This window comes from Crassostrea angulata, chromosome 3 (assembly GCF_025612915.1).
Source record: "Crassostrea angulata isolate pt1a10 chromosome 3, ASM2561291v2, whole genome shotgun sequence".
Lineage (NCBI taxonomy): Eukaryota > Metazoa > Mollusca > Bivalvia > Ostreida > Ostreidae > Magallana > Magallana angulata.
In genome coordinates, this window is record NC_069113.1 from 25,707,128 (window position 1) to 25,762,311 (window position 55,184).

The window sequence follows — 55,184 nt, forward strand, 5'->3', positions numbered from 1 at the left end:
AAAAATGCCACCTTGGCACTGGCATAATTATCCGGCACAGTGTTATGTGTAAATTTATATGATTTAATGGAACAAGACACTTATAGGTCAAATAGACCGGCTGAAGTTTAGTTTATTGTTTTGTTTAATATAAGTTACAATGTTTATAATGCACAGTGTCACTATAATAGACGATTACTTACTAAATTACGAATCAAAAAGGCAATTATTAAGAATTGAACGAAGGCGAACCGACTCTGGGCGAATGGACTCAATGGGAACAGGTGGATAGAATGAACCTGATACAAATGAAACGAAAGAAAGTTTACAGTTTACGTGGAGATATGTCTAGATATATACCTGATATACCCTTTACTGGCTTTGAGGATGATAGCAAGTTAATTGTCCCCCGAGACAGCAACTATTTCCCGAGGTACCTACTGTGTGGATGTACCAGCAGATGTGAATAGTAGTATTCCATCTAAATCTACATAATATGCAAATATGCCGTAGCCAATGAATAATTTTGTGTATGTGGTTTTTTTTTCATCTTCTTCAGAAAGTTACTTATTACTTATACTTCAATTTAATTCAAACGCATTTTCAAAGTATTGAATATAATTTCCAAGTATTTTTTTTATATTCCGGTCCGGTTTGAAATATTCATTATCACTGATGTAATAAGCTTGTTCAGTTTAACTGTAAACAAAAGTCGACGTAAAACGGCATGATACTGAGCTATCGCATTGGGGACCTGATGACCAACATGCATATTTTTATGATAATGTTTAAATTATTCTTTCGTAAGGACAGTTATGAAGGAATAAATTATATTTTGCCAACGTCTTAAAAGAATTAATTTTATAAACTTTGTGTTATGGCTCTTCGCCCATGCTGTGTCTCTCGATTACTTTTCCCACGCACATGCGCAAATTTACACAAAACTTGAATTGTTTATAAATATAAAGAATAGAAAGAAAACATCCATTTCTCCTTACATTAAATAACCTTAGAACCAAATTCTCCCTATATTAAATAAATCTTACTACATGTACTCAAAAAATACCAATTGTCGCATTTGTGCATGTTTTCGATTTACGCAGCTCATCATACTGAGGACGTGTGGATATACTAGTATATATTTACATTTTCAACTGTCTTTGTCTGTGATAACATTACGAATCAATATTTAAACCTAAAACCCATAACTTCATAAAACATGAGGGACACAAAATGGGCGTGTCTTATAGCCTAACCGAAAAACGGTACTGGCCGGCCGCGTAGTGATAGACAGCATGTGCTACATAAAAAATAGTAGTTTTAATATAATGTTGTTTTAAAGTGTACAAATTGGAAATAATATAAATATAGGTAATGAGGAATCATTGTTTGAAATTATGAGGTGATAATTTCAGTCGGAGTGTGGTCAAATCTATCATAAAGCACCTCAGGCTTTATTGGATTTGAACACGCCCGACCGAAATTATCACCTCATAATACTCAAAGAATGATTCCTTATTCCTTAAATAAGGTACCTGATCTTACTGAAAAATATTTTGTCGTGTTTTTAACAAAGTAAAAATAGCGTTAAACCGGTATATACAACTCCCAGGAAGCATGTCACAGAAATAATGGGCATACTGTATCTATCAATAACTTGCGTTATTTTTAATAACAATTTCATGCAGATTATCCTCTTCCGTGGAGTGCTCAGGAAAATGTAACATAATGTTCCCATTTCCACTTTTCTGTTTCCTTGATGGAATCATTGACAAACAAAATTTTATTTCATATTTTGAATTAAAAAAAAATTCAGTATCTTTTTCACAAATTATAATCAATAAACAATAATTCATCATTGCATAAAATCATGTAAAATTGATTGATTGCAGGAGACAAAACAATAAAATATTATGTATGATATATTAATCAAAATTCACAAAAACTTCATTGATGAGTAAATAATTAATATAACAGGACCAAAATTACATTTTTGCCTGTTTCATGTCCTTCGGATTTGGGTCACAGGGTTCTGCATGTCTCAGTGCCCTCCTTGTCACAATAGAATTTTCATTCTTACTTTCTGTTTCCACAACAGACTCTTCCACATTTGATTTTTCTTCTGTTTTTGGCACAATGCCAGATTTTCCTTTTCCTGTTGTCTGCTTTTCTGTTTTGGAAGAACTTTTGTCCCCATTTGAATCTCTATTTTTAGAATGACAGTCTTCACTTTTGACACTATTTACCGGTACATTTTTGTCTGCTTCCTTATTAGCTTTATCCTTATTGCCTTGGACTGGACCATCAGATGTGTCCATTTTTTCCTCTTTGGTGATTGCTGCCTTTTCTTTGGATTCCTTTCCTATCTCTCCATCTACATCCACTTTAACATCTTGTTTCACTTCCCTGTCTTCAGTTTCCATATTTTCCTCTTTGTTTTCTGCCTTCATCTTTCCTTCCCCACCCAATTTGGGCTCTTCCTTTCCCTCTGTATCCATTTTCTCTTCTTTTTTAGTCTTTGTATCATTTGCTGATATTTTCTTTGGATCAACTTTTTCTTCGCTGTTTTTCATCTCGACATCACCTTTGTCGTCTATCATCATAAATAAACATTGCGTTAAACAAAATGCCTGATCATATGCGAGTCAAATGACAATCAACAAGAACTTTTAAAAATTAAAAAAACCTCAACAGATTCATATCAAACTTTTCTTTTATATATTTCTTTAACAAATAAATATTGAATTACATTAATTATAAATGCAGGCAGTGTTTATGGAGTAAGTATAGTTCATATAAATAATATTTATATTGTATGCCCTTTCTTTTATATTGGAATCATAATAACCTGTAAGAGCAGCATCTTCTATTGGAAAATAAACCTGCATCTGCTCTTCATAGATAGAAACGTCCTTTGGCATGAAGAGACAAAATATCACTCTGTCCATCTAAAAATATTGCAGAATTATACTTTGAGAGAGAGAGAGAGAGTGAGAGGGATAGAGATGACCATCTATAAATTGGTTATACATGTATATTTTCTGGACAGGTTATTCATTATGAAATCTTTACTGTCCTATTTCTTGCATGTTTGGAAGAGAGAAGATTGTGATTACAGGGATATGAACTTTGTTGGTCACGTGATCCAATCCTGTGGAGCCCATACCGACCAAGTTCATATCAAGGTGAACTCTTTAACATTGCTATTAATAACTTATATTTACATTTGAAAACGGCATGTTGTTCAGAATTGCTCAAATTATCGAGATTTTATGTTTAAAATGATCCAAGCGACAAGCGATTAGGGCGTGCTATGATCATTGTGACGTCAAGAAAAAGTTCATACAGATTGAACGTTTTCACTATTCTATAGGTTCATATAAGGAAACATATTTGCAAACTGAATATAAAATAATGATAAGGGTGTCATAGCTGAGAGATGACTTCATGATGATCATCTAATTTAAATTTACAAAATTGATATCTTAGCAAAACTTTAAGCACATGCTTAAAACTGTGGTGAATTAAATAATATAAAAAATAATGACATGTGGATCTGGTATTTGAAAATCCTTGCATTCTTTACTTTCAAAGTCCAAAAGTGAAGAGCTCAAAACCTACTGTTTGAGGAATAGCTGGAATTGACTTCTTTTCATGACATGGACAAGTATTGAGCAATGACTTAAAACACTGTAAACCAACTTTCATTTGATGACTTCACTTCGCGATTTACAAGAAATAAACTTATTTTGCAACTATGCTTTATCCACACTAAATTTTGATGGCAAAGCCTGGAAACATTCCCAACAAAGAGGCTCTTGCTATTTCTGTGAATAATAATTGCATGCAAATAAAAATTGGTTTAAAGTATAGGTTGTTGTAATAGCCACTATCAGTATTTCGTATGTGTATCAGATATGATATTTAAATTTATTATACTTTCATGTTAAATACTGAAATCTGATTGGTTTAGACGCATTTGATAATCCGTTCTATTACCCTCAGCGTTAGCAACACACTTAGCAATGGGTAATACAACAAATTGTTACATGTGTGTAAATTATGCGCGTACGGTTCGCCGTAGAATTCATGTCATTTCTATATAAAAGCAATATAAAAATTCTCTAAAATTAAGACATTCAGTATAATAAAATAAAAAGTGCCTGTTTAGGAGGATAACAGTTGAAATTGACACCCCTCGAAAACCATTGTCAACCTCCGCTTCGCGTCGGTTGACAATGGTTTCCTCGGGTGTCAATTTCAACTGTTACCCTCCCAAACAGGTACCATTTATATAATGGTCCTTCGGATACATATACATGTACTTACAGCTCAAAAGGAAACCCATGGTCTGTTGTGGATAGAGAAAGTAAAAGGCATTTAGTGCTGAAAGTCATAGCCTTAACTTAAACACTTAATTATGCATTAATAATATATCGCAGACTTACTTTTTTGTAGGTGTCATCTTTTTCAAGAAAGTCTCGAACAGTTTTAAGGGCAACAAGGGCAGCCTTTTCACTTGGGTACCCTACAATGATCAAAGATGAATAAGAAATGTTAGTAAATTGACATATTTCATCATATCCAGGACCATGAAAAAAAGACAGAGGCATAAACCATTATACATGTTTAGGAATTAGAATTAAATGTACACTGTACATTGCTTGATAGCTGATTTGATGCATAGTTTATTACATTTGAACAAGTATTATAGTGAAACACGCATATAACGAAGTGCCAGGGACGGGTGATTTGACTTTGTTATAAGCATAATTTGTTATATCTGTCAAGTTTACAACATTAAAGAAAGTCACAGGAAATAGAAATCACTTCGCTGTAAGTGTCAATTCATTATAAGCGTGTTCGCTACAACCATGTTTTACTGTATAACTGTAATTCCCAACAGGAGATGTGCATTACGAGATATGGTAGTGTAGTATATGTACATGAGTTTTTGCTGACAGCTTACCATAAATTCCTGTTGAAATACATGGAATGGCCTGTTAAGAGAACAAAAAACAGATAGTGAAATGTATAAATATAAATTCATAATAAATATACTGAAAATAAAATGTTACATGAAAGTGAATGTTATGTTGAAAAAAAAAAATGAAATATAGACCAAAGATCAGACACTCTAGAGTAATTTTGAGGTAATTAACTCCCATCTCTTGCTCATTATGGGACACAGTTGAATCCCTCCATTTACTCCATAGTAGACTGGTATATGGAGAGATCTTCACCCTTGGCTGGTGAAGATGTTGCAAACTGTGGTTTCATTAATATTCAAGGGTATCAATTTTCATGGATAAAGTGAAAATCACAGTTTCAAGGATTCATAAATTCGTGGCCAATGACCCTATCATAACAAAATGTTAATAGAAATTGCATTTCAATGAACACTTAATTTTGTGGATCAACTTAATAACGAAATCCATGAAAATTGGTATTCAACGAATATGGATGAAACCACAGTAAATGAAGAATTCAAATTAAATTTTCAAAAGCATATAAATGTAGTTGTCCGATTCCTTTAATAAGGATGTTAAAATTGTTTAAAGCAAAATGGGTGTTTAATCCCAAAGTTTATAAAAAGCATTTGTTTAGAAAAAAAAAACACTTCTTACAACAGAGGCTAAATTATTTTCCTTCAGCAGCCCCAAAACAGATGAATAAGCATTGGATAGCAAGTCCTCTTTTTCGCCAATTGGCCCTACAGTATGGATTACATCTGGAAAAAAAAGTAGACCAAGGTGAAAAAAAATACTTAATATAAAGAGCTCGAGAGGCAGGATATTGTGCCTTACAATATAACATATGACCACTTGTATTTTGTTTCAAACTTGAATTTTGTGAAATTATTTATACACATATACTAGTACATGAAGATGTTTCATGGCTCCAGCTCTTTTTGTGTGTTTATATTTTTTTAAATGGCATATTTAAACTTATGTAATATCAAACATTAACACATGTAAAAAGCGAGTAAGTTAAACCATTTTGCTTTTAATTAATACATGTGTAAGTCGTAAAAACTTACATTTTGCAGGTAACTTGTATCCTGAAACAGCAAAATCAAAGAAGTTAAGAATGAATTGTCTAGCCTTGTAGTAAAGAAATACCCAGGTAGTTGCAGATAATAGTAATAAATGTATGTTATAATCAAAATATTGCAGCATCCTACATGTAACATCTCTTGGTGGAATAATCTATTATCAAAGTACTGAGGTACTGACGGGAGTTGATTTATCGATTATCATTTATTCAAAATCAACGATATGTGACTTTGCATGGCAAGTAGTATCAGTAATCAAAATATTTCCGAGAAATTGTATGTATCCAGGCAAGATTGAACTCTTGTCTTGTTCAACCAAACGCCGGCTGTCTCCGTTGATCTCCGACAAGCAAGAGAGACTCTGTTTTGTCGGATATTAACGGAGACAGCCAAGCATCTGGTTGAACGAGACTACATTGACCTCTAGCGTAGGAATACATACGACTTTAAAAAATATCCAAACTTTTTGTACAATTTAAAACCTTACTATTTTCATGGTATTAATAAATAAGTTTTCTTGAAAAACAATGCTTCAGAATATATAGCATCGAATTTATCGATTATTTTCAAGAACTAAGTGTTGTCAGCGGTATTGATTTGTGCTAAGGTCCAAACACTGTTTCACTTTCGCTTTGCCCGAGTAAGTGCATAGGAGAGTTGATTAAAATCAACTCCCCCCCAAAAAATGTCCATAGCCGCTACACATCACACTTCATTTATCCTTACCAGCAGTAATTTTGGCTTCCCCTGTTTCACAACCAGTCAGTGTCAAACATTCTTGCACCAACTTTTTTCCTGCAGCAGAATGAATGGCTCCATCCACTGAAAGGATTGAAAGTCTAACAAATGATTCACCACAAAATGAATAATTCTCACACTTCTTTTAATATTACAATTTGTTATCCATATGTATTACGCTGAGCTAAAGTGTCTCTGGACTTTCCCAGAACTAAGTATTCCTTAATTTTATCAACAGAAATCAAAATAAATAGGACTTTTTATTGTTTTGTTTCTGGGATTTTTCTTTTTCCCTTCTATTTTATCTCTCTATTTACGATGGGAGGATGAGGTTACGAACATAAATTGATGAGAAATAATTTTGCAATGGACAAATATACCCAAAGCTTATAGTTTATTTAAACCACTTGCCTCCACCACCCCCTAGCAGTGTTTTGTTAGCAGCATTGGCTATGACATCAATTTCTAAGGTGGTAATGTCCCCTTTCCAAATGGACACCCTTTTGTTGATCTCCTCATTCACTGGGTACAGTTTGGGCAGCTTCTTTTTTGAAACTGTAACATACCTTAATTAATCAATAAACTGTAACATAATTAATCAATTTGAATGAAATGAAGTTATACTTTACAAGTACTAACTTGTATTAACTAACAATGAATGACCAAACAGTTCTTGCTATCAATCATACAGCTTATTAAAAAAGATTTCACAGTTACTTTAAGATATTAAAATTAAGATCAACTTTGAAACATGTACACTATACATTTAGCCTCATTTCATTAAAAAAGATTTTCATATCTTCCTTTCATTCCTATTATTCATGTAAATCAATTGATGATGTTATTAACTTTAAGATATTCCAGCCATGAAACAGATCATTAGGTAAGTTTAAGATGAACGTGAATTCTAGATCATTAAAAACAATTTAATGATCTATTATTATAAGCAATTTAATGCATGCTAAATATCTGATAGAGGCTTTCTTACCTGCTTTTTTCAATCTATTCTCATTCTGTTGGTAGAAGTCTGGCCAAGTTGGAACATCGTCTAGCAGTTTTAATTTCTTGCCACATTTGTATAATTTTCTTTTCTCTTCTAATGGCATACTCAAAAATCTCTCTGAAATTGGCATGATGCAATTATAGTTATACGTTCTATGTCATCCTTGCAAGCCTAATGTCTGATTTCTTATTCCCATCTTCTACAATTACGAATCAGCCACTAGCTAGGCTACAAAGATGGTTTTTATATGTACAATACAATATACATGCATGTACAATTTCATTCTTTTCATACTTGCAATGATTATCATTTATATGACAGACATCTCTGATAGTAGTACATGAATATATGTCAAGAAATGTTAACTTAAATAAAGAGGAATAAGAAAATAAAGTTATTAATTAATTTATTGCTTAACAATCTTTACATTTTCACGATTTTTCCATGTCAATGGTTAATTTCTGATCTGCTAACAAACACTTTATAAGAAAAATTAGTATGGTACAGATCAATCAAAGAATATTTGGCCAAAAAAAGAAAAGAATTTAAATGATAAACTTACAGAGACGTTATAATATGTCCCTGATATACTGTAACTTTACTTGGGGCGGAATACTAGTAAGCATGTTAAGTGATTGATGGACAGGTCTTCCATCTCATTTATTCAATTAAAATAATCTAAAATATATTTTTTTTGATAAGTCAACAAAACTATGCTTAGTGGAATCTTTGGGATAATGTTACATTACCTCTTTCAGACTGAATGTCAATGGATACTTTACTTCTAGTCACCCATGGTGGTGGAGAATCTTTGTTGGATGAAAGCGAGTCATTGGAAATGGTTTCTTCCTTCTTACTTTTGTTTTCTGACTTCGAGTTTTTGGACGACATACCGGGAAAACACCGAAACGTTGCTCTATTCGAGTACCCAGGACTGGCAATTTTAAATGTTTTCAATAAATTGCTTCCGTATATTGTTCTTGTCAGTGCAGGAATAAGCCGGACGTGCATCATACCATAATAATAGTTCTTGGAATCATCATCATGATTATGATTACAGAACAGAAAGTTGACATTGATGTAAGCTTTAAAACCAAGATTCCGTTATTTTGTTGAATAAAATATATAATTTTTAAGAAGAAAATGACTGCAAACATACACAGTTTTTACATCAATTTAAAAACAGTATATGATAGATACACATATTTTATTATAGGTATAAAATGTATGAATCTGTATTCCGTTTTCGACTAACGTTTTCGTTTTTCTATTTAATATTAACCCGGAAGTAAACAAAATATCGCGGGAAATTTTCGAGACATCCACAATGGGTGTTGTACAAGACGAAGAACTTCAAGAAGAGTTTGATGTTTTTGGTATCAATTTAAATGAGCAACTGATCGATAAATGTGAGTAATGTCTATAGCCTTATTGCAACTGTTCGCCGTTCCTGAAAATTAACGGATGGAAAAATGAAGTTTGAACATTTGAGCGCTAAATTAAACCAGAGACCTAAATTAAAGCAACAAATAACATGTTATTTATGTCTCTGATTAAATTGATAAAATTTTAATCGCGTTTTTCAGTTCTCTGATTAAATTGAACAAATTTTAATCGCGTTTTTAGTTTGTGGCGGAAGATTATTATACATATATAAATGATATAGTCAACTTTAATGATGCAATATGTTAAGGTACTAACTATAGTGTAGTGGTGTATTGTTTAACTATATATCTCTTCATAATGTTAAAATGATCAGAATACAAAAAAGATGCAACATAATCAATTCTGTACTCAAATAAGGCAAACAGACCTTGGGCGAACAGAATTAAGGTCAAACTGACCTATGGCGAATGAAAACCAGGGCGAACACTGTAATGGGTGAAGGCATTATCAGTCTGGGCGGACTCCGAAACGGAGTAAACGGAAGTTATTTCTCAAAAGTAAAAATACTCCGAAAAAGGAGTTCGGCGCATGCGCAGTTAATCAAAATATCACATTTTTACGTGAGAACAGGGCACTCAGGAAAATTGATCGTGCAAAGCGGATTATTCATATGCAGGTCTGAAAATACGTTTAAATGCTTTATAAGACATGTTTCAACAGAATGTATTTGGCAAAAATATACGTTCGTTGGGCAAATCAAATTTTATTTGCTGTCAAAGTTGGTCAATTCTGTTTCCGATGACGAAGTCAATAAAAGTGAATAAATTAATGTTTTTTCCCTGATTTCACTATTATTAAAGATTATTAATGTGATAGGGTGTGAAATAAACTATTACTGTGAGTTTTTTAACCCGTTTGTAGTCATTACACCGTTCTTTTGATCACGCGTTGACTCGCCCAGTCGGCACTTCTTAAAACCTTGTATACATCGTAATTAGTCGTATTTTTTAAAAATCACCACGCATATTAAATGCTTGAATACTTACATGAATGCAGCATTTAAATTTCAATTTCCATACTTCCAAGTTTTAATTTGAAGTCTGATTTTCTTATCTTAAAAGTCCTGGTCGACCACGTGTGAGTTTTAATATTTGTATGTATTTTTCCTGTTGTTTACCGAAACATTTCCACATTTCTTTTGAGGAATAATTTTAAAATTAACCATTTCAGAGTCGTTTCCATTTTTTTTCACGCTTCTGAAGAATTTTAATCCATTTTTCAATCGCGTTTTTACGGGAAAGGGAGGCAACTCTCCATTATTTACATTAGCTACAAAACGGAAGTTGAGGAAATCGCAATGCATGACGGTGCCAAATACTCCGTTTTCGGAGTTTACTCCTTTTTCGGAGTCCGCCCAGACTGATTATAGGGCGAACGAACATGATACATTTATTTTACCTTACCAAATAAGTCATATTGCATTTAATTCTTAAGAACGAGCGCAATGTAACTGGGATAAGTATTCCAACAGGCGTATTTCATCATTATTTTAGGATGTTAAAATGTGTTTATGACAACTAGATATTTTGCAATTTTTTTTCATAATATATTGATGTTTAGCATCCCTGTGTTGATTGGGTTACAAAATTAAATTTTCAGTGAAAGAGCTTTGCATTACTTATAACTTGGATGCAGATAGAGTTGCTGATGAATGGCTGGCCTTTTCCAAAGCTAGGAAAGATATTCCAATATCTCTGGAAAACTTGGATTTATTTGACCGAGAGGTGAAACAGGGTATTATTTGAACTCGGAATAATTATTTAACTCGGAATTCAATAAAATTCTGATTTTAGCTTTAGTTGCTATAGTTATACAATAGTTTTGCAATAATGATGATGCATGGTGTAGAAGAGAGCATATGAGGGTTACATTCATTGACACACCTTATATAGTATTTTTAAAATTATCATTTCTAATTTTAAAGTCTACATGTGTATACATATACAACTATAATCATTTCAATAAAGTGTGTATGTACGAGTCATGTACTTTTATATTTATTTTTTTAATTTATTTATTGGTTTTATTATTTATTTATTCATCATCTGTTGTGTTTTTCTTTATTTACAGATTGGGGGGGGGGGGGGGGGGGGGGGGTTAGTTATTTTTGTGCTCTAATGTTTGTTGAGACATGCGCAGAAGGGTTAGTCCATGCCTGGCATGGACTAACCCTTCTGCGCATGCCTCAAATTTGCTCTTCGATCTCTTTTCTACCTGAAGTCGTAAACAATTTACTTCAGGCCAATAAAATCCAATATTGTATCCGAAAACCGACGCAGAATTAAACATACGACTACAATAGGTACGGTGATAGACTTCCTTTAGCGTAATCTACAACATGTACACTGTAACACAGCAGACATAACGTTATGCACGAAATCACCTATTGATAAAATTCCATAATCTCCCGAGTACCGTCACCTGTACTTGCACCCGCGTTGTACAACAAACTATCTCCGGTGTCGATCGCGACCATTTTATCCACAGCAGAAAATAATCACGTTAAAATCTCTTCAACGCCATATACACACAGCCATTCTCCCCAACATGTAAGACGCAGACTACAGGAATGCTATCGTCACTTTTAACTGTCTGACGTCACGCTCACACATTTTCCCGAACTTTTTTTTCACCAGCGATTTTAGCCTATAACACAGTGCTGCTACATGCGGTGTCAACTATTGAATTTATATGCATTGTGCATTCAGTTTAGCGTTGTTGTCCCCCACCCACCCCCGGATTAGAATTTTTACTATTTGGGAATATTCCCTCTTCTTTTTATTGCATGAAAAGATATTTGGATGAGCACACCCCCCCCCCCCCCCCCCGCACACTTTCAAAAGCTATGGTACGTGCCTGCGTATGATAATGAAAAGAGTAATTATAGGCGCATATTCTTGATATATAGCCGATCTTCATTCATTGATGTATAATATTTACTATAGACATTTATATAAAAAAAAACCACCCGGCATATATAACGTTATAATATACTGCAGTAAAAATCAATATTCAACGTTACATTAATATTTTAACATTTGTATAAATGTTATCTATCTTATTTGTCAATACATGTCCATATTTTTTAAATTCAATTTCTATTTATTGCAGTAAAAACAATATTTTTCCTTGGTCATGTAATTTCAACCCCCTTTGGGTGTAGTAACCCGCATTTTCAGTCTGAAAATCCTTTACTATGGCTACTTCTCGAAAAATTTGTCCTCCTTTATTTATTCCTCTGCCAGTGTTAATGATGCATTCATGACTTTTCTTCAAATTACGAAAGACTATTGAAAGGAAACGACTAAAAGTTTTAAAATTTCAAGATCCGCCCATATAATTCCACTCCCTTTAAAGGCACCTATTTTCATGTGCAAGCATGACAAAATCACTCTCAAAATGACGTTACATTTACTATGACGTCATTCTAGAGTTGATCACTCTAGCTGAGAAGAATATTTTACAGGATATCCCCGAAGCAAAGTGAAAAGGGGGGGGGGGGTGGTTCTTAAAAAATGATGGTATAGGCCTACTTTAGTTATTTCCCGTTACTGGATCATGCGTGTTATACCAATTTCCATGCACGCCTTGTACATGTAGCATTGATGTATGCAATAATGTCTGCTTTCTGCTTGCACCTTGCACTTCGCTTTGTTTTTATAATTTTGCCTGTAAAGCCTGTCCTTGTTGTAGATTAAATATACTCTCCTTCAGCCTATAGAAATGCATGTTTAATCACGTTTGCTTCTGTAGTATATGCACCCTCTGATCCTTAAACACCCTCTGTAGTATGCTAGCTAGCTTTGTAACATAACTGCATGGTGTGCGCCTTTGTGCATATGCGTATGGGTCACTAACCAGCTAATCCAAGCACTATGGACACTGGGGGTTCTAGCTTGTGCTATTGAATCAAACCTCACCTGTATTTAACACCGAAATAGAGTTCCTTTCGTGTTTTGGTCTGTAATAAATTGCTTCGAATAAAGAAGAATTCAGATTTTATTTGTCTATTCCGGCTTTTAAAAAACCTCACAAGCTTTCTAAAAATGGCAATGATAGGTAAAACGATTACTATTTATACTAGAAACGGAAATGCAAACACATTTTTATTCAGTTATATTGTCTATCTTAATAAACTAGTTATATTGTATATGTTAATAAACTAGTAATAAAAACAGAAAATATTGTTCATACGGTAGAAATCAATAACGGCAAATTAAAATAAACCGGTATTCTATAAGTCAACATTTAAAAACAAAAAAGTCAACAACAACAAAATTATAGAAGGAGTCACCAGTAGGATTTCAACCCAAAACTAATTAGTGTTTTTCGAGGGGTGTCAATTTCAACAGTTACCCTTCCAAACAGGCACTATTTATTTTATTATACTGAATGTCTTAATTTAAAAGAAAATTTTACTGCTTTTTTATAGAAATGAAGTGAATTCTACGGTGAACCGTACGCACATAATTTACGCACAAGTAACAATTCGTTGTGTTACCCGTTGCCAAGTGTGTTGCTAGTGAGGGTAATAGAACGAACTATTAACTGCGTCTAAACCAAGCAGATTTCAGTATTAAACATGAAAATATAATAATAGAAAATTGTAATCATATTGTAATGATGTTATTGTTTAGAAAGATTCAGATTAGTTTATCTATCATTAACTAATTTTAATTTCTCTCTCAGCTATAGAACACTTCTTTGGACCCCTTTCTATCTCATAAGCATTAAAGACGGCGGTTGGAAGTATATATCTATATCTATACTACTATATTAAAATAATAGACTCGAATTTTTGGTCTTTAATACCCATAGTACTGTCTTTTGTTTTATATATTTTTAAAATCATTGGTACATGAAGATTACCAATTTGTTTTTATTTTTTCTCAATTAAGCTTCGCTAATTATTAATCAATGAAAATTCCTCAAGAAATCCCGGAAATCAACTGTATTTTTTGGATTTTATAATCTTGCGCGTGCGCAATTCATTCACGCTAACGGGATCTTTAGTTTTTGTTTCCACAATATCATATTTCCATGAATAAACTCAGAACAATACTACAAATACCTTTACATTTTCATTGGATCTGTACATATATTTGAGAGAAAAAATAAAATAACAATTATACATATCAACTTAGTACTTACTTAATTTTATCTTCGTGATGGCAAAAAAATATTTGATTCCATGCAAAAATTCACATCATATTTCTTAGGAGAGTGAAGATGGAATGTTTTATAGTTGAAATAACAAATGTCCTACAGACCCCTGTTGTTTTTAATAAGCTATTTAGTTATGTATCTCTTGAGCAGTTTTAAGCAAATAAATGCATTTCTGTTAAAGTTGGAGAAAATTAGTTACATAAAAATTGCGATGTCAAAGCTGCCACTATGAGATTGTAAGGTAAATAAACATGTACATGTATTACTCTTCTTAATTCTTCTCGTGAAATTTACTTCTGACTGTGATGTGATAGAATGTAAATTAATGTTTACCAAACGCCTTAACTGTAACAAAGAATAAGAACATCAAAGTAATCAATTGTAGCTTTAGGAAATAAAAAGGCTGGATTGACGAACAATGGTTTCATCTCCACATATAGAGTTAATGGCTATGCAATCACATAACAATATTAGCGGATTGATGCTGGTGAATAAATAGTAGTTAACCAAGGCAATGGTCAGCTTAGGGATAAAGAAATACTAGTATTCTCTGACTGAATGATTTATTCGTGTAAATTATTTAGGAGAGTCATGTTCGCAACATGTAAAATATACATTTTACATCAACATGTGAAATATACATTTTACATCAACATGTAAAATATGCATTTTACATGGTGATAATATCAGAAATTATCCAACCTTACCGCCTTTTAAAAGTTCACAATACATGTGTATACAAAGCAAATCTGATCGGATGATCGGGTGGAGTTACGTTATATTTTAGGAAAGATTAGCGAATTTGCCTATTATGATTATGCATGTATACGTTATTATAAAAGTAAATGATATTTGTAAACAGTAAACACTTATACAGTATATATCATATGTACGTACATATATATGTACATAGAATTGTTCTCTATTTATTTTATATTTTTATGTTCCAGTATACATTCCATTGTTTTTTTTCTGTCATAGCAACTTGCTAATAATGTCTGAAAAACTTTTAAAAATAAGTTTGACAATTAAAGTGAATAAAGGGCGCGAGTGGAAATATACATATCCTCTGATGATTACACCGCAGTGGCGTCGGAAGCAAATTGAAAGAAGGGGGGTGGTAGACTTATCAGATATCTTGACAAGCAAAAAAAAAGGTCTTTGGTAGGCTATGTATAAAATTTCAACAACAAAAAAACCCACCCCCAGCCCCTCACCCGGTTCCGACGACTATGCACCAATATGGATTGATTATAATTTCAAGTAAATTTTGAATAAATTAACTACATGATTATCTTTGAGATTTTTATGTTTTGACGTGAACATATTATAGATCTATACATGATCCTTTGATCTATCCTAGTGCATTTAGTGACATCAGTTCCCCTATCCCCGAGTAACCAAACTCCGTCACCATAAGCAGAAAACCTCCCGCTTTTCTCTGTAAATTATTTTTTGTGGTTTATGTTATTTGCAATCACTTAATATGACCTGAAACATTATTATTTATAAAATTATTTACAAAAATATTCTTATTACTTTTCAAATAAGCCCTCTGAGTACGACGTTTATCACACGTGCTATCATAACTTATGAACCTATCTCCGTCACCCACATGCTCTATGATATGCCAGGGAATAAAGACACATTAACAATTTAGTTTAAACTCAATTTGTATCTAGGCCAAGTTATAAAAAGTAAAGATAGTGCAGAAGATTTGAATGGTATTTAATTTCAAAATGAAATGATCGCCAGAATTAATAGAAAATGGGTCTTTGTAACAACAGCCATATTTACCTTTTCAGAATGTATGGATGCCGTTTGATTTCTGTCCTTACATATTTCAAATATTTCATATCTTTAATCAATATAATAATGATTATGTTATTTATTTATTACAATTTTTTTCATAAATGTAGCGTATTCAAAAAGCGGAAAATCGTTTATATCTTTACCCTGTGTACGGCATCAGCAATTTGACGTTACATGTATCAACACTTAATGTAGTGCACAAACGCTAATTGCGGACTGAAAAATTGTATAAATAACCTTAATCAAAAATGCATTTCATGTGAAATGTTTCATCTTGACCTATTTAAAAATAAATGACCAACATAAATGATCGAATGGGCCCGTATGTCAGAAATATCGATATTTATTGCACCCGTGAAAAAGTGTTAACTGATTTCACGAAATTAATGTTGCATAAAAGGAACAAGATGTAATTTTGTTATGTGGCGTCAAATTGCATAACATTTGTCTGCATATACCTTACACCTTTATGATAAATAAGACTTGAAAAAACATTATATTTTGTCAGAGGAAGGATTTCTCTTCTAAGGAATATACAGCAGATCATTTTGTAAAGGACGACGATAATTCAATTTTGCTCTAATTAAGGCTTCTCAACGGCTTTTCCCACAAAAATATGGAAAACAGAAATTAAAAAACCATGATATTTTTCGTCATTTTAGTAGAAAATAAGAAAGAAGCTTCTTAGCGCCCCCCCCCCCCCCCCCCACCTTTTCTGCAAAGTTGGACATATCTACATGTATCAGGCACATAGCACCAGGGAGCCCCCCCCCCCACTTTTTCTCGCAGCAAACATTAATTTTTAAATTTACATATAACAAATTAGAAGTATCACGAAGTTGCCCCCCCCCCCCCACCCCCACCCCCAACCACTGTTTTGGAAGTATATAAGAAAATTAAGAGTGATATTGAAGATTGAAGCTATAGATATACACCCCCACCCCCGATTTTGGCAAGATTTCGGATGTTCGGTCAACCCTTCCCCCCTCTATATATTTGAAATACATAATTTTTCGGGTGTTTCGTACTACCTTTGTTTAAAAACACACTATGAAATACAGTTATGAATTGGCATCTACGGGTGCATTGAAATGAGAAAAAAAAGTGCGCTGTCATGCGCGCTCGAACTGTACTCGGCCTCTCAGCTATGAATACACCTATCAAAATAGCATGTGATCTTCATTGAATTTTATGATTGGATAAAAAAAATATAGAGTACCGCCTCGGTTACGTCAGCAGCTTGATAAAAATGCAGTACCCAGACGATATGCCAGCATCAAAGGCTAGCCGCCGTCACAACACCCACGCAGAGAGAGAGAGAGAGAGAGAGAGAGAGAGAGAGAGAGAGAGAGAATAAATAATAATATGGATGAATTATTTACGTGCGCTTACTTGCTGTTCTTGGAGAAGGGGGGGGGGGGGGGGTGTTGCGAGGATCAATATAAATTTGCTTGCCGGGAGGGGAGTGTCCGAGACCTACATGTATTTTCAGTAGTAGTAGTTGCTGTTTATTGGCGTTACATTACATACATTGCCATAGCTGTGATTATTTCATACTGTACCACGCAGTTGTATTACAAGCTAGCTAGCACACAGCAGAAGGGGGGGGGGGGGGGGTGTTAAGCATATACATGTATACTACCAAAGCAAGAAAGGGTGCAAAATGTAAGGATGAGATGAGTGGCTACATTTATAAAGCACATTCAATACACTGTGACAAATACTTTAAAAGGCATTTAAAATTAAAACGAATAAGATACAGCTTCAAATTAAATTATGCACTTACACAGTTGGTTTATATATAATTAGTATTTATTTTTAAAAAATTAATTATTTGGAAAGTCATGTTTTAATCATAATGTTCTTTTATCCACATTAATTTATATCGACAGGTGTCACATATATATACAACCAAAAAGCACCAAAATTTACAGCTAAATGAGAAAAAGAACTGAACATAGTTACAATAATATATTGAAAAGGGGGGGGGGGGGGGGTATTTACCACTATGCATAGTAAATTTCAAACATTTAAAAGTATTTACTCAGTTCTTAGATTATTTTTTCCAGGATTAACAATAGGCTAACTCACTTGCCAAAAGAAGTTGGTGACTAACACCCCACCCCTTGGTACTTTGTCTTTGCCTTTGTCCCTTAATATAAAATACATAGGCGTATGTGCTTAGCACATTTAAAGTTCAAAGTTCATAAAGGGAGGAATAGAAATATGACGTCACAATATGAAGATTACATCATATACCAAACGATAGCTTATTCAGTCCTGATAAAAAAATGTCGTGGGGGCTGGATTTGAGAGATTCGGAGGTTTATGTACTTCTAAACGGAAGAAGGGCGAGAGATATCAACACTGGAGAGGAGTTTGGTGCCGTCGAATTCCTTGACCATGGGAGGACAGCAGATGAGCTCTGGGTGAGTAATCATAAAGACATCAATCTTATTTTAAAGTCAAATTTTCAGTTCCTTCCAAATATGGGAGAGGGGTACATGGGAGCCATAATTTATCATTATTATAAATGTCGGTTTTAGACAAATGTTTGCTGCGTGATCAAGTGGGAAGGGGAGGGGTTATCACCCCCCCCCCCCCTCCATTTTTATGTACGTGCCTTAAAACGTTATGAAAATATAAGAGCATTTTTGTAATATGCTTTATAGTATAAATAAAACATTAAATTTTTTAAAAAGAACTCATTGCATGAGGGAATATTAATGTTTTAATGTTTTCGGCAGATGTTGCAAGATATGATCTTTTATTTATATAATTTGACAGCTTCGGTTTCATGGAACCAAAACAGGCCGACGTCTGCTTAGAAGCAGGTTTCGGTCATGTTGCGAGGAGCTTCAGGAGCTGGACTCCGTTAGCAGCAATGCTGAATTTTTAAATGTGCTAAAAAACAGCACTGCAAACATTGGCCCTAAACGAAGCCCCGGGCCCACTGCCAAGAAAAGAAAATCACAACCCCAGCTACCAGTACCAAACAACGTCCCCTTGCCTTCAGAGACAACACTGTCGGCTGAGCAAGTTATTGTGGCAGATAAAAAAGTTGGTAAGTCATTTAATTAATCGGTAAATGTAAATCATCACAATGAATTCTGTAAATAATTTAGCAGAGGTAATGATCGCGCGTGAAGTTAATCTATATAGCTACATGTACCGGTATATATTTATCTTTATTTAGCTAAGTTTATGTTATATTACTTTAACAAATCTATATAATTTATAGCATGATCTCATCTCAAGTTTTTCAAATATAGATGTGATTATCAAAAAAAGCCAATTGAATTTAAGCTTCAGGCCTAAAAAAAATCGTTTGTGATACAAAATTTAAGAAAACATTCTTTTTGTAGGGGAATTCAACGTAAGCTTAGAAAGGTTAAGCATGGCTCCACAAGAATTCAGGTACATATCTCTCTCTCTCCCCCCCCCTCTCTCTCTCTCTCTCTCTCTCTCTCCATTTTAATGTTTATTTTCAATAGATGCAGAGATGTTGACACTAAATGGGCATCGGAGATCAAAAACAGTATTAGAAGTGCTCCCGGGTCCATTATCACGACGTTGCCAGCCTTGCTTGACCCCTCAGTGGTAAATATTTGTTTTATATGCATGAGTTTAACAATATTTTTAATAAGTTACAGCTCTAGTTTTTTTTTTTTTAATTTTTCCCCCTTTTTTTAATCATCTGTCATTTTTTTAGATTGCAGATCCTTCAGAATTTAAAGCAGAAACTGTTAAGGATGTCAACATAAAAATGTTTCTGTTAGGTGGTAACCATCTAACGTCAGCATGTAGGCAGCTTTTGCTTGAGGAGCCTGACAATGAAATTTTTTCATATTATCGGTAGGTAAAAAAAGAAACTGAAAAAAAAGAAATTAGTTATGTGCATACATACACAGAGTTTCAACAACAGAATTTTTTTTAAAGGCATGTCAACATTGAATTATACGTTGGTCTGACCCCCGAAGAAGCAAAGCTTGTGGGCAACGTACATAATAGGGCCACCTCTTCCAAAAGTATTCTTTTCCAGGTAAATATATTACTTGGTGCAATATTCACAAGTAATAAATAACACATATCTGGCATATATATACACAGAGACTTTTTTGCAGGATTTGGTGCGCCAGGCCCGTTCAATTTACATAAGAGATGAAACGGGGGATAAATGGAAAGACACAGCGACAGTTGTTCTTTCCCATATCCAGCAGAAGGTAATTGATAGGCAAAACAAGTTATTCGATAATAAGCAAATTGATTGGTATATTAAAGAGGTCATGAACATTATCATTTAACAACACCGACTAACAAATGAATATTAGCAAAGTCAGATGAATATAGACATATTGATGCACGTGTTTTCGTTTTGAAAAATATATTAAAGCACAATTAATTATGATTTATCTACATACTAGTATGTAATTAAGGAATGTTTTTATTTTTTGCCCAGATTATCCGATATAGCCTGGTTTGAGGCAGTGCACGCTTTATAATCCGCGAAGCGAAATATTCCTTGTACATGTAATTTGATAAAAGATTAAATTAATAATGTTAGAAATAATTATTTTTGCATAAGATTTGAATTTACATAAAAACTGTAACGCGCGCATGGATGTGGGGTTGCTACATAGCTAACCAGGTTATACAAAATAAATTAATTTTTTATCCGTGGGCTCAGCCAATCAAAATCTCCTTACGAATTAATTATTAATATTCAATTTTTTTTCTATTCTTGATGCATCGTTTCTACAGAAGTGTTCCAAAGACAGTCTTTGGGTGGTGTTTAGTGTGGCTGCCTATGGCACTGAGGCGTATACAGAGGCTGAGCGTATTTTCAACCTTTGGGAAAGCGTTGAAGTTCCCCAACATGTAAGTTAAAAATGGAAACAACAACAAAAGTTCAACTTTTTTATTCTTAAAATCATCGGATTACCATGTCTCATGTGTAAAGGCAAAAAGCAGAGTTTTGTGAGAAATTTCATGGTCAATGAATTTCATCTAATTTAAAAGTACCCGTGCTATGATTTTGCTGAAAGAATTACATTTTGACCTGATATCATACACAGCCTTTTTCTTAAAATATTCCTCAGTATTAGTTAATTTTATTATACATTTATGTTGGATACTGATATCTGATTGGTTAAGACGTAGTTAATAATCCGTTCTATTACCCTCAGGGTTTGCAACGCGCTTGGCAACGGGTAACACAACGAATTGTTAAATGCGCGTACGGTTCGCCTCGGAATTCAGGTCATTTCAATATAAAAGCTATTAAGTTTTCTTTGAAATTAAGACATTCAATATAATAAATTGAATAGTGCCTGTTTTGGAGGATAACAGTTGAAATTGACACCCCCCGAAAACCATTGTCAACCGATGCGAAGCGGAGGTTGACATTGAATGGTTTTCTCGGGGTGTCAGTTTGGCGTTGGTTGACAATGGTTTTCTCGGGGTGTCAATTTCAACTGTTATCCTCCAAAACAGACACTATTTATATAGTGGTAATAAAATTCATTAATCTTCCAATAATATTTCAGTTGTTTAAAGCTTTGATGGGGATGGAAGAAGAAGTTCGGTGCCAGTATCTTCGACGAGTTGAGGTACGGCCCGACTTGAAAAAAATTACGAACAATCTCAAAACGGAGAAAAAAAAGACTATTCTGAAACAAGTCTTCTTGGAAAAAACGCAATGTTCCACATGGGAAGAAGCGGAAGAGACCTACGAGCCATATGTTCACATGGTAGATGATTACCTGGGTAAGATTGTATGTATTATATGAGTATTACTTTAGTGTCATCATGCACATTTATTTTATCTGTGCTATTGATAATCAGACATATCAGTTACGGATTGTTGAAAATATCACATCATTTTATTTCGTAATTTCATTTTTATTCTATCTATTAGGGTGAACACTTAGAAGTTTTGTTGAGTGTATATATGTTTTCTATTTGTATATGTATTTTATCCGTATTTTTTTCAATGAGCGTTCAATCATAGTGTATAATGAATTTATATAATAATTGATATTTCCTTAATAGATTTTAACATCAATAGACGATGCGTTCCTACAGAGTTCGTAAAGTTTTGTGATGCCGCCAAAGAACATCGGGCCATGGAGTCTGTAGATATATCAGTTGACATCAACTTGACATCAAGGACTCACCAGGACTTGATAAACCACAACAGCATCAAGTCCCTTGTAACATCTACTAAAAGAAAACTGGAAGACAGAGTCCGGCAGATCTTGAAGAAAATTAAACCAGATGACTGATTTCTGTCCAATTTTTTGTGCTTTTTTGTATATTATTTTTTTTTTTATATGTTGGAGTGTTTTCTATCGGAGGCGGTAATTTGGCCGCTCTGTTTTTCCATCTTTCATTTAACTTTTGACATGTAATTAAATATCCCATGTGACTGACTTAAGAAGTTAAATGTGTTTTGTATTAATTGTTTTGAATAGTAATGGTTTCGTCATTAAACCTGTCATGTTGTATAAATTTTGAATTCACTTGGTGGCAGTAAATATGAAATTTATAACATGACAAACCTAATAATAAAACGTCGAAACCTGAGTGAAAGGTTCACAGATATAGAATAATTAAATAAAGTCAATGAGTCTGTGATGTTCAAGACATGAAAAATTGATAATTGCACAATATTGTTTTAAGAGATTAGCAGTTCTTGAGACATGACACTCTGTCTCTCTGAAATCACTCAGACTCCGAAAAGTGTCAATCACTAATTACATGTAAATAAGTAACTTTGTAAGAAATAAACTGAGAAAATATTACAAAACAGATGTTAAATTTTAAAAGTAAAGTCCAAAATAAAGTTACAATTGAACAGTGAGTTTTGCACGGTAATAGCGTCTTGGCAACTCTGCGTGGTGTTGTGAAGGCGGCCAGTCTTTGATGCTGGCAGATCGTCTAGCTATTGTATTTAGCAAGCTGCTGACGTAATCGAGGCGGTACTTTACATATTTTTGATCCAATCATAAAATACAGCGAATGTCACGTGCTTTTATTATTTTTTCACAGGCGTGTTCATTGGCGGCGAGAGATAAAAAAAAAAACCAGTCTGAGTGCATGCGCATAAATTTGCGCATCTTTTTTATTTCATGCAGCAGTAGTTGCGAAGTCATAACTTTTTAAAGCGTGTTTACTATTATACTGTACATGTAACTTTGATGAAACATGATTTGGTGACCTTTACTTTTCACTTCAATTCAATTAGAATTCCTTATTTTCAGTTTCATTTAGTGGCGTAGGAAGCAAGTTGGAAGTGGGTATTGGGGAGGGGGGGAGGGGGGGGGGGGGTAGACTTATCAGAAATCTTGACAAGCCAAAAAAGAGGGAATAGGTATGGTTATTTTAAAATTTGCGAACTAAACCGTTCAAACACACAGGTACGTGAAAATTCTTGCTCATTTGCTTATTTTAATTACATCCCATATAAAATTTTCATTAATTGTGAATGTAAATGTGAAAAATCTTCATAAGACCGCGAAACATTAACAGTTAACAAGATCGGAAATATTCAGCTTACGTCAGTTTCACCTGTTCCAGTCAAAGCATTTGAAATGGGCGGGGACAAAAAATTGATGCGGGAAAACATTGGATTGAAACTGTAATAAAGAACCGAAAATATGAAAGTATTGGTTATTCCGATATAAATTTTTATAACTTCAGATCGCTGTGCAATGTTGGTGAATTTTCTTTAAACTGCCGGTCGTCTAGCTAAAGATATCCAATCAATTATTATCAAAACGGATTTGGTGTGCTTTTTCCGATAGCGTCACGTTCAATTCTGTAAGCTATGTCATGCATAAACAATACTCGCTTCTTTATCACCTTACCGCTGATTAGCTGCTAGTGCAAACTAAATTATGCCCTGATAGAACAACTTATCAGAGAATGAAAAATTCACTGTGTTACTCGTGACTGTCGGAATTGGGGTATTTTTCGAAAGTGTATACTTGTGGCAAACATACATACAGTATACATAGCTCTACGAAGAAAAAATGGCTTAGACTATATATATACATGTAGCTACAGGGCATACGATACTTACGAAAAACTTGCAATTTACGGCACAAAAAAATACGCTAGTTTTGAACAAAGTAACATTATATATCATACCACAATCAGTGCATATAATCCATTTAGAACTTCCTTCTGCACCCCTGCGAATGTGTTCGGAATGTTTTCTTTATCGTTGCTAAGTATGTAATAAATCCAGAGGTGCTCGAATGAATGTTCACGAGACTTCACCGAGATTTGTTCAGTTCCTGTGCAATTTCGAGCGGAAGTATAAGTGTTCGGATAATATTCTCAAAATACGTAAGTACTGGTCGATTTTCATTTCATATTCTACTTTGATTTATGTTAAAACATCAACATCTTTTAAGATGTATGTCTTATTTCACCATCTAGCGGTTTTTTGAATTAAACGATGATATTAAGAACAGAGTTATCGTTCGTGTTCAACCAAGTGTAGAGTGGTTGATAATATAAACATTAGGTTGCTTAATAAAATCATAGCCATGGTTGATGCTTGTGGTGTGCAATACCAATTTTTAAGAAAATTAATGGGTGAATGTTTTGCATAAAAACTTAGTGTATCGAGCCATTTTCAAGGAAGATTCTGCATAAAATAGCACAGTCTGTTTCACTATTGATATTATTACTAGGTCAGGCGCGGATCGAAAATTAATTCTTACGCATGTTAATTGTCGCAACAGCAGAAAAAAACTATTTTTTGTATTGTCTTGTTTATTTCTAGAACACATTTTATCCACCAATTAATGAAGATAAAGTTTAAAATCAATAAACCTCTAGAATTTATATTTGACTACAAGTACCTAGATTCTCTAAAATAGACTACAAACACTAGTCACAATTTTTACTGCGAAACAGAAAGGGTCAAATAAAACCACTTGGTCTAAAATTTAAATGACAATAACATTCGCAAGGGTGTTCTGTTCATAGTTGTCGCTTTAGTTGCCCCAAACTTTCTCCTAATAAACAATCTTTGGCTTATCGAACCCGGAAAGCGGACCAAGAGTTGTCATTTTATATGTAAACAAACCACGCCACTGTATATGGGACTGATGATGGCGTTTAAAAGAATTTCAGCGACAAGTGAAGAAATGACATTTGCGGTAAAATGTATGAGGATATTTTAGTATTGATTATATACACAGAATGTGGTGGGGTAAAAGGAGAATAAACGAGTCTGACACTTGCCCAGCGAAGATGGCTCAGTTCTACGTACACATACATGTATGTACGTACCAGTATACCCCCTTTGCACTTTCCACTTCCGTATCAGCTTCTTTCATATCATCGTTTACTTCGTTTATTGACTGTTGATTGCCGATAGAAAGGTGTAGAAAAAGAAAAATTCATGTCTATTATTTCGATTGGTAAGTAAGTAGGTAATACATGTACATTATACATTTATTCAATGTACATGAAGTTAACACGGAGTACATACAAATTAATTTTTGTTTAACGCCATTGTCGCAAACCAGGGTCAACATGTACGTGAGTTTTGCATATAATTTAAATAAAAGGGGAAAGTCTATGTTGGAGAAAAAATGAACTGTTCTGTGAAATCCATAAGCTCTGGAATTGCGTAAGAGTGCATATATCTATAACTCCGGCTAAGAAAACGAGCTGACCAATCATAAAGTTTTAATACCGGCGGTGTGTATTGTTTATGCGTGACGTAACTGACAAAGTTGATCGTGACGCTATCGGTAAAAAAGCATACCAAAATCCGTTTTGATAATATCTTGTATAAGTTGTTCTTGAAGAAGAATTATACTTTACTCATAATTATACTAAAATACATTCATTATATTTAAATTTGAGTGAAGTTAACATTAAAAACTACATTGTATATTAATGTATAATGTTCTGCGGTTTCAATATCAGAAACGGGATTTTTATAAATATTTACTTACCTCAGAAATCTTTAAAAATGTCGATATGTGATTTTTTTCTGTAAGTGTATAGCTAGATCAACAATGAACGCGCATATCTATTCGTAGGAAAAAATATATGGTTATAAATTTGATTTATTAAATCGGAATTTGAATTATTTTACTTTGGGAATAAACCCCGTTTCAACAATGGCTCCACTTGATCTGTTGATTTCAGACTTGTGACGATTGATTCTCTGAAGTCATCGGACAATGTTTTGCCTTAATTGTATCAGTCTCTCCCGAAATGGGTATTTTAGAGCTAAAACTTGGTAGTAATTGATGTGTATGATCATGATGTGTAATATATTAATAAACACATACCAAAGGTTATTCCTTTATGTCTTTTGAATCCATGTATCAAACAAAATAATTAGCAAAAATCACATAAAGCACTTATCAAACATAAATATTTTACAAAAAAATTGAAAACAAAACGCAAAATTTAAGAAAAATTGCAATTTTAACACACTTGAACAAAGTAATGAAAACGAAAAACTGATCTCGATCATAATCGTTTTAAAATTGCTCTATAACAAATTTTTATCCTGTTTGCAGCCGTAATGATGTTTCCGGTTTTCATTAAAAAATACAACAATAAAATCAAATTAATTTATCATCCTCATTTTTTATAAAATAATTTTTCAAAATGTTTTGTGGTTGTTGTTTTTTGTTGTTTTGGTCGATCAAACAAATATGTACTGGTGTATCGATTAACCTAGCTTAAGAATGAATTTAATTTTGACCTACGATAAGCTAATACGATAAAACATAACTTATGACCGTATACGCTTTATATACCCTGACTTACACAATGTCATAGATCTTATCAAATAGAAATTGAAAGTTAAAATTATCTTTTTTTTCTACGAATTTTAGTACGGAATTAAAAACCGTAAAAGGAACTCTATTTCGGTGTTAAATACAGGTGAGGTTTGATTCAATAGCACAAGCTAGAACCCCCAGTGTCCATAGTGCTTGGATTAGCTGGTTAGTGACCCATACGCATATGCACAAAGGCGTACACCATGCAGTTATGTTACAAAGCTAGCTAGCATACTACAGAGGGTGTTTAAGGATCAGAGGGTGCATATACTACAGAAGCAAACGTGATTAAACATGCATTTCTATAGGCTGAAGGAGAGTATATTTAATCTACAACAAGGACAGGCTTTACAGGCAAAATTATAAAAACAAAGCGAAGTGCAAGGTGCAAGCAGAAAGCAGACATTATTGCATACATCAATGCTACATGAACAAGGCGTGCATGGAAATAGTGGTATAACACACATGATCCAGTAACGGGAAATAACTAAAGTAGGCCTATACCATCATTTTTTAAGAACCACCCCCCCCCCCCCTCCCCCTTTCAGTTTGCTTCGGGGATATCATGTAAAATATTCTTCTCAGCTAGAGTGATCAACTCTAGAATGACGTCATAGTAAATGTAACGTCATTTTGAGAGTGATTTTGTCATGCTTGCACATGAAAATAGGTGCCTTTAAAGGGAGTGGAATTATATGGGCGGATCTTGAAATTTTAAAACTTTTAGTCCTTTCCTTTCAATAGTCTTTCGTAATTTGAAGAAAAGTCATGACTGCATTATTAACACTGGTAGAGGAATAAAGAATGGATGACGAATTTTTCGAGAAGTAGCCATCCTAAAGGATTTTCAGACTGAAAATGCGGGTTACTACACCCAAAGGGGGTTGAAATTACATGACCAGGGAAAGATATTGATTGTACTGCAATAAATAGAAATTGAATTTAAAAAATATGGACATGTATTGACAAATAAGATAGATAAAATTTATACAAATGTTAAAATATTAATGTTACGTTGAATATTGATTTTCACTGCAGTATATTATAACGTTATATGGTTTTTTTTTTTTTGTTTTTTTTTTTTTATAGATGTCTATGGTAAATATTTTACATCAATGAATGAAGATCGGCTATAAATCAAGAATATGCGCCTATAATTACTCTTTTCATTATCATACGCAGGCACGTACCATAGCTTTTGAAAGTGTGCGGTTGGGGGGGGGGGGGGGGGGGTGTGCTCATCCAAATATCTTTTCATGCATTAAACAGAAGAGGGAGTATTCCCAAATAGGAAATTTTTTTTAAACCGGGGGGTGGGTGGGGGACAACAACGCTAAACTGAATGCACAATGCATATAAATTCAATAGTTGACACCGCATGTAGCAGCACTGTGTTATAGGCTAAAATCGCTGGTGAAAAAAAAGTTCGGGAAAATGTGTGAGCGTGACGTCAGACAGTTAAAAGTGACGATAGCATTCCTGTAGTCTGCGTCTTACATGTCGGGGAGAATGGATGTGTGTATATGGTGTTAAGAAGAGATTTTAACGTGATTATTTTCTGCTGTGGATAAAATGGTCGCGATCGACACCGGAGATAGTTTGTTGTACAACGCGGGTGCAAGTACAGGTGACGGTACTCGGGAGATTATGGAATTTTATCAATAGGTGATTTCGTGCATAACGTTATGTCTGCTGTGCAGTGTTACAGTGTACATGTTGTAGATTACGCTAAAGGAAGTCTATCACCGTACCTATTGTAGTCGTATGTTTAATTCTGCGTCGGTTTTCGGATACAATATTGGATTTTATTGGCCTGAAGTAAATTGTTTACGACATCAGGTAGAAAAGAGATCGAAGAGCAAATTTGAGGCATGCGCAGAAGGGTTAGTCCATGCCAGGCATGGACTAACCCTTCTGCGCATGTCTCAACAAACATTAGAGCACAAAAATAACTAACCCCCCCCCCCCCCCCCATCTGTAAATAAAGAAAAACACAACAGATGATGAATAAATAAATAATAAAACCAATAAATAAATTAAAAAAATAAATATAAAAGTACATGACTCGTACATACACACTTTATTGAAATGATTATAGTTGTATATGTATACACATGTAGACTTTAAAATTAGAAATGATAATTTTAAAAATACTATATAAGGTGTGTCAATGAATGTAACCCTCATATGCTCTCTTCTACACCATGCATCATCATTATTGCAAAACTATTGTATAACTATAGCAACTAAAGCTAAAATCAGAATTTTATTGAATTCCGAGTTAAATAATTATTCCGAGTTCAAATAATACCCTGTTGTGAGATGATTGAGTTAAAACCTAGATTATGTTTAGGTCGACTGACAACTTTATTGGCGCCAAGAGCTTTTACAACATCTCAAAAGAGCAAGCACACATACACATGAGTAATCATGTTTGTAATGTGCATTAAAAAATAAATTGGAGAGATGTTTAAGTCTGCTCTTATCAACCGCTTTTTTTTTTCTAATGCATAAAATTGGTGTTACTGGTTCTGCAATATATAACTTAGATGCTTCTGCTTTACATTTAGTACTATTGCACTTCTGTTGATGACTGTAAATGTAAATTGAAATTTGAAAATTTCTAAAACTTAATAGTGCAAATTGATATATTTAGAAACTTGCTAAGAAAACACAAAGAACGCCACAGACTCCATTGAACAAGAGGACCCAGCAGAAAGTTTATAACATCAATAATGTATCAGAAGGGTAAGGTTATTCCTAAAAAAAAAAAATCATTTGTCTTAGTCTACTGGTAGAAAAAAATTCAGAAGGATTTTGGCCAAAATGCAAGAATCGAGAAAAAAGCTAATGTGGATATTTTGAAAGTGAAATGATTGTAATAGAGTGCCTTCTACATTTAAATGAATACAATTAAAAGAAGATTGTACGAGGGAGAATAGGTGATATGGACACCTCTATATTCTGACATACGTACTTCCTATCGAAATAAACATTAAAACCAATATTAAATTTGTAAGTTTTTTCATTTACAAAATTGTTATCTATCAGCATAGCCTAGTGAGTTAAAGCAATAGCTACGAATCTATAAGTCATGAGTTTTAATCACACCTGAGCTTTTTACAATTTTTCCTTTCCAAAATATTTTAAAGCTTTTTTTGGTCAGATATGATATAAATCATTGAAAATTCTTAAATGGTGAAAGATTTTTAATTATGATGTTCTTTTATCCACATTAATATCAACAGGTATCCCATACCACCGTAATATCTATCAATACTTGCATAAAATTAAAAGAGAGCAAAAGCTTTTCATTTCTTGTTAAAAGGTATTGACTTGGATTTGCATGTCAACGTGGGCTTTGTTTTGATTCAGGGTGGACATCAGTGATGCAGAGAATTTATACAATACCTACGGAGGTACTCCTTCATCAAAGGTACGTGTATTACTCAAATTATTTTTTCACTTTTAAAGCTTAAATCTGAAAAGATTTAAGATTGACAGAACGAGGCAAATGGCTTCGGCAACAAGATCCACCCAGTGTGCTACACAGTCCAGGCACCAGAATTTTACACATATAGCCAAGTCTGGGCAGCAATATAAAAAAGCCCCAGTATCGCAGGGCAACATTAAACAGAAGATGCTGGAAATGGCGGAAAAAGAGCACAAATTAAAAATGGAAATACTTAGTATAAAGAAAGTGTGTGCTGTTATCAAAAAGAGAAAATTGGAAGGAAAATGCATTTGTAACACCAAATGAAAATCACACATGAACAGAAATTGCGAACTTTTTAATTATTGCATTCTTTTGATAAACAAAGTGTATGTTAAAATAACTATGATATAGAAATAAAATAGTTCTTGAAATAATTAAGTTTGAAATCATTTTGTTGATAGAATTTTCAGAAGAAAAAACCATGAACATTTATTTGGTCTGCTGTCTCAGATTTCTCTATGTTCAAGAAAACAATGCAGGACATATAAACTGCAAGTGATAATTTATATTAGCTGAGGCAATTGCCACCAGACAGAAGATCTTTGATCTTCATAAATTTTAAATCTTCTGATGTTTAGTGAACATCATATAGTGGATGAAAATGTTACCTTATCGGTAATACCTTGATTGGTGCTGTATATATAGTGTATATAAAATGTTTTTCCAATTAGTAGCAAAATGTTGAATTTTATTCATCTTGGAATTTTTATATACATGTAAATCTGTCTCAAAATATTCACTATCTTCGTATATTTACATCTACAAATTTGATTACGTGACCAAATACGTTTTGTATTTTTGACTTGAAAAGATCCATCCTGAATTAATTTTATTAAGCGTCTACATGTAAAACTGGCTTTGAAAAATGTAAATACAGGTACTGTTGCTAGTTCATACATGTATTATGTTTGGGGATTACTGTGGAGTGTGGAATCATCAGATTTCGTGGTGGCTCAATTTTCCTGGAATTCATGGGTTTCTCTCATCCAGGAATTAATAAATTGGAGTTATAAAGTCATATTTACTTTTGTAGGTTTAAGAGGATACACAAAATTACATCCCCACATACCGTTATTGTAAAATCTAAGCTATCCGCTAAAATTGGCCCTCACGAAATTTAATGATTCCACAGTAACTATACAATGATCAACATTTTAGTCGATTGATTATTTTTAAATAAAATCAGTTTCCTACAACGAATTTATTTGCAACTAAATATCAACCTGAATGTGGATATGTACAACTTGCTTTGTGAACAGGGAACAGCAGCACAGAAGAGGCAGCTTACTCCAGACAACCCAACTATCAAGCGGTTTCAGAACAGCACCAGAAGCCCCGCAGTGCCTTTCTCTCCTGCAAGTTTTTCTCCTGTGGGGTAAGACTTCTCTACATTCTGTAGTCAAAACTTGGCTTCAAGACCACTGTGTGAGAAAAAACTTCATGAAAAATACCGAAACATAGCACTATGAAAGGAAATAAATTTTATTGTCATTTAAGTCTATAAACATTCATTCCAATTTTCCTCATTGTTTTTACATTGATTTTATTCAGAAATATTCACAAAATCATTTTCTACTCTTTTAAAGGGCAACACCGTCCAAGAAGTACAACTCGAGGACAAACGCTGGTGATGTCATAGCCTCCATTGGGAATGTGGACAATGCCAAGTGGAGCGGCAGTGGAAACAAATGCACCATCAAACTTCATGATCCGATGGAAAACATGTCCCCAGAGGAGAAGGACAGCATGAAGGACCTCTGCCAGAACTTCAAGTACATGTTCCAGAAACTGACTGACAAAGCCGCAGGTACCATGATAATGGAAAAAAAACTGTAAACCAATTTAGTCAAGCTTTTTCAAAACTAATCTTAACAAGTTTATGCCAGTGATGAATAGAATGTAACAATACATGCATAATTAGTGAAATTTTTATTTTGAATCTGCCAAATATGTATTTTCAAGAAATTTTTAAATTTTAATATTGTTATTAAATTTGCTGCAATTTACATGTACCGTATTTTTCCGACGATTAGTCGGTATTTTTTTCCTCTGAAGCAGAGCACCCGACTTATCGTCTTGTTCGACTTGTCGTAGGCTCGTAGTCAGAAATTTTTTTAAAATAGCATTAAAAATCTTGGTTTTAATCATCTTGAGTTGGCTGTGTGATTGAAAATTACATTGTTGAATTCACTGTTCATCTTTAATAATTATTATTTTCACTCATCTGTCAACACTTAAATACATACATGTAATAATAACAACAGTTATTAAAAAATGTTATATTGTCTTTAATCAATTAAGTTCCGTTCCGTTTTTATAAACACATCGTCACATGGTTCTATGTATCACTAGTAGGAAGATAACATTGCGCAGTGAAATTGAAACCAAGTTTGAATGGAAGAAAATATTGCAGTAGGTCCGGGGGATGTTTTTTTAAATTTAATTATTTTATTTGTAAAGAGTTGTTAGTGGAAAGTATAAATCAGAAATATTTAATGGTCAAATTCAATCTTAAAATACGTAATCGGCAATTATCAATACTACTGTTTATACAATAGGCTGACACCGGTTGTGTTAATAATCTTGCCCTAAGGCTGAGATCTTTACGGCAATTTCACTCCCTGTGTATATAAAGAGTACCGTTATAAGAGTGATTATAGTTCATTGATTAATTATTGTCCAATTCTTTGATTATTGTTAGATAATTTTTTTAGGAAACGTATGTATGTCGTATATCGTCATTATCAAGTCGTACAAATGATCGATTTATTTCTAACAGTGTTTATGTAAAATAATAGCGTGTAACTGCATTACTGGATACAAAGTAAACAAGTTTCATCAAATCATAGTAATTGCTAAGCTTTCTGCACTTGAGATCCCCCTTTGAAGTCCGACACGAGACAGGTGCATGCCTATGACACCGGAAATTGTTAAACAAACGTTGACCACGCGCCGAGTCAACAGGTGGCTGGTTACGTAATGGCGAATACACTGGCGATAGTCAGAGTGGATACTTATTTTAATGCTTGGGAATAAAATATTTCTGACAAAGTAAGTTTAGTTTTGCATAACACGCGATATCGGGAATTGTTTAAAATGCAAGCGACTTTGTAGAAGTTGCCGGTATTTGAAAATTTGATGCATAAGTATAAAGCGTAATTGTTTAAATGTTATTCATTAATAATAATTGGTAGCAATATCGGTGACATCGTGGCATCATACACTGATAATGTTACTGCAGTTTTATAGGCCATTTTGAAGTGATAAGATCGACGTATGGTCTGAGATCGACGTATCGTAGGATTTTGTTAAAATTTTGGCTAAAAATGGGCAATTCGACGAGTCGTCGGGAAAATACGGTACATGCACTGGCATGCATTTCCTCGCTTAGGGTAATCATATATGTTATTGTGGTTATAGTATTGAATGAAATGATTGATGAAATGGCGACACAACTTCAGGAGAAACACAGCATTGAAGAGTTTTCTCATGTTGCTCTGCCAGTTCAGGTGAGGTCAAACCTAAGTGATAGAATGTTAGTACTCAAAGAAAATTTCATTGATTTTCTTAGATTCATTAAAGTCATACAAATACTTGCATGCATATAGAGAAACTTTACAACTGTATTTCTGTTTAGTGAAGAATTTATAAATACCAGATGGTAATGAGTTTAAACTATGGTAATCTTTTGCTAGATTTAGGTGAAATAAAATACAAATTATACAGTATACATGTATTGTATACATTCTTTATACTTCCTTTTGAAGTAGCAAAACTCAAGTTGTAATAAAAAAAAAATACAGTGACATGAAGCAAAAATTTCACTAAACATAAGAAACCCTTACGAGTATTGTACTGGATGTCCATATTTTCGCAGGAAGAAGTTACACTGGTGGGAAGGATTTGCTGTGACAGTCTGGGCAAGATGAACGCCAAGTCTGTGATCCTGGAGGGGTCACGGGACACCTCTGCCGGTCGCTCCGTCCCTCTGGACCTGAGTGATCTCAAGCAGTACTCTCTGTTCCCTGGGCAGGTTAGAATATATACAGTACATATCTACTGTAAGTGTGAAATGTTTGAAAGTTGTGGGGGGGGGGGGGGGTTATGTGTTTTTAATTCATGTTTTATTCAATTACTGTTAAATCAACTGTTTGTGTATCATTGATCTTTATATATGCTGTTGTGTATGAGGAAATATTTGAATGAAATTAAATATTTCAGTTTTTAGCTCACCTGAGCCAAAGGCTCAAGTGAGCTTTTCTGATCACAATTTGTCCGTTGTCTGTCGTTGTCGTTGTTGTCGTTGTCGTCGTTGTCGTTGTTAACTTTTCACATTTTCATCTTCTTCTCAAGAACCACTGGACAGATTTCAACCAAATTTGGCACAAAGCACTACTAGGTGAAGGGGATTCAAGTTTGTTCAAATGAAGTGCCACGCCCTTTTTAAAAGGGGAGATAATTGAGAATTATTAAAAATTTGTTGGTATTTTTCAAAAATCTTCTTCTCAAAAACTATTCAGCCGGAAAAGCTTAAACTTGTGTGGAGGCATCCTCAGGTAGTGTAGATTCACGTTTGTTCAAATCATGGTCCCCGGGTGTAGGGAGGGGCCACAAGAGGGGGATCAAGTTTTACATAGGAATATATAGAGAAAATCTTTAAAAATCTTCTTCTCAAAAACTATCAGGCCAGAAAAGCTCAAATTAAAATGGGAGCATCCTCAGGTAGTGTAGATTCAAGTTTGTTCAAATCATGGTCCCCGGGGGTAGGCTGGGGCCACAATTGGGGGTTCAAGTTTTACATAGGAATATATAGAGAAAATCTTTAAGAATCTTCTTCTCAAAAACTTTTAGGCCAGAAAAGCTCAAATTAAATTGGAAGCATGCTCAGGAAATGTAGATAATGTAGATTCAAGTTTTTTCAAATCATGGTCCCTGGGGGTAGGGCGGGGCCACAATGGGGGATACCTTTTTATATATAGAGAAAATCTTTAAAAGTCTTCTTCTCAAAAGTATTGGGCCAGGAAATTTGAGTGGAGGCATCCCTAGATCATATAGATTCAAGTTTGTTTAAATAATAGTCCAGGGGTAGGGTGAGGCCACAATGGGGGATAAAATTTTACTTAGTAATATATAGAGAAATTCTTTCAAAATCTTCTTTTTAAAGACTATTTGGCCAGAAAAGCTTAAACTTTAGTAGAGGCATCCTCGGGTAGTGTAAATTCAAGTTTGCAAAATCACTAGTGGTAGGGCGGGACCGTGATGGCGGTTTGAATTTTTACATAGGAATATATAGAGAAAATCTTTAAAAATATTCTGGGAAAGTTTTTGGTCCAAAACTCAATACTTAGTGTGAAAGCACAGGTTATGAGATTAAAGGTAGATTTAAGTTTGATGAAACCATGATTCCCTAGAGAATAGTGGGGCCACGAAGAGGGGGGGGGGGGGTATATAGGAATAGAAAAAAATATTAGAGGTACAACATCAAAAGGGGCTTGGTATTTACCAAAAAATAAGAGGTGGATAAAAATTGGCAGATTTTCAATTTTTTTTTTGCAAGATCTACTGTACTCAGTTGTCAAGATATTTTGATACTGTAATGCTAATTTGATCAGAATTATGGCAATTGTTGCTCAGGTGAGCGATGTGGCCCCTGGGCCTCTTGTTTCCCAAATCTACAGTCATGTATATGATATCACATGAAAGTATTCTTTTTAAAAAAGAAGAGAGACAACATACCATGAGTTGCACATTTTACATTAGGCAGATACTTTCATGTTTAGATGTTTCAAAGTTTAACCCCATGAACATAAATATCCCTGTATCAACATTTACAGGATTGATTTTAAAAACTGCTTTCTCGTATTCCCCTGTGTGTTAACTAATATAGCTCGTAATTTAAATATAGCACATAACTGAAATCTGCACAGGCTCTTTCAGTTGAAAATATTTATACTGCTTTATTTGTATAATTTTACAGATTGTGGCAATGGATGGAATAAATACCTCTGGACAGAAATTTGTTGTGAAAAAATTGTATGAGGTAAAATTTGTCTGTCACGTAAAGAAAATGTTAGATGTAAGAAAATATATAATTCCACCAGTGTAGGAAATTGATAAGTGTGCAACTTATTTCCTCCCACTCAACTAGTTTCATATTCAAACCTGTAGTCTGTTCAATGAAATACATGTAGTCAGAATTATAGATTCTGCCTTTCAAAACATTTATTAAAATCTTATTAACTTTTCAGGGTGTGGTGCAATCATTACCTTCTTGTTCCAATGATAAAGATCAAATAAGTGAGTTCTACTTATATACACATTGAATAAAAATCACTCTTTTTACTTTCTTATATATACACTGAATCAAGATCAGATAAGCGAGTTCTCTCTTATACATACATTTGCATTGAAAAAAAATTCTTTTTGTGCATTTGAAGGACAAGTTTTGCACTGAAAATTTATCACTGAATTTTGTTTTTCCCTCCTTGTAGGTTCCAATGATATGACTTTGTTAATTGCTGCTGGCCCGTTCTCAACATCAGACAACTTGTCATTTGAGCCACTGGCAGACCTAGTGAAGTACATCAGGAAAGACAAGCCAGACGTGGTCATATTGGTACTGTCTGTGTATGCTTGTAATAGTTCGATAATTTGTTAAGGCTCTGTTCGAAGACTGCACAGTACAAGGCATTTCTTAAGACTTCTCTTATCCTTACTGCTTGATCACTGAACAATTACTTAAATTTTCACATACAGTTAGATACATTTAATTGATGAAGTATGATTGCATCAGTATTTAACGTGTTATGTAAGCTGTGATTGGATTAATTAAAGGTCAATCTTGCACAATGCATCATTAACATTTAAATGAAATACGTACAAGACGGTGTCCTTATAATAAACCATTTTACCTTTAAAGGATTGAAGATATCGACCCAGGTGTGTGACAAGTGAAAATATTCTGTTATATTTTAGAGAAAGAGATTGGAGTAAATTACCGTATTTTTCGGGGCATACAATGTACGTCGATGTGGGGCATAGGCTGAATTGCTCATTTGTAGATAAAATTCAAGAAAAATCCTTGGACTGGCCGAATGGGGGGATAAGCCGATTTTCAATCGATGACTACTATAGTGAAAGTATGACCGCTGATTAAGGAAGTCATCGTATTAAGTATATACTTTCAGAATATCGATGTAGAAAGTCAAAAGAGTAATTAAAGTCATTAAATTTGCTTAACATATATATTTTAAGCAATTTTTAAAAATACATCTGTGTTTTGTGGCTGTTTGGTTTCTTCCGTATTCGTGGGTATATCGTTACGTATCGTGATACATAGAGTAAATTTAATTGCAACACCAACCTCAATGGTTCTGTCTGGTAGAACTAAGAATAATGTTTTACCAAACCTTTTATATTTTATTAATACCTTATCGCTAAATTTCATTTAATCAAGTTATACTTTGAAAGCTACTTGTAAATACGGGGTATGGCGTCCATTAGCTCAACACGTGGTTTCATATTCAAATAGAGTTATCCCCCGTAATCGCTATGAATGAGAACGAAATACCAAACATAAAATATTTAATTTGTGTTCTTTCCATTAATTAATTAAGAAGTGACCTGCCATTATGCAGAGAAGTTGTAATGTTAAAAACACAGTTAATGCAATGAAGTGTGACGGTATACACTACGTGCCCCAGGCTGTGTTTTAGTCACAGGTTTCACACCTTTGTATATACACACCAGAATACCGTTATTTCATCCAACAGAAAATTAATTGTAAAAACACAAAGCATTTGATTTATTCTACACCCAAGACCAGTGATTCCCACGAACGCAGATATGAAGAATTCACAAAAATTCTGTCATATTTCATTCTACCCGTTTTCGTTTTCTTTTTTACCACGCAGTAATAGTTTCCAGGGTTCATACACGAACGTGGGAAAAAAAATTCTTTTGATTGGGGTTGTAAAGAAATACCTCGTACACTACAGTACTGTACATTTTATTACTCACAATGTCATTACAAAAATTATCAACGGGACAACTATCGAACAATAGTTCAAACGGATGAAAAAAAATCCAACCCTCTTAATAAACTGCTACAACAGTACAATGGATAAAAACAGTGGATTTAATATTTTACTTTTAAGTTTTTTAAACTTTGAGTCTACGATTAGCCAATCCCGGGGGATAGGCCGGGGCTAGCTCATAGGAGAAAAAAAATACCGGCCTATGCCCCGAAAAATACGGTATGTACATGTAAGAACAATGAAAATGTTAAAGATGGAGGAATAACAGCATATAAGCCAAATACTGTATCTGATATACATGAAGGTTATTTGATTCAGGAATTTAAACTTGTATTGTAGATGGGGCCATTTGTGGATCTGAAAAATGATCTCATTGAGGTAAGACATTCAATTTAATTAAAATAAAAAAGATTTGTTAATCCGTTCCTCTACGGTAACGAAAAACAAGTCTAATTTAATTATCAGTAGATTGGTTAGACTTTACATGTGTATTTTTGTGTATTTTTTTGGTACAGATTATAATGTATATGTATTTGGAATATTAAGATCATACATGTAGCTGCATGCACAAAATTTGTGAAAATACCTTTCATATTGAGTAAACTGTATTATACATATATAATAATTTTGTTTCTACATACATGTATACAGTGACATTGACAATAATGCCATATAACATGGAATTTTTTAATTGTTAATCTGTATGTTTTAGAATGGCAAAGGTATTAGCCCACTTGATGACATCTTCAAAACCAAACTCAAGGAAATCAGCGATGTGGCTTCAAAGTACAGTTCAATTATTTTCTCTCAAAATCAGAAATGAAATGATATTTTAAATGTTATTAATTTTTATGAAATAACAAAATAATGTTTGCTTGATTTATCTACATGATCATTGAAAAAAATGTCTATGCAAGATGTCCATTTTACAGTGGAAAATTGTTTTTTTGAAAGGTTATTTTTGGTATACAATTATTTCAGTGACTGCCAGGTGATTGTGTTGCCCTCCTATCGGGACGTCCATCATGACTACGTGTATCCCCAGCCTCCATTCTTCCATCAATCCCAGAATTCTCGGATGAAAGCAAAAATGGATTATCCGGTAATTACACTTTTGAAGTTATCCCTCTTGTTTAATGGTAGTACTGATATTCATATTGATCTTTGAAATTTGATGAATTGATTTGCTTTCTTCATTACATGTATGTAATGATCCTTTTGTTTTTTACCACAGAATGTTCATTTCATGCCAGACCCATGTGTAGTAGACATCAACAATGTGATATTTGGACTTACTTCATCGGACGTCATGTTTCAACTGGGAGCAGAGGAAATTTCCTTGTATTAAAATTAACCATGTTCCATATAAAAGCGTAGACTTGAACTTTACCTATGTTTTCAGTGTTCAATTATTGTTATAGCTTCATTGGTCAATTTATTTGATGTCCAGGTTTTGGTTCATGTTAATTATGTTGGATACTGGTTGGTTCATTTTATTTCTAATGTGAACTGGAGTTATCTTTCTTAATAGTTGTATATGTTTTTGCAGTAACCCTCCTGGTGCCTCCGACAGAATGGCCAGACTTGCAGAACATTTGTTAACTCAGCAGAAGTAAGCTAAATATTTATTTTTGCTTATTTTTGTTGAGATTTAACAGAATTTGAAATAGGAAATTATATTTGATATGATGTTGAAAATTAAAGAAATGGATCAGTATTGTAAAAAAAAAGTTGTCAAATTGTATTAAATTTGATCATTTCAATTTATTTTACAAAATGTAGGAATATGATTTTTATGCAGTAGGAATAGATAAAAATCATAATGATATATTCCTGTTTGATTTTTCTTTAAAAAAAAAAAAATATATAAAAAAATATTAAGTTACAAATGTTAGAGATGTTATCAGTTTTTGTTGCTTTAAAATAAGTATTTTTCAGTTCATCAGATGTATGATTGATCTGTTGCAGTTTTTACCCCCTCTATCCTTCACCGGAAGATGTCAACATAGATTACGAGGTCTTTGAATATTATGCCCGCATGCCCTGCACTCCCCATGTCCTTGTGTTACCATCAGACCTCAAACAGTTCACCAAGGTATTGACACTACTGTTATCTCCCATAATAGACAAACTTGCATATATGAATCTTAGCTATGAAAATATTTAGGTGGTAAAGTTGTCAGAGTGTGTTTTTTTTTTCTTATAAATTGAGTCAATTGAGAGGGTGAGATTTCGAACATGTACGTGTACGTGTACTAGGGGAATCACCTAAATTCTTCGCATATTACATCATCAGTTTTTGTGACGACAAAGTTTCTACACGTTTTCTAAACTTGTAGACTGTTGTCTACATGTAAGTACAAACGTGTAACTTTTACAACAAATAAAATCTAATTGATGGGTTAATATATTCTTGTGATACATTACATCGATTTTTAAACTTCATTTGCATGCAAATTGATAAGAAATTCACCATTAATTTAGAGTTGAATAAGTAAATTCATGTCAAAAAACTGCGTCGAAATTTTCGTACATGTATTTATCCTACAAGTTATGAAATCTCAACTGATGAATTACAAAAACGTGTACTTGCACGTGTAGTTATAACACGTGTACCCGTACACGTTTTAAATCTCAACCTCTCTAATAAGTAGTTTAATGTTTGTCTAGATCCTCAGTCTTGATCATAATTTCCAGATGGAAAGTAATTTCTATGAAAAGAATTTTAAAAGTTCCTTCAGTTGACTATATTTGACGAATCTTAGTTCAAAGCTTGAGTGTTTTGTACATTTGATGAACCAGATTTATAATTATAAATTCAAGATGGCAACAACGTTTTCTAAACATGGATTTTATGTGTTCGCCTTTCTAGGACATACAAGGGTGTTGCTGCATCAATCCAGGTCGTCTGGCCAGGGGACAGGCTGGGGGGACCTTCAGCAGAGTACAGGTCAGGAGCGGGGCCATCGTATCCCAGCAGTCCATACTGTCTTCCATCACAGCCCAAGTCTTACGAATTTAGAGTGGAGAACAGTGGGAAAGGAGTCGATATCAATATCAAATATTTATCAAATTATTTGAGTGAACTGATATTTACAAAATAAATGTGTCACTATTAAGTGTTTGTTCTTTTGTTTGTCAGTTATCACAACATAGAGGACAGTTTTGATGGGGGGGGGGGGGGGGGGTAATCTTTTAATTTTTGTTGAGTTTCCGTGATATCAAGAATTCATTTTTAAGGTGTCGAGCTAATGCTCGACAGCCTTCTAGCGATCGTCTGGATTGGCAATCGTCCAAATTCATGCTCTGCACCGCCTTTTAAAAGCGCATAAGAAATAAGTTCCTTAAAGTATTAAACGTATTACAAGATTTTTATTCCATTTATTAAACTAAATTGTGTACAAAAAAAACAACTTTGCCTACCTGATATTGACAACTTATTGCATAAGTATAAATTTGCTTAAGGATGACGTTTACTCAGAATAAAAAAAAATCCCACTGATGATAATGAAAAACCAACTATTGTGTGTTATAGACCTTACATGGTAGTGTTATTCTTAACTTTCAAAAAAGTAGGTCATTGACCTACTTTTTGAGTTAATGGCCATTGAATATTTTTTGAATATTTAAGAAAAATCTATAAAAATTTTACACCAAGATTGAAATTTTCTTAATTGTGAAAATAATACAAATTGCTTAACTCTTTAACAAATGTAGCTGCAGGACTGTAGCTCCCGGTCTGAAAAAATTCGGATGGACGACCTGGGAGCTACAGTGCCTCCCATAGTAAAAAACTGCAATTTACGGCGCACAAAAAATTGCGCTAAGTTTGGACTTATTAACCTTATTTTCACACAAATTCTGTAAAAATAATTAGAACCATAAAATTCTTCAGCAAATTTACTACTGATATCATCACTTTACTTGCATCAGTCCTTCTCTTAAACATGATAACCGACCTCGGAAAATGAAGTACTTGTTAATTTACGTCGAGATCGAGAGTCGCCATTTTTAAATGTAAACAAACATGCACCACTTTTAATTGACAGGGCTGGGGATGGTGTTTAAAAGAATATCAGAGGCAAGTGAAGTGACAATATCTGTAGTAAAATGTCCGAGGAATTTTTTGGGATTAAATATTTGTACAGAATGTGATCGTAGATGAGATTAATCAGTCAAAACCTAGCGCATTTTTTTGTGCGCCGTAAATTGCAGTTTTTTAATATGGGAGGCACTGTAGCTCCCAGGTCGTCCATCCGAATTTTTTCAGACCGGGAGCTACAGTCCTGCAGCTATAACAAATGAAATACAGTTTATGAATAGTAGTGACATTAAATAGATACAAAACATAAAGTTTTCATTCACAATTTTTATAGACATTCTAGTCCGAATTTCCTCTATCAGTTTTCAAATTACTACCCATTTTTGATTCAATATAACAAAAAACTGAATGATGATAATGCTAAAACATTTATAGTATTAAACTAAGTATATTGACCTTTCTCTGCTGGCATAAAATTTTTATGAGGTCAATGATCAAAATTTTAAGATATGGTGTCTTTTATCATTTTTAGGCATTTTTCAATATTTTTGTAGTGTGTTCCATGCGATTATCTAAACGAAAAAGCAAGATAAAACCAACAAAAAATATGCAAAATTATGTTGACTAACAAATAAAATCTTAACTTTAAATATTACAGTACTACCAAAAATATTTCAGTGGAAAACAAAATCTGAAAAATTTAGTCCGAATTTCCTCTGTTTTGCTAAAAGTCAAACTTTGTCAGAGCCTAATTCCATAATTTAGTAAAAAATATCGATTGTTATGTCAATAATAATTCATTTCATAAATACATTTTGTATTTAAAACAAATTTTACTCATTAAATTGAACTTTTTAACAATCCGGATTTGAGAACTCAAACCCTGAGTAAACAACGTCCTTAATCAAGAAATGGCGGATGAATACAATCGGGTGTAAAAATTCACTAAATATTATTTTAGTTTATCGCTTACATTTTAATTGGTGAGCGTGCCCGATAGAAATAAAATTTGCGATGTAAATTTATTTGTTATCGGGCACGGTCTCCAAAAGAAATGTAAGCGATAAACGTATCTAGTTATTTTGTTGCTAAAAATAAACACGATAATGCAGTTGGTCTGGTCGAGCATTTTAGATAGCACGTGTTGTGGATTTGCTTGTAAACAACCGTACCATAGGGAATCTTGTTTCAAACGGGAATTGAAATAAATAAAAGTATGTTTTATTATTATAATTAGGGACATACTGTTAATGTATTCAAATCATGAACATGTAAAAATTGTTTAAAGAAAATAATTTATTTTTGAACTTTGAAATTTCTTCGAATTTTGTAACCATAATGAGTCAGAGTTATTGAATTGTAAAAGCACCAATATCTATTTTATAAGAAAATAAACTTATTTTTGTTTTTAAAGCAGCTCAAAACATAGTATTCTTATACTTCTCTATTCTATGTCTAAAATTATTTGATATAAAGACTATTAAATTAACAGAAATTCAAATTATTGATATCATTCTATATAAAAGAAAAAGTCAGTTCGACGCCTTTGTGGCCGTTCCGGCCTTTGATTTTGTCATATTAATCGGCCAAGAACTGTATATTGTGAAAATATTTTGAACAGTGTGAAAGGTTCAGGAGCTTATTGGAAAAACAAAGCATAGTCTTATATGCAATATTATTTGTGCGTATTTAGGAACACAAATTGTGACATTTATACACTGGGGTCAACAGAGCGGTTCCAGCGAGAAAATGTATCTCGAGTCACAAAGAAAGTATTTATAAATTGGCAAACATTGCAGTTTCATAATTATTTTATTAACAAAAATATGCTATCATTGAGATCTAAGCATTGTTTTCTGTGTTATTTCATTTCATAAATCTGTATTAAAACTGTACAATGTACTTTGATTGCGTATTACTAAATGGAAATATTGAACTGCTTAGTTAAACTTTTTTTTAGACATTAAATTGAATTTATATTCACCTGAATAAAGGGCATTAAATCCCAATTATTTTTAACTAGATTGTTGGCGTATAGATGATTAAATCAATACAGTCATTTCTTTAATCCAAATTGCAAACTTTTTAACTAAACTTATTAATTATGGATGAAACTTAACAATTCAGAACAAGATGTGCAGATTTAACATTAAATCGAACAGAAAATGCATGCGATAAATCCCCCCCCCCCCCTCCCCCCCAAAAAAAACAAAAAAACAAAAACCAATCAAATTCATTTAACCGAAATTTTAATGAAACGTAACTATAATTGGAAAGTTTTCAGAAAAGATGTTTTTAAAAAAGAAAATAACAAGAAAGAAATAATTTAGCGCCGTCGACAATAACAGGCTGTACAGTAGCCGAGAATTCTTCTGAGAATGTTTTTCTGAAAAGAAAAGACACACATTTATAAATGTTTTGCTAAAGTACAAATTACCGCCTTAAAAGAGGATTCCAAGAACAAATTTGGACTTTTAAGTTACTAGTGAACGTACGACAATTGTAATCTTACTTTCTTCCTTGGTCTGTATGCAATATTCGTTGCATCAAAAAATGCCCTTCGAATGTCCACTTCAGCAATTCTGTTTGCCTGTAATCAAATTTATAATTAAATGCTGCGTATAGTTTTACTATTAATCATATAAAAATGAAATTATTCTAATATAAACAAGGCATTAACAAAAATGTGGGAGAGAGAGGATGGGGATTGTATGTGTAACAGTAATTTTTCTACGCATGAGAAGTACATTTTTAATCACATTGATCCTGTAAGCTTTTTAGACTGGGGTTGATGCCATACCTCTGCGCCATATAACATTTCTTCTATGGCCTCATCTATAACCTCGTCAATGAATTCTCTCTGGAAGAAATATTATTAATTAATCAATCTACAAGCATTTGGATTTTTTTTTAAATGATAAGGAAATTTGTTTTAATGTTTGATGAAAAAATAATAAACAATTTGTATTACAAATGTTTAACAATAATTATTGTTAATATCTCTCCTTTATTTGGTCGATATTTTTGTTTTTACATTTGTTACAAATCGATCTATATATATTCAAACCTTCCCATAACAAGTCTTTGATGAAAATGTAAACATCAAAATGTGACAATATATACATGTATACATACCATGTCACCGTCATGTAGCGCATCCAGATTTGGAGGTCTGCAGGGCTAAATGAAGGAATATCAAAATTGAAATCAATATTTTTCCCCCTTTAATTACCCGGGTACATATGAATAAATGTTTCTTATTTTAATGATGGCCGTAAAGAAAAATTTCAACGAAAAAACTTACCCTTGCACCCAACTCCACAAATCTAGCCGTTGGCTGAGCAAGGAACTGTTTGAAAAGAAAGTTATGATTTGTAACGGGTTATACGGGTGACGTATACTATATGGTGTAGTTAAAATTTAATTAATATTCTGTTAAAAGGGCTGTATGGTAATGATCATTTTTAACCTCCTTAAAAAGAAGAGCCCCGTATAAATTTGACTTAACTTAATATATGTTGAAATTGGTACTATAAAAAGTATGTTCAATATAACCAATTAATTTCATTTTGTGAAAGTTAAAGATATATCTCACAGAGACCAAGCCCGTTTTAACATTAATATTAATGTAACCATAAATATTTATTTCATATTATTTGCTTGGTCTCTGTGATATATCTGATGGGTTATTTGTTGACCATACAGCCATCGAAACAAAACCAAAAAAAATCCTGGTTTTCGTTAAAAGAGAGAGAATAAAAAAAATGATAAACAAGGTAAAAAATACACGAAAAAGTAGGCTTACCGCTTCTACCTCCTCCTTTGTCAATGTTTTTGAGGGGTCGAGTTCGCTTATATCTAGTTCTACCTTTAAAGAGTATAAAGAAATCAAAATATCAGAGAGAGAGAGAGAGAGAGAGAGAGAGAGAGAGAGAGAGAGAGAGAGAGAGAGAGAGAGAGAGAGAGATGCAAAGAATAGTGACCAAATCAAACGCTATTTAATGATAGAGTGTTTAATATTATATCAAATGATTTAGTGGTACAGAAATTAAATGACAATAGCCTCTCATTTTTAATTAGACATTGTTTTTAACTTTTACTACGCTAGGAAAATATAAAATAGTTTCTCAACCAAAGGAAAATTATTAATTTAATTATAATGGACAACATGATGAATAAGAAGTCACTGTGTTTAAGTCAAATAGGCGTAAAAATTGTGCATTTCTTTCAAAATCAAATTTTCAAAAATTAAATTCAGTAAATGTGAACAAAAGCCCCAGGCGGATTTGAATTCATGTTCTGCGATTTACACAAGCCTGGTAATTTAAGGTTGAATATCCCTGATAAGAGAGATAACTCCTGTAGAAAATAATATTACTTTGTTTATGTTAACTCACTATTTTTAAGGCATGTAGCAATAAGGGAGGCAGTGCCGGGCCCCAATTTATGTTGGAAGGCGACATTTATTTAATATTCAATTATAAAAAAAATTTGAATGAAATGAACTGAACCCAAACTTTTGGAAGGAGAAAAAAAGTAAAGAAAACTTTTACCAAAAAAAATGCTAGAAGCGAATCGTATTTATCAAAAAATTTTAATCAGGCAATATCTACATGGATTAATTTTTTTTAAATATTACTAAATTTTATGTACTAGTTCAGTACATGAACAGTACGTGTTTGGCCAGAGAATTTTGGATGAAATTTCTCTCTCTCTCTCTCTCTCTCTCTCTCTCTTTCTCTCTGAGACTGATTAACTTTGACTCGAATAAATAACTGTTCTACAAATTGTATGAATATTTCTTTACTCAGTTAATAAAACGTATGTCATTTTGCTTGCCAAGAAACATATTCGTGATTATATAACAAATTTTGTATAAGTAATGTTGTATAATAAGAGATGTTGTATAATCCTTTACTCTCTCTCTCTCTCTCTCTCTCTCTCTCTCTCTCTCTCTCTCTCTCTCTAGCATTTCTAAAACAAAAAAGTGACAAAGACAATTGCAAACTCTAGTCTTAGTTATTGTCGTTTGAATTGAATAAGGGGTTTCTTATCTGAGAGAGCAGATATGGGGCAACAAAATAAAAAAATTACAATATTACATTTTATTCAAGACAATATATCCCTATATTGAGATCATACCAATTACTGGAAGATCATTCATTTGACCCCCTTTTGTGTTATAACAAAATGCTCTCGCGACTGGTTAAGCATTTTTCGCATTAGAAACTGTGGCAATGTATCGTGTACCGTATGTGAAACATGTATGTAAAACCTCCAATTGTCTATGATAAAGGAAGATAACTCTTGCTGATTGAAGCAGTTTTTGCTACAAACCTATACAACATACTTGCTTTTCTGAACAGAAAAGCAGCGCTTCATTATGTTTTCTAATATGAATTGACAATGTATATAACTATATATTATTTTCATATACAGTTAATATTTTTAATTTTATGCTGCGATGGTAAAATTTTGCTTTTTCTAATTAGGCCTACTATGTCTAGTTTTCTTCATATCATGATTAGACACATTATCAATTTTTGAAAAATCTAGCAGCACTTCACCACATCAACTTTGTTTCATTTGAATCTATTGATATTGACTTTCATGAAAAACAATATGAAATTTTTTTAAAAAGATATGGTAAAATTAATAGCAGAGGGATATTGACAACAATCTTCATTCAGCCAAACCGATTTTTAGAAACAATTTAGTTGAAACATTGATGTCATTCAAAGAGACAAGCAGTATTAATCTTTATCAATCTGTTTTGTAACAAATGTACATGTACTTACAAGGGAATGGTCCTCGGTATGTCTAGTAATGGGGTTGAATGGTCGTTGTTCTTTTTTAGGCATCGTATCTGATAATCAATTTTCCTTTTTAACCACACAATTGCACAAGTTTCACAACATCAAGTCTCATCACTTAGATGACGTTGCTATGATGATGTCATAATGATATAGAGATCTCGATCCCGATCATATTTTGAATTTAAAAAAATGTCAAGATTTTTATCATGCCTTTAAGGAAGGAGTCTTTTCTGGTTTTCGACTTGTCAAATGTAAATTTGATTAATTATTCATTAAATCAAGATGAAAGGAAATTAAAATAGTACATTTTTCTTTCTTTTTTACTATTATACAACTTGGCATAGAAAAATGTAATCAATGTTTAGAATGGAACAAGGACTATATTTTTGGCATAATATTGGCTTAGGAAAATATCACATGTTGCGCAATTATTCAGAATTGCTGCAGATTATATATATATAATGAGTCTGTTTTAGCATTTTAAAAACAATAACAATAATGTTGGATTTTTTTTTTACTAATGTGAACTAATAATATGATACTTGGGTTTCAGAATATGTTTTTAAAATATGATTTGCTTATCAAATAACATTTTTATAAGCTTTTTAAAGCGCCCATTCTATACATTGATTTTTGTGAAAAAATCACTAAAATCAGTTTTTCTCTCTTATGAAACGGTCAATATATTAGCTTTTCTGTCAATTTATATCTTTATATAAAGTCTTCATAATACATAAAAATTAGAAATATTTTATTATTGGAAGCATAAAAAAATAATCAAAATTTCTTCAAAATTTAAGAAATTTAGAGGAAATGCGGGCTAAGCAATATCAATTTTAGTATTATATAAATAGTGCCTGTTTGGGAGGGTAACAGTTGAAATTGACACCCCGAGAAAACCATTGTCAACCGACGCGAAGCGGAGGTTGACAATGGTTTTCGAGGGGTGTCAATTTCAACTGTTATCCTCCCAAACATGCAGGCACTATTTATTTTGTTATACTGAATGTCTTAATTTTAAGAAAATTTTACTGCTTTTATATAGGAGTAACGTGAATTCTACAGCGAACCGTACGCGCATAAATTTCGCGCATGTAACATTTTTAATGTTACCCGTTGCTAAGTGCGTTGCTAACGCTGAGGGTAATAGAAAATATTATTAACTGCGTCTTAACCAATCAGATTTCAGTATTTAACATGAAAGTATAACAAAAATATTTATTCCAATTTAGTAAAATAAGCTGATAGACACTCTCATGGTCTATGATTTCATTGAAGATTTGAATCTTCAAATCTTAAACAAATGTCTACAGAACTATAAAGAGCTACACTTATTTTTATCACTCTTTACGTTGAGGAAAAAGGTAGTGACCTTGACCTGACCTTTATCCGAAAACAAAAAGGTCAAATTTAATTAAACTGATAGAATCATTAAATAATATGATCCGTTTGACTGTGTCAAAATTTCATGCATTTCTTATTATAAGAAGTATGTTTGATAATTAAAAGACTCCTTCCTTAATAAAGCTGAAAAAATAATAGAAAAAAACCAATTAAACCAATGTCCAAAACCAACCAAAGTTGTTTTCACAATTCTAAATAATATTTCAAATGATTATATTCGTTCTTAAAATAACAAATTTTAATATCCTTTTTTTTAAAGCCACACTGTACAATGTATTTTTAAAATTGTATTTGTTCAGATTGGAAATCGCTGTATACATGTATGTACAATATATTAAAGGGGCATGGTCACGATTTTGGTCAAATTTTATTTTTCTGTTTTTATTATTTGCAATGCTTTAGGAATGCATTTCTAATGATCAAATGAAATTTGGATGCCAGTCGTTGAATTTTAAGCAAGATACAGGGCTCACAATTCTTCGTCATGTAAACAAAGCCCGTGTCCTGTATTTGTTTACATAGGTTCAATATACCAGTAAAAAATCTTTTTAAAGGTGGTTCGTCTATCTTATTATTCATTTAAAGCATAAATAAACAGTTCCAAACGATTAACACATTTATTCAAGGTATAAAACGGGATTTCTCCCTTCAACATTCGAAATGTAAACAAACGCTTTGTTTACATAGCGAAGAATAGTAAGCTCTGTAACTCGCTTATAACTCATCAAATGACACTCAAATTTTGGTTGCCTATTAAAAATGCCTTACTAAAGCATTGTAAACATTAAAATCGAAAAAATAATTTTTGACCAAAATCGTGACCATGCCCCTTTCATAAGGCTGGTACGTGCACTTTGGAATATTAAGGTATCATAGTGGTTATTTTGATGAAGTATTAAGAGAAAATAACTAGTCTTTATTCAGTTCGTTTCCAAAAAAAATCAACAACAACACACCTTCACGCGCTCGAATGTTTCCGAATAAATATCAAATCCCTTGATAGCATGTCGTAATTTTCAATTTTTGTGACGAGTTTGTAGTTGTTGGATTTCAGGTAATAAATAATATCTGTTTCATTTTTGTCACTGCATCGATCACACGAAATGGATAATGTTTCTATATTTATCGATTTCAGTGGCATTGTCTTTAAAACGTCTAACTCTATTCCAGAAAGATCCAAACTTAGAAAGTCCACAGCTTGTAAATCTAAAGCAAGTAGTATTGAATGTAATGGAAAACACTGTACATAAGTGAAAGGACTTGTTGTGTTGACTTCGATTCTCGAATAAATGCCTCTCTTTGTCAACTTCATCTGTAAGATAAATTAAAGAAATAGAAATAATCATCACAGAACATTACATTCATTACACTAAAACACTTGATTTGAACAAAAATGACGATAAGAAGCACACTGTACGTATTCGCAACTTCTCGGGCCTTTACTTAGGGACTCGGAAAAACACATCAAATGTATGAAATTAACATTATACCGGATGTTAGAATTTTAAGCTAAATTGAGTCTTTCCGATCAATTTAAGTATCTGCAAGACAGCCTGGTATGTCTCTTCTGTGATATATATTAGTGTATATCATGGATTTAATGAAACCTAACTTTAACATCACCCAATCGAGCTTTTATTATTAAATTTAAAAAAAGAGGGGGGGGGGTGTAATGGACGCACATTTATTCAAAGGATCTGATTTTAATCAGATTGATGTAATACATCTCAGGTATTTTTCCGAGCTCTGTCGGAAAGGCCCGAGAAGTTGCGATTGTGTACGAGCCATTAATATAAAGACTGAATATATTAAACTTGTTTCAAGTCAAAGAATAAATGCCATATTCATTGAAATTTATTTCTTACCATCAATGGATACGGATAAGGACTGACACACGCGTTTAAAATGAAAGCCATTCTATGTTTAAGCATCAACTTTTGAAAACTCGTCGGATCGGCTTCGATCAGCAATCCTTGCCACTTCCGGTATCTCTCAAAAAGCAGGGTAGTAGACTGTGTCTCACCATCGTACGCACCGCATTCTACATAGAAGCCATTCTCCTGGAATTCAGTTGCATAAATAGAATAAATATTAATTGTTCTGAATGGGCAGTGGCAAATTTGCAGACATATTTTATAAAACACAATTTCGTCTGTAATAGATATATACCTTGTTATTCAGTAAACTGTCTACAAGGGATGACTGACCGGAGGAATAGTCGATTCTATGGTCGTAAAATTTGTACTGCTTAAGAGAAGGATTATAAATCCAGTAGTTTCTTATCAAACTTAGCAAACGAGCGTCATCCATGGCGACCTTTTCCTTGTTTAATTTCTTAGTCATAGCTCTAAAATCGTATCTCAATTTTCTTGCTTGAAGTATGATCTTTGGTTTAAAACTTTTTGGTTCGTAGCAAGTATTGGCGTTGAAGTTTTCGACGTTCAGTTCTTTGCGCTGACGAAACATTTCCGGTACCAATGGAACCGTGGCTTGTTGCTGGTCGTTGCTGGTCGGGTCAGTAATGAAGGCTTTCATAGCAGCAAGCAAAGACACCACCAGCAGTGTGCCGAGGACGGCAATGGTTAGAAACACTTTGCTTCCATCCATTAGTCTGTAAGAAATTATTGCACTAGTTACTAGTATGTTCTTCACTGGCTTATTGTTACCATGAGATATGAATCATCGTGTAGCTGTTTATATACTTTTAAAGATTTTTTTATTGCAAAAGATAATAGATAAAAATGTCACTCTAGAATATCTCAGTCTACAAAAATTGTTCGTTCATTTATTAATAAATCATTCAATAATAAAAATATATGCTTAGCGTTAAAACCTTTAAAAAAAATTTAATTTTGCGATTAGACAAATGACGTTTTTTTTCATATTTTTACATTAAACATCTCAAATATTTAAGAACTCTTACCTTGGCAACTAAGTCCAAACTTTTCAAATGTTTAAATTCAAGGGTATTTTCATTTGAACCTACATCTAATGACAGCATGAAATATTTAAAAATATTTATTTAACAATCTTCAACTCGAACAACTGTCAGATAAACTTTTCTTCACATGTTAAGTCTTCACAGCTTATTTTATCACAGTTGTTGTCAATCCATAACTTTTACATTTATTGAAGCATAAAAGCAGGCTCGCATCTCACCACAATGAAAAGACGTTTATTGTCCCATGAAACAGATGTAGGCAATGAATTAAATCCAATCGACAAATCTCTCTCTCTATTCGCAATAGGATTTGTTATATAGTACAGTAAAATCACCAAAGATTCTGAATTAACCTCTCCCCACCTAACGCGGTTTCATAATTCTTTCGGCGTATCAATATGTCGATATTACTAGTAATTCATCACAGTTTTTTTTTAACGGCAGTAGTGTCACCTCCCGTGAAACAAGATGAGAGATTTGTACATTGGCTTCTTGAAAGTCCTTTCTTTATAGATATAAAACAATATAAAATATATGAAGAAAAACTCCTTGCAGATGGATCTCGATTGCTTCAAACAAGAGGTTTGACGCTTTAAACTTCATATTGGAGTCAAAACTCATCTGACTTTTGCGACCGCTTTTTTCTGTTGACGTTTGCAATTATCAATTCAAAGTCTTAACAATTATAAAGAATCATCCGGCTGATTAGTTTCTGAGAAGATTTTTAAAGATTTACTCTATATATTCCTATATATTCTATATATTCCTATGTAAAACTTTAACACCCCCCAATGTTGCCCCACCCTACCCCCAGGGATCATGATTTTCACAACTTTGAATCTACACTTCCTGAGGATACTTCCACACAAATTTCGGCTTTCCTGGCTGATTAGTTTCTAAGAAAAAGACTTTTAAAGATTTACTCTATATATTCCTATGTAAAACTTAGACCCCCCCCCCCCATTGTGCCCCATCCTACCCCCGGGGGTCTTGATTTTCACAACCTTGAATCTACACTACCTGAAGATGCTTCCACACAAGTTTCAGCTTTCCTGGCTGATTAGTTTCTGAGAGGAAGATTTTTAAAGATTTACTTTATATATTCCTATGTAAAACTTCGACCCCCCATTGTGGCCCCACCTTACCCCCGGGGGTCATGATTTTCACAACTTCGAATCTACACTACCCGAGGATGCTTCAGTTTCAGCTTTCCTGGCTTTATGGTTCTTGAGAAGAAGATTTTTGAAAATTTCTCAAAATTTTTCATTAATTTCTTATTATCTCCCCTAAAAACGAACTAGACAAATATTTCTCCATTGGTATGATAAAGAAACTATAAGAGTTTCAACATTCTGTTTTTATTTTCTAATCAAATAAATCACTTCAAAATAAAAAGAAATTACATTTACAAACATTCAATTTATCATAAACTTAAAATAAGCATTAGGATGTGGGTTTTTTTTCTCGCACTGATCTTCTAAAAGATCATATTGTTTTTGATAAACATAAATAACGTATTCTTTTATCACAATATGTCTGTTTACAAGCACATGCAATAAGCCGTAAATTGTCGATATTGTCTTATGAGAAAAAAATTCTCATCTAGAAACTGTTTATCAAGTTAGCTGAGAATGCAATGGGTTCTTTTTTAAATCAAGCTACACAAGGGTAAAACAATCATTTATTGTATATTATTAAAAGTATTAATTATTTTGACTTAACCCTGAATTTTTTTTTTCAAAGTGCGTTAATATCGACGATATCAATGTTCGTTGACTTGGTCCCAAAATTAACGTACATTGAAAATGTTTTTCAAAGTGCGTAATTTTTCAAAGTGCGTTGTAACAGCGCTCTTTGAAAAATTATATATATATATAACACAAATTCTTGAATTGAATTTCTAATTCGTTGATAGAGTACAGTGATTTCTTAAAACAAGTGGATCTAATTTACCGTCTTTGGGAACGGGGGTGGGAGTTGGGATTAACTGTAGATACAGGTCATTTAACTGATTACAGGAAGAAGGTCTCCTACCCCTTATCTTTCTTTCAAAGCCATATGATATTCAGCAACTTAAAGCAAACATATATAAGAAATGAAAGAAGAAATACGCTTTGTTTTAAATCAAACAGTGATATCATTAAAACGAGCTGACCAAACAATAATATCTCCAATGGTATGTCAAAGAGTCTGTAAGTGTTTCAACATAAACCATCTTTTCAAATTCTAATAAATAAACCACTTCATTATAAAAAAAAAAGTTACATTGACAAACATTAAATTATCATAAATATCAAAATAAGCATTAAAGGGACTTGGACACGATTTAAGATCAAAAATTTTATTTTTATTTTTTGTGTATAAAATGGTTTACTAAAGCATTTTAGATGATGGACCAAAATATTGAATGATTAAGTCAAGTTACAA

The 55,184-nt window shown here is 33.1% G+C and overlaps 5 protein-coding genes across 5 annotated transcripts; 2 read left to right on the forward strand and 3 right to left on the reverse strand.

Moving 5' to 3' along the window:
• Positions 1–1,885: 1,885 nt before the first annotated feature.
• Positions 1,886–8,857, reverse strand: LOC128178656 (ADP-ribose glycohydrolase MACROD2-like). The gene is made up of 10 exons (XM_052845921.1): positions 8,525–8,857; positions 7,761–7,892; positions 7,184–7,327; positions 6,761–6,856; positions 6,020–6,040; positions 5,607–5,710; positions 4,949–4,979; positions 4,428–4,507; positions 2,828–2,927; positions 1,886–2,572 (listed from the first exon to the last, which is right to left on the reverse strand). Exons 1-10 carry the CDS (start codon positions 8,787–8,789, stop codon positions 1,965–1,967), a joined length of 1,581 nt encoding a protein of 526 aa, XP_052701881.1. The 5' UTR covers positions 8,790–8,857; the 3' UTR covers positions 1,886–1,964.
• Positions 8,858–9,064: 207 nt separating this feature from the next.
• LOC128177464 (DNA polymerase alpha subunit B-like) lies at positions 9,065–41,673 on the forward strand. The gene is made up of 18 exons (XM_052844173.1): positions 9,065–9,184; positions 10,821–10,945; positions 29,679–29,770; positions 30,398–30,458; positions 31,778–31,893; positions 32,105–32,325; positions 33,939–34,027; positions 34,396–34,551; positions 36,496–36,558; positions 36,767–36,815; positions 37,010–37,134; positions 38,894–38,932; positions 39,267–39,340; positions 39,536–39,656; positions 39,789–39,895; positions 40,104–40,166; positions 40,523–40,649; positions 41,427–41,673. Exons 1-18 carry the CDS (start codon positions 9,103–9,105, stop codon positions 41,574–41,576), a joined length of 1,860 nt encoding a protein of 619 aa, XP_052700133.1. The 5' UTR covers positions 9,065–9,102; the 3' UTR covers positions 41,577–41,673.
• Positions 19,035–22,906, forward strand: LOC128177465 (uncharacterized). Its single transcript, XM_052844174.1, has 9 exons — positions 19,035–19,263; positions 19,565–19,616; positions 19,694–19,799; positions 19,912–20,054; positions 20,139–20,241; positions 20,324–20,422; positions 20,961–21,077; positions 21,746–21,965; positions 22,251–22,906. The coding sequence occupies exons 2-9, from the start codon at positions 19,597–19,599 to the stop codon at positions 22,481–22,483; spliced, it is 1,041 nt and encodes a 346-aa protein (XP_052700134.1). The 5' UTR covers positions 19,035–19,263; positions 19,565–19,596; the 3' UTR covers positions 22,484–22,906.
• Positions 41,674–44,868: 3,195 nt separating the features above from the next.
• LOC128175329 (uncharacterized) lies at positions 44,869–48,509 on the reverse strand. Its single transcript, XM_052840862.1, has 7 exons — positions 48,395–48,509; positions 46,402–46,464; positions 45,901–45,945; positions 45,732–45,776; positions 45,397–45,456; positions 45,109–45,186; positions 44,869–44,982 (listed from the first exon to the last, which is right to left on the reverse strand). The coding sequence occupies exons 1-7, from the start codon at positions 48,455–48,457 to the stop codon at positions 44,923–44,925; spliced, it is 414 nt and encodes a 137-aa protein (XP_052696822.1). The 5' UTR covers positions 48,458–48,509; the 3' UTR covers positions 44,869–44,922.
• A 2,175-nt stretch (positions 48,510–50,684) lies between these two features.
• Positions 50,685–52,502, reverse strand: LOC128178263 (protein Star-like). The gene is made up of 3 exons (XM_052845360.1): positions 51,986–52,502; positions 51,682–51,876; positions 50,685–51,128 (listed from the first exon to the last, which is right to left on the reverse strand). Exons 1-3 carry the CDS (start codon positions 52,421–52,423, stop codon positions 50,775–50,777), a joined length of 987 nt encoding a protein of 328 aa, XP_052701320.1. The 5' UTR covers positions 52,424–52,502; the 3' UTR covers positions 50,685–50,774.
• Between the last annotated feature and the right edge of the window lie 2,682 nt (positions 52,503–55,184).

Coding starts and splice junctions, on each gene's coding strand:
- LOC128177465 (XM_052844174.1), top strand. CDS start 19,597: ATGGCTCCACAAGAATTCAG. Junction 20,055..20,138: donor GAAATTTTTTCATATTATCG/GTAGGTAAAAAA, acceptor TTTTTTTTAAAG/GCATGTCAACATTGAATTAT. Junction 21,078..21,745: donor GCGTTGAAGTTCCCCAACAT/GTAAGTTAAAAA, acceptor ATAATATTTCAG/TTGTTTAAAGCTTTGATGGG.
- LOC128178263 (XM_052845360.1), bottom strand. CDS start 52,423: ATGGATGGAAGCAAAGTGTTTCTAACCATTGCCGTCCTCGGCACACTG. Junction 51,877..51,985: donor ACAGTTTACTGAATAACAAG/GTATATATCTAT, acceptor ACTGAATTCCAG/GAGAATGGCTTCTATGTAGA. Junction 51,129..51,681: donor CTTATCCGTATCCATTGATG/GTAAGAAATAAA, acceptor TTTATCTTACAG/ATGAAGTTGACAAAGAGAGG.
- LOC128175329 (XM_052840862.1), bottom strand. CDS start 48,457: ATGCCTAAAAAAGAACAACGACCATTCAACCCCATTACTAGACATACC. Junction 45,187..45,396: donor AAATGTTATATGGCGCAGAG/GTATGGCATCAA, acceptor ATTTGATTACAG/GCAAACAGAATTGCTGAAGT. Junction 44,983..45,108: donor CATACAGACCAAGGAAGAAA/GTAAGATTACAA, acceptor TTTTCTTTTCAG/AAAAACATTCTCAGAAGAAT.
- LOC128177464 (XM_052844173.1), top strand. CDS start 9,103: ATGGGTGTTGTACAAGACGAAGAACTTCAAGAAGAGTTTGATGTTTTT. Junction 34,028..34,395: donor ATGTTGCTCTGCCAGTTCAG/GTGAGGTCAAAC, acceptor ATATTTTCGCAG/GAAGAAGTTACACTGGTGGG. Junction 40,167..40,522: donor CATTTGTTAACTCAGCAGAA/GTAAGCTAAATA, acceptor GATCTGTTGCAG/TTTTTACCCCCTCTATCCTT.
- LOC128178656 (XM_052845921.1), bottom strand. CDS start 8,789: ATGATGCACGTCCGGCTTATTCCTGCACTGACAAGAACAATATACGGA. Junction 7,893..8,524: donor TGACATTCAGTCTGAAAGAG/GTAATGTAACAT, acceptor TGCCAATTTCAG/AGAGATTTTTGAGTATGCCA. Junction 2,928..4,427: donor AAGATGACACCTACAAAAAA/GTAAGTCTGCGA, acceptor CAATATTTTTAG/ATGGACAGAGTGATATTTTG.